This window comes from Chrysemys picta, chromosome 22, assembly GCF_011386835.1.
Source record: "Chrysemys picta bellii isolate R12L10 chromosome 22, ASM1138683v2, whole genome shotgun sequence".
NCBI classification, from domain to species: Eukaryota; Metazoa; Chordata; order Testudines; family Emydidae; genus Chrysemys; species Chrysemys picta.
In genome coordinates, this window is record NC_088812.1 from 151,227 (window position 1) to 204,291 (window position 53,065).

A 53,065-nucleotide genomic window follows, 5' to 3' on the forward strand; every position below is an offset into this window, starting at 1 on the left:
GCACCTTAGAGACTAACAAATTTATTAGAGCATAAGCTTTCGTGGACTACAGCCCACTTCTTCGGATGCATATAGAATGGAACATATATTGAGGAGATATATATACACACATACAGAGAGCATAAACAGGTGGGAGTTGTCTTACCACCTCTGAGAGGCCAATTAATGCCCACATGCACAGTGATATTCACCATGGAGCCCTATTCTGATGGTGTCAGAACCAAACTAAGTCCATGTGACTTTTGTCTGAGTAAAAATCTCAAGATTAGGACCCAGATGATACATGAATATTATGTAATGAGCTAACACTGATCTACGTGAAATAAGATGATGAGTAGCTACTTGGGGTGATTTATTGTAATAGGGTGCATACTGTGATCCACTCATATGGATTTTCTTGGTTTCTGGTTAGGCACAGGGTGAAATTCACCCCGTGCAGAGGGCAGTGCAAGGACTAGCCACCCATTTAAGATACTTTTGCATAGGGGTGAATTTCTCCAATAGTGAGCAGCTGTTGAGCTACTCGTGTCTGAACCAGGAAGCCATAGGCCAGGGGTGGCCAACCTGTGCCTCCGGAGCCACATGCGGCTCTTCAGAAGTGAATATGCTGCTCCTTGTATAGGCACCAACTCCAGGGCTGGAGCTACAGGCACCAACTTTCCAATGTGCCGGGGGGTGCTCACTGCTCAACCCCCGACTCTGCCACAGGCTTTGCCCCCACTCCACCCCCTCCCCTGAGCCTGCCGTGCCCTCGCTCCTCCCCAGAGCCTCCTGCACCCCATGAAACAGCTGATCAGGAGGTGGGGGGGAGGAATGGGGAAGTGCTGATCGAGGGGGCTGCCGATGGGTGGGAGGTGCTGGGAGCTGTGTGGGGGGGAGCTGATGTGGGGCTGCTGACGTATTACTGTGGCTCTTTGGCAACGTACATTGGTAAATTCTGTCTCCTTCTCAGGTTCAGGTTGGCCACCCCAGCCATAGGCAAATGGTTAACGCTAATATTACATCTCTCCAAGTCTGCTCAGCATCTCTCTTTTTCTTCTGATAAAGTTGGCCACCTTCTTTTTTCTCTTAACCCACCCCTGATCTTTTTGTTTGTTCCTGTTTCTTAACAAGATCCTAAAAGAAACGCTAAGGATTTACTCACAGCAGTTGTAGAGCTTGGGCCAGAAATGGGGGAAATCACCCACTCACTCCACATCATGCCTCAAAAGATGTGTATTTAATGTTAATATGTTGCTTTGTATTCTTGAATATTAAATTATCTTTTAATAAAATTCATTTCTGTAGTAAGTGTTAGGGAGCTTTATTACAAGTTCTTTGTGTCCTGCTTGTTTGTTAAATGAGCATTTGTGAAATCCCTGGCTGGACGTTTGTTGGCCTGTTGTCATTATGTGGTATGTGCCAACAGTGCCCTCAACCCTTTATAAGACACAAATTAAAGACAGTTTCTATGCTGAAGAGCTCACCATCTAAGGGACTGACCCAGATAAGTCAAGATGCTCTGCAAGAGCCGGAAGAGGAAGGTAACCAAGATTTTCCTTTCTTGCCTCACATTTAAATTTAATTTTACAGGATCAGGTGCTGCCTCCACAGCCCTCCTAGACCATCACCCTGAGAGCAAGAGGCTAAATCTAACAGTCTGAGCTATGACCCCCTGTGTGACACATACAGGCTGCTATCAGGCTGCACCTTATGAATTCTGTACTTTGCAAATCTGTCAAATAGATTCCAGTAAACAAGAGCCACAAGGCAGCTCACATCTGCCCAGACAATTTTTTGATCTAACAATATTTAAACACATTAAACCCATTTTAATCGTGGTAGGATTTAAATCCAGAAAATATGCCACTGAGCGAATTTTTACATGGACTCTGTGGAACAGCTCTTCGGCCACTGTACATTGTCATCACTGTATGACAATTAACTCCATCTAAGAACCTTCCCTCATGTGTCCACCAGATGGCACCCAAGAGTCTACATGACCATTTGACTGATAGTGATCTATTTCCCTGCAGCTAATGTCTATGCTGCTCTGAACAAATGCAGCCTTTCTACTGCACTACTTCATACCGACTTCCTAACACACACAGCCCTTCTGACTGTTTATTTTTAACAAATTAAATGATTCGATTTTGCACTTTCCATTCTAGGATCTGAAAGTACTTTGCAAAGGCAGGTCAGTATAATTTAATCCATTTTACAGATGGGTAAACTGAGGCACGCCCAAATGCTAGACCCAGGAAGATAAGCCATCTCACCAGACTCCCTGACAGTAATACAGACAATTCCCTAGACTCCTATTACAGATTTTGAAGATTCACTCTCTCTGGGAACATGGGAATTGCCAGCCCAGGAGTCCAACCATAGGCGCCGACTGTGTGGGGGCTCTGGGGCTGGAGCACCCACGGAAGGCTTACCTCCGCCTCCTCTGTGAGCACACCACCGCGTCCTGCTTCTCCCCCCACTCACTCCCAGCACTTGTGCCGTGAAACAGCTGATTCGCGGGACAGGGAGGGAGGAGGGGGAACGTGGTGCGCAGGGGGAAGAGGTGGGGCCGGGGCGGGGATTTGGGGAAGGGATCCAATAGGGGCAGGGAGGGGGCAGAGTTAGGGTGGGGACTTTGGGGATGGAGTTGGAATGGGGGCAGGGCCAGGGGCGGGGAAAGGGTGGAGTCGGGGCAGGGCCAGGGGTGGAGAAAGGGGCGGGGGGCACGGGCACCCACCGGCACTAGAGAAAGTTGGCGCCTATGAATCCAACTAGACAAGTATCGCATATCTGTCAGTATCCAACACCAGCTGCTTCAGAGGGAAGTGCAGGAACCCTTCAGGAGTCAGCGATGGGATAACCTACCCCCAGGGAAAGTACCCTCCTGACAGAGAGATGTCGAGGCTCCTGCCCTGAAAAAGGAGGCTTTATGGCCCTTCCACAAGTCTTGGTTATTTTTAATCCATGCTATAATGCTGGTTATTCTTGTTATCCCTGTAAATGTCCAAGATTTTCCTTATATGCAGTGTTGTTGTAGCTGTGTTGGTCCCAGGACATTAGGAGACATCGTTCTCCCACTACGAGAAAGGGACCAAGTGACCTTCTCCGTTGGATCATATGAACTGGAACCATAAACTCCCTAAACATTAAATCTCACCAAATGAGGGTCAATCCATCCTCATCATCATATCCACTCATTATACTCCATACCCGAACACAACCACTCTATGAACTTCATACCCTCATATCTCAATGTCTGTACTTTGACCCATCAACCTTTTACCCCCAATCAGGGATATTGCAGATTATGTATTCCTCATGCCACCTGATTTTAAGCCAAACTTTGCACCCTCGATAATCTGTGTTATTCCCTGATAACCAGAAACTTCTATGCTCAAACTCTGTTCACTATTTTTTTTTAACATCATCTTAATAAAATTTTTAAATCTTTTATTGGACCAACTTCTGTTAGTGAGAGAGACAAGCTTTCAAGTTACACAGAGCTCTTCCTCAGGTCTGGAAAAGGCACTCAATGTCACAGCTAAGTACAAGGCTGAACAGATAGTCTAGCATAACTAGCTGGCACATATTCTTAAGGGATCAACCTTTTCCTTAGTCCTGCTAAACTCTTGACCTCAAATATATCATGTGGCAGTGAGTTCCACAGGTTACTTGGGCATTGTGTGAAAAAGCATATGCTACTGGAGCTGATGCATATGCTACTCCTTGTAGGGGAGGCTTTGAAGCCTTTGCCTAATTGAAACTGTATGATTTCTGCCATCCAGCTATACCCTCTGCTTTTCCTTCAGGCATTCCAATAAATATAAAAATGCTGCTTGGGAAAATGTGCTCACTGTTCTCTAGTAAATCCACATTACTCACTGCTTTCTGCAGGGCGGGTATTTATTCGGTGTAATAAATGTCAGGGCTATCTTTCCATCCTGGGCTCCAGCACTGACAAGCCTCTCATACGTGGAGGGAGAATCCGTCAATATGGATGGATAGTCAGGCAAATCTTTCCCACTTGTGATGGGTTTGCTGCGTGCCTTAGAGAAACATTTAAAAGGCTATTCACTCCGTGATGTTTTAAATTTTCCCAGTTAGCATCCCTGGAGATGCAGTCAGTTCTTATTGTGATGTATCTATGATATGAATCCCCAAACAAATGTCTTTGTTCCCTGTCTGATCAAATTACAGGAATAAAGGGAAATGACTCCTAAGAACATAAGACTGGCCACACTGGGTCAGATCAATGGTCCATTTAGCTCAGTATTCTGTCTTGTGACAATGCTGGTGCCAGATGCTTCAGAGGGAATGAACAGGACTCCATGCCATGTCACCTAGTCCCAGTTTCTGGCGGTCACGAGCTAAGGAAATCCAGAGCATGGGGTTGCATCCCTGACTATCTTGGCTAATAGCCATTGATGGACCAACCCTCCCTGAACTTATCTAATTATTTTTTTAACCCAGTTATATTTTTGACTTTCACAACATTCCCTGGCAATGAGTTCCACAGGTTGACTATGCATTGTGTGAACTAGTACTTCCTTTTGTTTGTTTTAAACCTTCTGGTTCTTGTGCTATGTGAAGGGGTAAATAAACCTTCCTTATTCACTTTCTCCACACCATTCATGATTTTCCTCAAGGTTGCATGAAGTTCAAGAATGGAGATCACAAACAAAAGCCTGGAGGAGCTGATTGTCTCTTGGCCTTTGGGGCAAAAATCCAGCTCATCTGTGTTTCTTCCTTATTCAGTGTAACCAAGAAACAAGCCGCAAATGACCCATGACAGATGCAGTGGAGTGAAGGGTAGCAGTGTGTATATATTAGGGATGCTGCAGGGATCTGTAGGCTTTGATTCCATGGGGACAAATTAATCTAAATTCAAGGTTTCCATCTTAAATCATTAATCACAAAAAATGATCCAGCCCAAATTCCCCCACTATCCAGCTGCCAAACACGTGAAGCATCTAAATCGGTATTTTGCCTCTTCTCCCTGTGGGGTGCGAAGAAGAGTGGTCGTTCCAGTCCCATCCCCCACAGCATTACTCTGAGCTAACAAACCAGAAGATTAGAGCATTAATTGCAATAGCCTTTTCAGCACCAAAGGCAGCCTGAAGATGCTGTGCATTCCCCCTCTACTGCCAGCTGCAGGCCACATAATTTAAACCAGTTAGCAGTAATCACTGCCACATGCCGGCGTTTTCTTCATATTCTCCTCTCACAGTATGAGTCACTCAGTTTAAATATGTTGCTACAGAGAAGGGTTTTCTAATTAAACTTAGCTGCCTCTCGCTGGGGATCTGAGAGGGTCTGAACACAGTTGGACAGACTCCCAGACAGAAAGAGGGGTCCAAAATCATTCTAGCTAATCTATCCATCCATCCCTGTCATTGTGGTATCTAAGTGCTTGTATTTTTAGTGTTAGGCCTCCTTGACTGTGGATACTGACCCAGCCATGTGACATTGACCCAGGTCAGGTGACTGAGTCCAAGCAACACATTTCCATCTTCCACAGCTTTCTGGTGAGTCACACTTTTATTGCAACCCAGCAGAGACTGGGGAGAGAAGGCAGAGTATGTGATTTCCTTTCCTTTGAGACTGAGGCCTATCCTCTGCCTTGATTTACCTCTCACAGGAATTCAGCAGAGGCTGTGAGAGGCTCTTATTCTGCCACTGCTTTTGAAATTAAGTGATGGAAAATCCAGGCTGAGTCAGATATCGCAGGCACCATTTCCTAGCAGAGAGATTGAACTCGCTAGGGAACAGCATCCTGAGGGTGGTGTTGGAAGCCTCTTCCCTAGTGTGGTGGAGTTCTGATTAAGGCAAGAAGATTTTTGTCTTTTCTAACCACCTTATTTTTTAAAACATATTACATAACACAGCAATGTCAGCCTGCTGTCAGCTGCAGGCACCATTGTCTCCTCTCCTCTACCTCAGATGCTTCCCTCAGAAAATGGAAGATGCCTTTGCCGCCAACTATCTCACACAACAGTGTCAGCTACTGCACGCAGTGAGTCATTTGAAACTTAGACTAGCCAAAACCCTGGTGAACGGTCTTCAGAGAACAGACCAACCTCAAATTCCTATGGTGATAAAGTGTTTTGAGATCCACTGCTGAAAAGAGTTGTATAAAAACTAGGATATTGTTGGTTGTGGTGGTTTTTGGTTGACTGTTTTTTTTTTTTTTTCTAGTACAGGGTGGGATCTTCAAAGGAGACTAAGGCAAGGTCCAGCCCCAGAAATATCTGCCCTCAGCTGGGAAAAGATGGCGCTAAAGCATGCTGGTTTAACACTAGACCCTGTAACAGGACACATAGAGGCTAGTCTGGCAATGGACTTTAACTCAGTCTTTTTCATACAGCCGCGAGGGGCATTTTGAGGTCTTACTGTGTTAACAACTAGATTGATTGTGAGGGCATCAATTGTTGCGGCTGCAGGGAAATATATTCTGGGCCAGCAAGCCTGGGGGCCTGGGGTGTCCTCCAGACTGTTTTTTCAGATTATCTAATATTTTATTTATTTTGTTCTTGGAAGTTATAAATAGGCATATTTCCATATATTATTATTATCTCCTAGAGCTGGAAGGGATCCTGAAAAGTCATTGAGTCCAGCCCTGTGGCTTTACTAGCAGCACCAAGTACTGATTTTGCCCCAGATCCTTAAGTGGCCCCCTCAAGGATGGAGCTCACAACCCTGAGTTTAGCATGCCAATGCTCAAACCACTGAGCTATCCCTCCCCCTCTAAATATATATGGAGATATCCTATCTCCTAGAACTGGAAGGGACCTCGAAAGGTGTTGAAATGTAAGAGCTCAAACTAATTCACATGGGGAAGCACTGTGCCCCCAGACTCCTTCATGTCTTTGGTGCCTTGTTTCTACTTTAAAGGACTGGTCCTCAAGTGCATATTGCAGGGCATAATTCACAGTCCTGGATAAGTCTATGAAGTGGAATTGTCCCCAGCCAGGTCTCATTCTCACTTCCCACTTCAAAGCAGGGGCAGAGAATCCCTTGTGTATTGGCCTATCTGCTGCTATTGCTTCTCTGCAACTAGCTGTTTGCAAGGCAGCTGCTCTCTGACCCTGTGGCTCTGAGCTGGTGGAGGGGATGCAGTTACGGTAGGTTTACAGATCATTGGGAGGTAAAGGCCTAGTAACCTTACCAAGGAGACTTTTATCAGCCAAACTATCAAGAAACAAACCTCTTGATTTGAGCTTCTTTTCATCAGTCAATATTAATTCAGGATAATGCAATCACCTAATCCAGCCAATGAAGACGCTTCTGAGTCTCAGCAGTACGCAATGACCCTCTTATCACAAAGTGAATTAAAGGCCTGAGGGTTTCACAACTGGAGACCTTGATTCCAGGCTGAACCTGATAGATTAGGAAAATTCAACTATCCATTACAATTGTGAGGTTAACTATAAGGCAAAATGTTACCAAAAAGGGCCATAGTTTTGGGACTTTGTGTCAGGAATCAGGAAACCCAGATAGTCTCCTGGCAACCTAACCAGCACAGCTGGCCTGTAGTGGCCTGTTTGATTGGCTGCCCTGCCTGATTGGTGGGAAGAGTCCACAGATCAGCTTACTCCCAGCAGCAGGAGCAGTGGTGGTTGTTCAAAGTCTTTGTTCCTGTCTGTTAGCTGCTTGTTCCAGCCTTGCCTTGTTCCAGGTAACCTGGCTCTGACCCTTGACTCTGTTTCCTGACCCTGGGCTCCTATTCCTGGCTACTGACTCCTGCTCTGATGGGGGGAGGGTTTTTATCAGCAAATAGTAAAATATTGTTTTCATTTCTGCCTGGCACATTTCCCCTTCCCCCAAACCTCCTAACACAGTTATGTCTTGACATATTCAGCAAATGTCAACTACTAAACCTTCCAATTAAAGGGAAAACAGCTAGTAACTGGCTCAGATAAAGTTAATTACCCATCTAATACCATATTGCTAGGCAGGTATAACTTCCTATGTTCCTCAGACACCAGGCTCTCTCTCTTTACACATCTCACCTGGAAACCTGAGTTTTCTCCCCCTCGTCTCTGTCATTGACATTGAGTGAGTGCATCAGGAGCCCAGATTAAATGCCCATTGAATAAATGGGATTCCCTCCCAAGTTGGTTCTAGTGGGTCTAAGATCAGGCCCTAAATCTATTTTCCCCTACCCAGAGGGCCAAATTCTGCTCTCATGGAGACCAGTGTAAATTTGAAGCAACTCCACAATCTACAGGGTCAGAGCCTGGGCCTGTGTTGTTTGATTTTGACTTTGGGATCAGTAGTTTTGTGTTGTGTATGATTGATTGCAGATTAATGACCCTTTAAACTTAATACTCCATTATCAGCTGCTGGGTGCAGCAGAAAATGTGGGTTATGGGTCAAATCCTCCCCTCAGTTACACATGTTTCCATCTTCCATGAATATCAACTAGACCAGTGATTTTCAACCTTCTTTCATTTGTGGACCCCTAAAACATTTCATATGTCCTTGCAGACTCCTTTGGAAATCTTGGAGATAGTCTGAGGACCCCCAGGGTGTGTGGACCACAGGTTGAAAACCACTGAACGAGAGTCACTTACATTAAACAAGTAACAGAATCCCATAGAAACTAGAGCTAGATGAACAACAAGGAGTGTGGTGGCACCTTAAAGACTAACAGATTTATTTGGGCATAAGCTTTCGTGGGTAAAAACCTCACTTCTTCAGATGCAAGATGAGAAGAGCTAGATGGAAAGGATCTAACAGGGCGTGTAGGCCAGGGCAAGAAGCCTTAGCCACCCACTTTCATTAAAATTGGGCACCTAAATCCTTTAGGCTTGATTGAAAATGCCGTTCTCCTGCCAGGAGCCGCTGCAGGACTGTTCCAGAGAAGGTCCTCTCCAGGGCCACCCTTTTTCCAGGCCAGTTTTAAATGTCTCAATGTCAGATTGAATTTCACCATCTTTCCCTCTCCACTCTCAGCTTCAGCTTAAGTGGGGCAGCAGGAACACTTCAGGATGAGCTTGTATTTGTAGTTTCTCATGGTCTTGCTGCCTACTGCTTTGTTCTTTATTATCTGGCATTTGTTTTGAAATAAATTAAGGCTCTGACTCATGCTCTGGAAGGAGCATCGGTGAGTTAATTGAGGCAGGGTCAGGGAAGCTCACTCAGAGTTTGCTGACACCTTCTGATAATCAGGCCTTTAATTGTCAGCAGGAAGGGTTGGAACTAGGGTGACCAGATCACCCAAGTCAAATATCGGGACGCGGGAGGGGGCGGGGCAAAAAAAACAACAACACACACCCTTCCTCCACAAGCGCTGGAGGGAGGCCCCAGAGACGCAGGGGGAGTGCGGGGCCGGGGTGAGTGAGAGTCCGGCCTGGCCCCGAGCAGGCAGGACTCAGTAGGGAGAGGAGGGGGGCGGCCCGCGGGGCCAGGCAGCAGCTGTTCTCCTCACCGGGCAGCGGGACTCGAGCTCCCACTGCTGCGGGGGGAGGAAGCGGCCAATGGCCAAGCTCGGCAGCTGCGGCTCTGGCGCCCGGGCCCGAACCCCCTGAGCCTGGGCTTGCTGCGGGGACCTAGCAGCGCGCACGCTGCGCCCAGCCCCTGGCCAGTCATGTCTGGGCTGGCTGCCTAGCTGGTGCAATCCCGCGGCGGCCCTGGAGTGGGGGCAGCAGGCCCCAGCGCCCCCATCCCGCTCGGGTCCCACAGGGGAACGAATGGGCCTGGGCTGCTGATGCCTCCGTCCGAGGGCTGCTGCGGGATAGCACCAGCAGGGCCGCCAGCCCAGACACGACTGGCCAGGGGCTGGGGGGAGTTACAGATGTCCTCAAAACGTGGTTGAAAAGCTGCAAGTTAGAGAAAATCCACCATTTACACTAGTTTAACCTGCTAGTGACCTGAGCCCCATGCTGCAGAGGAAGGTGAAAACCCCCCAGGGTCTCTGCCAATCTGATTTGGGGGGAAATTCCTTCCTGACCCCAAATATGGTGATCAATTTTCTAGGCTGCAGACAGCTCTACAGAAATCACATTTCTCTGGGCTTCTTGCTTCAGGTAATTCAGTTCTTGCATCACTTTAGTGATGATTTTAGCCTCTTTCAGGGTCTGGAATTGGGACAATAGAAGGTAGGGTAGGTATAGGTCATCTAATCCAGACAGGGCCGGCTCCAGGCACCAGTTTGCCAAGCAGGTGCTTGGGGCGGTCACTCCGGAGAGGGGCGGCATGTCCAGCTATTCGGCGGCAATTTGGCAGACGGTCCCTCACTCCCGCTCGGAGCGAAGGACCTCCCGCCAAATTGCCGCCGCAGATTGCGGCTTTTTTTATTTATTTTTTTTGCGCCGCTTGGGGCGGCAAAAACCCTGGAGCCGGCCCTGAATCCAGACCCCTGCACTGAGGTGCAGGACTAAATATTATCTAGACCATACCTGACAGCAGTTTGTCTAACCTATTCTTAAAATCCTCCAAAGATGGAGATTCTACAATATCCCTTGGTAATTCGTTCCAGTGCTTAATTACTCTGACAGTTAAGAAGTTTTTCCTAATTTCTGACCTAAATCTCCCTTGCTGCAATTTAAGTCCATCGCTTCTTGTCTTGTTCTCAATGGTTAAGTAGAACAATTTATCACCCTCTTTTTTTATAACAACCTTTTAGGTACATGAAGACTGTTATTATGTCCCTCATCAGTCTTCTTGTCTCCAGACTAAACAAACCCAGCCGGTCAGGGGTGTTGTTAAGCCAATCTAAGTCTTTGTGGCGACACTACAAGATTGACAGAAGAATTCTTCCATCCATCTAGCCACCACCTTTTGGGGAAGTGGATTACTTACGCCAACGGGAGAACCCCTCCTATCGCCACAGATCGTGTCTATGCTGAAGTGCTCCAGCAGCGCAGCAGCGCCGCTGTCGTGTTTTAAATGTAGACAAGAACTTAAGATCCCATGGGAAGCAAGTCTATCTACCAATTCAATGAGTTTGTTAAAGTCCATTGTCTTTATTCTGCTGTTTTTCCTCCTACCATTTATTAGAATAATTAATTTATCATTTCATGATCAGGTTCACCCAAGCTGCCTTGCACCTTCAAATTCTCAACAAGTTCTTCCCTGTTTGTCAGAATCAAATCTAGAACACCCTGTCCCCTAGTTGCTTTCTCCACCTTCTGCAATAAAAAGTTGTCTCCAATGCATTCCAAGAAAGGAGTCACATCTGCATGACACTCAGTTTCCCTCCAGGTTGTGTCTCATGCTCCTATTTTGGTTGCAGTGTTTAGCAGCTTCCAGTTAGCTATCCAGTGGTCAATCTTCTCATTCAGGCTATGCTACCGGAGATCATCATCTCTTGGTGTCTCTGCTTTCAGAAACAGAGCTCAACACCTGAAGGAGATCAAGGGAGCAACCGTCTTTGGGTGACTGTTGTAGCAATAAGCAATAATGAGGGCTAAGGAAGAAGAAATGGGGGCACCTCCCCCATATTTTTCTCCCCTCAGGATATGTTTAAAACACCTACGAGAATGTCCTGCACAAAAGATCCTAACACTGAGACATTAATGCAACATTATGGCCCAGAAGGTTTCCCTCCTCCAATAAAGGTGAACTTAGAACATTAGAGCTAAGACTTCTAAATACTCAGATGGTAGTAGATTCTTAGCTAAGGTGGCCAACTGCAGCGTTCACTTTGTTTCTTTGTAGAGACAAAGAGATAGCAGTTCTTCCCTCATGGATTCTTTGGCAAGGAGGGACTCAGCTCTCTTACTGTCGCCACAAAAGAGAAAATCTTAGAAGTCTTTATAAAATCTTTAGTCCTCCCAGCACCCCACTAGAACGGCAGGAACACTTTCTTCTTCCCAGGGATATTTGATTCTCACTACAGCTAGAAGTCTATGGGCAAGGCTAAATGGTTATTGCAGGAGCTGGTTGAATTATTTGCTGTGGAATAACGATCTTGCTCCTATTGAAATAAATGGCAATCCTCCCGCTGGCTTCAAAGGTACAGCATCAGGCTGAATGTGCATTGGAAATGTCGACCTTTTTTCTCTTTGCAAGCAATTTACAACTTGATCCAGACTTTCTTATTCATACTTTGCCAGGTAGTTCATGCAAATAATTTCCAGCCTCTGGGAAATTGTTCTTTGACTAATCACTATTCTTGATGTGTGTCTGGTCACCTGACTCATGGGATATGTCTGACGTGTTGAAAACTGGGGATTAATGGATAACAAATAATGCACTTACAAAATCCATTTTTGGATGAATAATTGTAATGCACTGTCCCAGTACATGTGATCGGGATTCCCTCCAGCAGACCCAGTGAGGATCAAACCTGCTGTGTATTCATAGCTAACAGAGTTATTCTTGTAACCAAACTGCTAGGGGGTTGTGATTTTTGTAAGTCTCACTTACAGCCAGCAATCTTAACTCTGCCCCCTTGGCTGGCCAAGATTAATCAATCTCTAATGGTGACTCCACTGTACCCAGTGACGGAGTCAAGTTGATTATTATGGTGTGTATTAATATGCTGGATCTCACAGTAAGCAAGTGAATGCTAAGGGGTACCTGAGGTTTGTGCTGCACAGGACTGACTTTCAACCTTGGTCATGAATGCCCTGGGTTCAGTCCTTCCTGACATCGTGGTATCTGTGTGGATGCAGCCACAGTTCATTAAATAATAATTTGCCCAAATATAATTAATATTTCAGAATTCATAAACATTTCCCCAAATACCCAGCAAATGGCCAAATCCTCTCAAGCAATGAATGCCATAGTACAGTGGTTCTCCAACTTTTGTACTGATGACCCCTTTCAAATAGCAAGTATCTGAGTGTGACCTCCCTTATAAATTAAAAACACTTTGCATCCAGCATTTATAATGGTGTTAAAGCAGGGTTTAGGGTGGAGGCTAACTGCTCGCGACTCCCCATGTAATAACCTTACAACCCCCTGAGGGGTCCTGACCCCCAGTTTGAGAACCCCTGCCATAGTATCACCAATAGCAGCCCGGAACTTGCCAATTTGATACATTAATCCTTTTATGTGTTGTTTTGTGTCCGCTATCTTTGCCCATCTTGGAGCTGGCAAGTGGGGATGCTCCTTTAGTTGGTCTCCCTGGGAAATGCATCAACTTGCTCCAGTTTCATTTGCCCTGCAGGCTGCAGATGTGAAGAGGTAGTTCTCCATTTCAGTGTGGCTAGAGGAGGATCCGATTCAGGGATGATGCAGTCACTTAGCACCTCCCATCTGAGGAACTTAAAGCATTCTGCAAATGTGAACTAAATGAGCCCAATTCAGCCATGAGACAGGGGCATGTTGTTCTCTCTAGTTTAAAGATGGAGAATATGGGGGGTAAGGGAAGGAAATGGGAGTTCTCAGAAGCTGTTACAATTATTAAAGAAACTGAATGTCCTCTACAGTAAAATACATAAGCCCAGATGTTTTCTATTTGATGTTTAAATGTATTTATTGACTTGTTTGAAATGAGTGTAATAAACTTCCAAAGGCGTCTTGCTGCAGCCATGAGTTCAGCAGAATCCATTCCAGGGTCCTAAGCGCTGCCAAAGGATTGCTCGAAGATGTATCTCTGTGCACTGCAATTCCTGCAGAGCTCATGAACCGAGGTGGCTCAGTTCTCAATTTCCAAGTTACACCTAGGTGCTCAAAGAAGGGGCAGTGGTGTTATGCCAGGTAACAGACGTAGAAAGAACTGTAATATGGGATATGGTACTCGGTATATGAGTAGTTTTGTCTCTTTACCTTTTAAAAAAATTGCTAATGTCACCCTTAGGCACCATGCTTCCTTGGTTTCAAGTTCCTTAGCTCTAGCAAATACCAGTTCAGGAAATTACATTCTGCTTCCCTAAATTACTCCTGCAGTTTCCATTGGTTACAATATTCACTTTTACTTCCTGTCCTAAACTGTTGTGTAGCGCTGCTGTGTGCTGTATCCTATAAGATAGTTGCTGTGTTTCATACCAGAGGTGGCCGCATATTTTCAGTGGTCGGTGAAGTGATCCGTAGCTATGGTTTGTATATTAGCTTGTAACCAACTTTGGGATCCTGTAGGGTGTTTTATATTAATGCAATATATTGATAGTGTTATCATTTTATTTTTGTATTTATTAGAACAGAACATTAACTATCTGCTAGCAGATCAGAGGAGGAAGTGTGCTGGGTGGAAGATGGAGTGGAAAGTGAGTGTTTCTCTGAATTTCTTGTTGGGTCCAAAAAACACATAAGGAACAGAAATGGATGATGTGGTTTCTATTCTTGTTTTTGTTTCTTTTAAGTTTTATGTTACAGTCATTTATTCCTCTCTTGTGGACACATGGAGCCAACGGCACTTGTAGCAACACAGAGAGCAGGAGCATGAATTAGCTGAATATATGAATATCAAATGTTTAGCCAAGCCTAGCACGTTTCCAACATTAGAAGAACATTGTGCTCACTGGACTGAATGCTCAGACAGTGGGTGACAATCTACTTCTGCCCTTTAATTTGCAACATGGCACAGACACGCCCTTGGGAGTTGCACACCTTAATATACACAAGTCAAGTGTATGCAACAAAGAAAATCTGGAACAAATTAAATTAAATGTGCACGTCTGGGCATTTAGATCAACTGTTTGTGGCTGGAATCCTTTCAGAGCACTGGCTGCCCTCCTCTATCATTTATTTTAAAAAAAGATTTGTAGAGCTGTAATTCAGTCTGTGCCTAAACAGTCAGTTTGAGATATTTAGCAGTGAGGGCCTGCGTGACCATCAGCTTTGTTGCCTTTTAAACCAATTTAAAATACATTTAAATGTTTTTAATATATAACAGTTCCATAAATGCAACTGGCAGGCTTCCTACTCTCCAGACGTGAAGGGCTTAGTTATAAGTAAGGCTGGGTGTTGGTCAGGGTAAAAGTCAGAGCTTTTTCGTGGCAAAAAAGAAAGCTTAAAAAAAGGGGAAATGACTTGGTCTGTAATGTTTTTAATTATGATTAAGTTTATGATTAAGGGCTAAATGCTTGATATCAACGCTTATAGGAGTATAAAGTTAACAAAATGGCACAAAAAAGAACCAAATGTGTAAAAATTAATGGGGGAGAGTTGCAAACCAGGTGACAGACTGACTTTTTATGAAAAAAACCTAAATGTCACAGGGCCAGATGAGGTCTCAATTGTGGAGTAACTCCATTGAAGCTAACACAACTCTGCCTTTATCCATGTACAATGGAGATCAGAATCTGCCCCCTGGAAATCTTGTCTTGTGAAAAACAGAAACACTTGGACCCTGATTCCTGTATCTGGATCTGCTGGAGCAGACCCCTGTACCAAGCCCCGAGGATCCAATTACAGGATCAGGGCCCAATAGGGTTGCCAGTTTTGGTTCGACGGATTGCTGGAGGTTTCGCCACATGGCATAATATTTAATTAAAGATTAATCTTTAATTCCTTGGAGGGTTGGCAACCTTAGGACCCAAGCGAGGAGGTTTCATGACTGACTCCAAACCCTTTTGTAAAATGTTTGCTTCCAGGCAGATGCTGTGGTGAGGCTCTCGCTCTGCTGCAGCCACCTGACACCTGCCCTGTAGGTGGGGAGAAGGCTACAGCAGGCTAGTGAATCCTGCCACTGATGGGGCCAGATCTTGAAGTCTATATCTATAGACTAGGCAGTGCTGTAGGTAGTGGGTAGAGCATTAGATTCCAACTCAGGAGACCGAGGTTCTGTTTCTGGCTCTGCTACTGTCTGGTTGAGTGACATGGGGTAAGTCACTTTCACCTCTGAGCCTCAGTTTCCCCATCTATACAATGGAGATAATGGTATTTTGTAAAGTGGCTTAAGATCTACTGATGAAAAGTGTTATATAAGAACAAGGTATTATTATTAGTCAAGCAAAGATCCTGTTGGTTTCACTGGGAGCGTTGCCTGAGTTAGGTGGTCAGGCTTTGGCCCTAAGGCAATTTGGTGCAAGAAGTCACTTTGGGTTAGAGTTAAGTGCTTTGTTCAGGATAAAGCTGCAGTCCTGCTGTAGCCACGCAGCCTCCAGCTGGAGGCCTTTGGGAATTGGTTTTGTTGTTTATTTCCAGACTTAAGCAGAAAGGCATGCTAAACGGTTTTTGTGACTCTCCAGCCATAAGCTGCAGGCATCTGACACCAAACCGAACAGAGACCTGGGGGAAATGGGTTTTCAGAGAGAATTCCTATAAAGGCAAAGACTGAGGCGTATGGTTCCCTTCCTTTCCAGCGAGTGCAAACTAAACAGGGAGCCTTCATCTCCTGAGGCTGCAGCCACATCCAGAGCGAAGCAGGCTGCAGCCTCCTGCGGAGATATAGGAAGAAGGGGACACACATCAGGGCCCAAATGGGGCTCTGGGTGATCGCTACTTCCCACCACCCAACACAGATGTAATGAGGTTAAGTGGTGTTCGTATAAAGAAATTAAAACTACTGATTATTCCTCAGGTTAGGCTTTTAATGATTTACAGCTATAAATGCAACACAGACAGAACAGGGAAAGAAACATTAAAGACCAGCATTGAATAAGGATTAATATTAATGACAAATTATATTGCAAACAAGTACAAGTAAACTTTTACTACTATTTTTAATACTGCAGCACTAATATAATTTGAGATTAAATTATCCCAACACTATCATTTTTTAATACTATAGTGTCAGTACAACTTGAGATCAAAACAGCTCGAGCAACCCAGACTTCTTTACTCCCTTATCTTATTTTGCATGCAACCCGACTTTTTCTTTTAAAACCTTACCTGACTGAGACTATGTTACCTTCTAGTCGACCGCTCTTTGCATTGGCCAGGTGTAGATAGTCGGTGCAGTTCAGGTTTCCTCGGTTCAGGGGGTGCAGGTCAGACCGATCAAAGAGAATAACTTCTTAGAGCAAGACACACACCCACACCCACCTGAGGTTCTACACATTTAATCTCATCTGCCCACCGTGTTTTGAAGCAGGTCAACCAATCAGGTTAGGCCAAATTTAGCGTTGTCGCTTTGGCTGTATAATTCATGCTTACTTATTTTCTTGTAGCCAATTATTGTTTTAGTTTTATAAATTATGCTCAAGGAGATAGCTTATTTCTATATAGCCCATTGTTTCGACTGTGGTTTTCCTTAGTTCTCTAGGTAACTTACCTCTAAATGGGCTATTGGCCTGATTCTGGGTAAGGTTATCTTGATGACCTATGCCTAAAGGCCTAGCCCATTAAACCCACATAGGAATCAGTTCTTTGGCTGCAGCGTCTCTGAACCACAAGTTTCAAAGGTGGTTTCAATAATCCGTACCCAGGGGCATGACCTATTATACCATATAGGAGTCAACATAAAATGTTGTCTGGTTGTAGGCGTGTTTGATCACAAGTTGCAGCTTAATTTTGCAAAGTTGTTTAGTTTTTTAAAGATTATTTTGCAAAGCTCACTCGATAAAGCTTCCGGAAGTTTTAGGCCTAACACTGGCAATACTGTTGTTCATCTCAAATTAATCACACCTCCCTGTGAAAGGAGACGGTGCCCAGGGCTGCCCACATGCGGCTCGCGGGGAGGGAGCTTCCACCTTGTTTTGTTTGTATTGACAACAGTGCAAAGCGCCAGATAAAATTCTCTTCGGATAAAAATGAGGCCGAGTCCGGTTTCATAAACACAGTGACCCAACTTGAGCTTAACCTTAATGTGGCTTCCCATAACATGACATCACGCAGGGTCTGGGTTACCCTCCTATTCCAAAGGGCTGCTTCTGCCTGCAAAAATGCCTCCTCCTTAGAGGATAATCTCCTCTTTCCTGTGTGAATTAGGAGGAGAGATGCAGGGGCCCCGGACCATCCTGTCTCCAAACAAAACAGCCGCACTAACAAACCTCTCTTCCCTCCCTGCTCTGTTTCCTCTCAGCTGCTGCAGAACAAATGCTTTCTGCTTAGAGGGTGCTAGGATGTCCAGGAATTGTGCAACGTGCTATTAAATTGCTGCACCTTTTCAAATCACTCCCGGGGTAGTTACCTAATGGACGTCACAAGGGGCTGGGTCAGGAACCTAGCTGCATTTGAGTCACTCGTGTCCAGTCCAGTCCATTCTCATGCTCATTCTCTAACAAGGTCATCTTGATCGGATTCCAGTCTGGACTGATCATGTTCTGCTGAACTTAACTCTCCCCTGGAATTTTAGGCCTTGTCTACAATGGGAATTTGTCCTGATTCTAGCCATCAAAACCCAGCCACTGATGCAGCTGTAGAAGTGCTAACCCCAAGTGCAGGCAAGGCAATTTCTAATCACATCTTTCCTTGGGATTTTGTCTTGGAGTAACTACAGCAATGGGTGTCTGACTGCTGGAACCGAAGCAAATTTCCATTGCAGATAAGGTTACAGTTGGGCATAACATTCTTTGTCACTTCCCATCCTAAACTGCCATGCAGTGCCCTTGAACTCTGGCAAATAGTTGCTGTGTTCCACCCCAGAAGCAGCTGCATTTCAATGACAATGGGTGCTGTGATTCCCATACTTTTAAAACACTTTCAGATGGATGGTGATATAAAGGTTGGCTATTATCCTAAGGTGGTGAGGAGCATTTGTGACTTCCTGTTAGGGTTGGGAATCCCAGGGCCATTGGACTTTGGGAAGCTTTCATTTGAGCAGTTATCTGTAGAGAGTTGTAGTGGGGGGGTATCTCTTACAGGAGATTTCCAACATTCCTAGGATTCCAGGAGAGGAGTTCGGTGGTAGGTAATTGCAGTTTGCCATGAACAGGAACAATCACAGCTATGAGGCTTGAACAAAAATCTTGGCTTTAAGGTTGTTTGAAAATGCAAAAATCTATTAAAACAACTAACGTTGCTTTGAAAAATAAGAGAGTAATAAAAGGGATACAAACATCTATTATTTTTGGAAACGTTTCTCCACCGGTTCTCTGCTGGGCACCAGAATGTGATCACTTCTGCAGTCCGCTCCGAGATCAGGTTACTGAGTGCCTCTCTTGACTGAGCGGGCTTTGCTGGTGTAGGCTGTGGGGAAAAACTACACAACATGCTAAAAACCTGCCCTGAGCCAGTGAAACCGGAATAACCCATCAGCCTAAAATGGTGCAATCTGTGGAACAGACTGTAATGTCCCTCTAGTCTTCTTGGCCTTGTCTACACTAAATGCTTTTGTATCCTTTTTTTTTTTTTTTTTAGCAGTGGTGCAAACGAGGATCTCAAGTGTGCAGGACCGGCCAGAACAGCAAAGCAAAAAAAAAAAAAAAAACCTGCGGCACGGCCGGAGCCAGGGTGCAGGGGGACTCCCTGCGCTGCAGACGTGCCCCGGCTAGCGGAGGGACAGAGAAAAGGGGGGTGGCCAGGGCTTCAGTGGGGCACTCACCACGTGGTCCTGACCGCTGCGCCGCCTGCCGGGAGGGCTTCGCGCTGCTCCGGCGGGGAGGGAAGTACGCAGGCTGCCCTGCCAGGCTTGCTACAGACCTGGCACCGGCTGGGGCAGACGGAGCGCGCAGCCCGCTCCCAGCAGGGTGCTCCCCTCCTCCAGGCCGCTGCCCCCTACAGGGTGGCCGGAGCAGCGAACAAAACACAACAACAACAATAAAGCGGCCGTGCCGCCCTAGGATTGGGTGGAATGCCACCCCGTAGAATCTGCCGCCCCAAGCGGGAGCTTGCTCGGCTGGTGCCTGCATCTGGCCCTGTAAGTGTGCTAGCTGAAAATGCTGGAGCCTTGTATGTACTACAGCTTGCACAAATGATGGGAAACTGGTGGAAGATTTTCAAATGCAGCCCTTTGGAAGAAGAGTGGCCTTGGGGTTCAGGAATGGGAGTCAGGAGACCTGGGTTCTTTCCTGGGTCTGTCATAGCCCTTACTTGGGTAAGTGACCTGAGCTGCTCATGCCTCAGTTTTGTCATCTGGGATTTTCAAGCGTCAGGTTCCTTTTGAAAATCCCAACTTCCATCTGCGAAGTGGGGATAATACTTCCCTGCCTCACAGAGGGGCTTGTGAGGGTTAGTTAACTGTTGTCTAAGAGACTCTGACAAACGGGGTAGAGAAATGGAAGGTCTATTATATTAGTTTGTATTATAAAAGCCGGAGCACTGAGTTCTTAAATATCTTTGCACCTTCCTATGAAGGAACTGGCCCTGGCCACTGTGTGTCTAGACATGGAGTTACTCTGCAATTGCTAGTGCTGAATAATTCCATTTGTGGGTCAGAGTAAAGAGTGCCTTATTCTGGTAGAGCTGAAACTGGGTCAAGCTAAACAGGAATACGGCGCTCTTATTCTGGAATAAGAGAGTCCATGTATGGAGTTATTCAGGAATAGCTATTGTGCTTTAAACAAACCTGAATTAACTTTCAAACGTAGACAAGCACCCAGAGGTCTAGCTGGACACTTGGTGTGAGCCAGTCTAATTCCTATGGTCCTGTTCTTTGTACAGAAAATCCTTTGTGGACACAGACGGGAGGGACCTCAAACACACTCCTGACCCTTATATACTCTTCAGGTCTATGTCCAAGGTGTGGCTCTGTTGTAATGAGACATTGACAGGTCATCTAAAACCAGTTATGCTGGGTGGTTTTTGCTGATTGCAGTGGAATTTACAAGACATGCTCCCACCCCACTCCCCCCACCTCTTTGTGTAATTAAAGCTACCAAGGGTCCCACGTTAGGATTCCAAGAAGCTGCAATGCTTTCTCCAGAGCAGACCATGCTCTGCACATACAACTACTTTCACGTGGTAAATAAGCACCCTGACTTTCACAATAAGCCAAAAATCAAGCTAATCCCATTTCAAAACAAGGCTGAAACAAGCCAATCCCTAAGAACCCCAACCCTCTGTGACTAGATTCCCTGCCCCCCCAGCGTGCAGTCTGGGACTGTGGTAGGCCTGCTGTTTGCCCCTGCTTGCCAGGAGCCGATCCCCCCACAAAAAAAGAAGCTACAAGACCAACAAGCTACAAGCCAAAAACTAGCCAACAAGCAACTCACAAGCCAATTAAGCCAAAAACAAGTCCAGTTTCTGTGTTTTTTTTCCCCACTGGTTTGGCATGTCTGCTACACTGTTCTTCCTGCTGCTGCTTGGTTTGTGGATTTCCTCCCTTCTCTTTAGAGAGCAAGTTGACTCCAGATCCTGGCTCATCTCCATCGGTATGGACTGGAGAGAATTTGCAATGCGCACACCTTTCTGATATTTGTTTTTATTGTTTTTCGGTATGTAAAGCAGAAATGTTAGCAGGGTAAACATGGTTTCTGAAGAAAGGCCATTTAGGATGCACCAGATTAAAAAAATTATTTAGAAACAAGACAACACCCTAAGATGTACTAGAAGAAAGCAGCAGGCTTCCAGGTGTATCTCCAACATGTAAATACTCAGTAAAACTGGCTTCTCTTTCATGTGTTTGGGCAGACCATTTATAATTGGAGGATTCTGAGTTTGTACTTTTGGTTAAATTCACCCCAAGCTGTTCCTGTTTTTTTAAAACTGTTTATGAAAGACAGTGTAACCCACACACCTTCCGGGTGTGGTGTTCTGTCCCATCTTGTGGCATTGAGACCACTTAGAGAGGGAGAGAAAATTAGTCGGCTCTACAGCCTTCGTTAACAGCCAGTTGGCTTTTAGCTCATGTGGTAGAGGCTCACGCACTAAGCTCCGGAGGTCCCAGGTTCGATCCCGCCCAACAATGACCAGGATCTGTCGGTGTTACAGCAGCACATACAACACTTTAAAGAAAAGAACATTTGCAGAACAAGCATGTCTAGAATGTCACTCAACATGTACCCTGACTGCTGTGGAAAAGCCTATCAGAAGAGCTGAGTCTTGTTAAAGGGCTCTCAAGACAAAGGGGATCACCCATGCATTGTCCAGAGCTGGAGATCTGCCAGCATCCTTGGCATAAAAATCCCCCCTTGATTTGCAATAAAGTATTTCATTTAATTTTCAGCCTTGATGTCACCAGTGTCCCAATAATTGTTTCATTCTGATTATCCCAGCTCTTCCAAGTTGGCCCTGCCGCCAACTGCTTCATGGTGGCCTGACTGAGGTTTTGAAAGAGAGACCGAGTCCCTGAGATTCAGCCCAGCCAAGAAAGGACTTTGTCATCTGGGCCTGCTTGCCTTTCCTCAGCTTCTAATGCATTGTGTCCTTAGCCCTCTTCCTAATATCTCCCCAACGGACTCTAAGACTGGAACAGGCCTGGATGTAGTGTTGCCTAGAATATGTGTCTTGCTTATCTGCTGCCCAACAGTGCAGAATGTGCACCTGTGGTTGTAGGGTCTCTTCATTCACTTTTGGTTGGCCATGGTGTTTCCTGCAGTATTCTCTGCCGTGATTTTGGCCTTTTGGAGTCTGCAGCAGAGAGAGACTCTAGGGCAAGGATTCTCAAAATGGGGGTTGGGACCCCTCAGGGTTGAAAGGTTATTATATGGGGGGTCAAGTATCAGGGGGTAGCCGTGTTAGTCTGTATCTACAAAAACAACAAGGAGTCTGGTGGCACCTTAAAGACTAACAGATGGGGGGTGGCAAGCTGTCAGCCTCCACCCCAAACCCTGCTTTGCCTCCAGCATTTTTAATGGTGTTAAATATATTGAAAAGTTTTTTTTAAGGTGTAAGGGGGATCGCACTCTGCGGCTTGCTATATGAAAGGGTCAATAGTCCAAAAGTTTGAGAACCACTGCTCTAGGGGTCTGAAGACATTTCTTTTATTTTTATTTTGCTATAGGGCTCGATCCTTCTTCCATTGAAGCCAATGGGAATATTGCCTTAGTCTTCTCATTCATCCATCCTTGCCTTTGTCAGCAGGGGAGCCATCCTCCCTGTTACTGATTGTCTAGGTCCATTTTGCCTCTCTGTTGCTATCTCTCCCGTTTTTGTGTCAGGGTCTCTCTGTGGATCTCCTTGCCTACTTGGCATAATGCAGCCCGGCTCCCCCAGGCCCCACGACCTAGCCAACAGGGGGGAAGTTGAGGCTGTACGTGGGAGAACGTTGTTCCCTAGGGGAACGGGTGACGGGGGGTGGGATAACATGGAAGTCACTGGGATTTTCTTCAGTGGGGGCATGTGAACACGAATGGGAGTTGCAGACTCCATGAAGTGGGGTTTGAATTAATTCGTGATGAACGTTGCTATGATTTGTTAACACCAGCATTGCGCTCGGTGGGGTGCTGTACACAGAAAATGAGATGATCCTGGCGAGAGGCAGCATGGTCTGGCCAGACCAAGGACATAGGAGATCTGGATTCTTTTCCTGGCTTTGCCATTTTCCTGAGGGGTTACCTTAGAGGAGTCCCTTCCCCCGCTCTGCCTCTGCTGCCCCTTTGCTTGTTGGGGTTCTCCCATCAGCATAGGTAACCCACCTCCCCAAGAAGCAGTAGCTAGGGTGACAGAACTGAATGGTAGCTCCACAGGGATTTAGGTCGGCTTATCTACACTGCTCAGGGGGGTGGATTTTTCACACCGCTGACAGAAATTTCTTTTTAGTTAAACCGACTGAATTTTCTTGGGTAGACCAGGCCTAAGAGTCCCCCGGGGAAGGCACTCATGTAGTCACAGTGTTCTTTCTCTCTGTGTTTTAAACAAATCACTGTCAGATCGCCTGAAATTAAGTGAGGTCTGCCCCATGGGAGCTTCCTGCTGAGAGGTGCAAAGGGAAGAGATCACCTGTGAGTCTCCCCTGCCCCAGGAAGTGCATTTCCCCTCCACCTGTTAAATCTGTCACCACAGGGGTCATGTGTTTCCTCGCCCCTTAGGCAGTTTCTCTCACTGCACTTGGTAAGAGCCAGGCTGCTGGGTGGGATTATAGCATAAAGGTGAGTGTGAGGGCCGGATCCCCGCAAACAGCCTGGCTGGGAACTTGAACACTGGGGGGGAGCTGTCCCAGGTCAGGCTCTGTGCTCTGCCTCTGGGGCAGAGACCACCTCAGGGCATGTCTTCACTTGCCATTTAAAGTGGAAGAAGTCCCTTTTTTGTGCAAAAACTGTGGGAGCGTCTATACTTGCCAATGACTTTTTGTGGTGAAACTTTCACTGCAAAAAGAAAACTCCCTCCATGAGAGGTGTACAGCTCTTACCGGTGATGCTTTTGTGGTGATGTGCACGTGTCACGTTCTTCCTGTTTACAGAGCTTTTAGCCTCTGCAGGATATCCCACAGTGCCTAGGTGACCACTCTGGTCACCAGCTCTGCTGCTTTGTCGCCAAGTAAACAGACATCCACCCCTCCCCCTGTAAAACCCCGGGAACTTTGAAACTCCCCTTCCAGTTTTCTTGGCAAATGCTCACTTCTCATCTGGCCAGATGACACTGCCTGCTCCACGGAGCAAACGTTCCCCTGCCTGGAGCAATGCTGAGCTACCGGCGCTGACCAGTGTTTGGGGAGAGGAGTTGGACCCAGGATGCCCCACAATCATCCTGCCTTCCCCCAAGGCCTATCATCAAAATGGAGAGAGCTGCACTGTGGGATAGCTCAGGCTGCTCCTCTCATCAGGGATGGAAGTGCTGCACATGTAAACACTCTCTGATGCCTGTGGAAGTAAGCGAGTACCCAAACCAGCGCTTTTCTTTCACCAGTTCACTATCGCTGTTGAAACTGACAGCGCAAAAACTCTGCAAGTGTAGACATAGACAGTCTCTAAAGCAGTTGGTTCCTCTGGTGGAATCTCTACAGAGGACAGTCTGTAACACCCCTGATTTTGGAGGGATCAGAGTCCAGCACTCGAATGAAATGAAGGTGACCATGAGATGAGGCCTTTGGGGGTGGGAGTGGAGAGAACTCCCCCCACATTAATTTCTGTTAGCTGTGTCCATCCATACAGTGAGCAAAAACACAGTGCCAAGAGTGCAGATCTGAGCAACTTGTCCCTTCTAGTGCCAGACCAGTGCCTCCAGAAGTGGAGGTGCTGGGAAAATGACTTTGCAGCCTAGATCAAGCTAGTAAAAGACTCAGATTACAGTTCCTGGGTGGATCAAGTCCCCTGCTTGGCAGATGTGTGTGGCTTGGTAAGGCCCGCCTAGGGGAGGGCACAAAGAAGGATGGGCTCTTTTCAGAGAGCTCTTGCAAAGTTGCCTCTCAGGAGTCAGTGTTTCAGAGGTGCCTGTGACAGACTTTGGAGGTATAGCATTTGTCTTAAACTTTTCTATTGGCACGGGCCTCCTTCTTGCTTGGAGGAGCCTCTCTCTGACTTCCAGGGATGAGGTCGTCCATCTCCTTGCTGAATAGCAGCTCTGTGCTGGGGAGACCAATGCTGTGCTGGGGAGACCAATGCTAACTGTCAGATCTGGATGCAGTGGCTGTGCTTTCAGGTAAGGACGTTATTCTTTGGAGTAAAACACTGTAGTGACTACATTTAAAAAAAAAAATCGGCTTTTTGAATTTCTGACAACATAAGTTGGTATTGCGGTGGGCTGTGTTCAAACAGCTGGACTGGAGCATGTGTGAGGAGAATACTAGTTCTGTACTAGCTCCATTGTTCAGGTTTGATCTGTATTGATTGTGATGATTAGTTGGAGCAGAATTTCAGCTATTCGTTGTTGCTCATTTCCATACTACATTGTGCACCAAATGCCTTCCCAGACCTGAAGGAGAGAGGCAGCACCTTCCAGTGTTACTGAACATTAAGAAATGAAAAGCCAGGATGTGTAGGCATTTTTATTTTCTGTTAAAAGAATGATTCTGAACTTGCTGTGAACCTGTCCGAGAGTAAAGCAGGAAGTGTGTCTAGGGATAGCAGCTCAGGTGAGGAATTCCTATGTGATGCAAGGAAGTGAGGCACACTGTGCACGTTAACAGGAAGAGCTCCCAGTGGCATCCCACAAGACTGTGGGTATGGAGTGAGAATTTCTCTTCCGCAGCATTGCCTGCAAGGTCAGTTACTAGCAATGGTTGATGAAAGGGGGGGAACCGCATAACGAGTTCTAGATGATGTGATGGGGGAAGAGGGTTTGGGGATAAACAATGGCCGGCTGCAGCTGTTTTTACCAAATAAGTGACCGCCGGTGAACACCAAGCTTTGCAAGGCTCTGTCTGGAAAGGGAATGGCCATGCACTCAACAACAGAAACCAGCATCTCCTTTGTGCATCATAGCACTGGCCTGATTGTCCATTTTCTTGCTGCTGGGTTCCTTTTGTTTAGTCTGTTTTGTATAATGGTGGTTTGTGGTGATCTCCGCCCTTGATGCCGCGTTCCAAGGTCGGTTTCCTAATTGCAAAGCTGCGCCTGAGATGTCAGGGAAGCTCCTAGGAACATAAGCAATTATTTGTCAGCACCTGGACCCCACCCTGGTCACTGGTTTGCCCAGGTTTAGCCTGTAACTTCTTTACGTTTCAGGGGGAGTTGGCAATGCTCTCTGAAACCTTCCATGTTCTCTAGCTGGGTGTTTGTCTAAAGCCATGTTTAAGACCCTGTCATTTAGGCGAATGCTGATGAACTGGTTTTCCAGTCTTGGATACTACACATTCAGACTGTCCCTCTTTTCTACTTACTCAGCTGGGTAAAGAGGAACTGGGGCTTTGCTCACTTGGAGAGATGTTCTCAGTGAAGGGGAAGTGGAGACAAACAGATACAATTTCAGTGCCTCTGGAAAGACCCTTTGCAATAACCCAGGGAACCATGAACGCATGCAGTGTGCATAGCAAAGTTTATTGGGCCTGTCAAATAGTTGCTGAAGAGACAAGCAGAGCAAGGTAATATCTTTTATTGGAGACCAGCTTTCTCACCTACACAAGTTGGTCCTATAAAAGGTATTATCTCACCCAGCTTGTCTCTCCAATAGCCTGGGTCCAGAGTAGTCAATAGGCGGACCGCAGGCCAAATCCGGACTACCAGACACTTTTGAACAGACCCTGAAATATTTTTATTTGCTTATTATTATTGATTAATATTATTTTTATTATTATTTTCTCTAGAGTCTGGACCTTGTCAAAAAGTAGACAACCCCTGTCTGGGACCAACAGTGCTACAAGAGCACTGCTTATAAATGGTTGCTGAAGTCTTAATCCTCTGAACAAAATATGATTGGTCTCCATTATCTGGTGGAAATTCAAGACAACATTATCTCAATATGCTTTTTGTCTCTCAGGCTTGAAAAAGACTGAAACTGGATGCCACATGGATTAACACACATGTGTGGTATTATTATTTTCAGTATCCTTCTGATAGAATTAATCTGCGCTGGGTGTATGAGTTGGTGTGTTCAGTGAATACTGCTTAGAGGCCAGTATATATCTATTTGTCTTGCACTCATAATAGTATCTAAGCACCTATGTTGTTCCTTATGGGGGGAAAAATAAGGATAGATTGAAACCATTTCACAGCAAAATGTCGATTGAATCAAATGCATGTGAAACCTGCTTCCCGTGCAAACAGCTGGTTGATGAATAAAGTGCTATGTGCATGGCTGACACCCTTTTATCCCCCTGCCCCAGGGCACTGGTGCCAGGAGACTGACCCTCTGCAGAGAAGGATATTGTTATTTCTTCTGCTAAAGTTTCCCCCTTTGTTTTGGCTGGTTTACGGTTTTGCAAATGGCTGAGGAGGGAGATGCTTACAGGCCCGGCCTTGCTGGTGTGTGAAGTAACATGTGTGAGCCCCTAACCAATTCCATTCCCTAGGAGACTCCTCCTCTCCCCCCCTCCCCCCGTGCTCCCCCAGGGAGCTCTCTAGCTGTCTGTTATCCCCAGTGGTTTTCTCTGTCTAGCCCTAATCTTTCTTCCTTTTCTTCCTATCTTTCCTTCCTCTTGCTGATCAAACCTTCAGTTGTCTTAAGGTTTCCCCTGCCCTTGAAGATCATAATGGGCTCTCACCCCCAACTGAGTTGTGATTGGACCAGATGCTTCCCTGGAGCATCTGCATGGTGGTGTGTATGGTCTGCATACACCTCAGCTTCTGGGTGCCGGCTCTGAAGGGAGAAGCATGGGCTTGTGGTTACAGCATTGCACGGGCCTGTGGTTACAGCATTGCACAGGCTTGTGGTTATGCCATTTGTGACTTTCCCACAGGCCACACCACTGCTCCTTGCCTCAGTTTCCCCATCTGTAAAAATGGGGATGATGATACTCCCCTACCTCTCTGGGGTGTGGTAAGTTACATTCACCAATGCTTGTGCTGCACCAAGACTCTCTGGGAGTCGGAGCCATGTGTACAAGGGCATGTCTTCACTAGGAACGTTAAAGTGCTGCTGCGGTAGTACTTTAATGTGGCTGTGTAGCCGGGGCACCGGCGCTGAGAGAGAAAAACCACCTCCACGAGGGGAGCAGCTACCAGTGCTGGGAGCACGGCTCCCAGCGCGGCAGCACTGTCTACGCTCCACCTTACAGTGCTGAAATTTGCAGCACTCGGGGTTTCACACCCCTGAGCGAGAAAGTTGCAGCGCTGTAAAGTGGCAGTCTAGACAAGACCTAAGTGGACAGATCAAGAGACTGTCTTTAGCTGAGCTTTTGAATCTGGCTGCTTCTGTGTTGTGTTTGTGCTTTCAAATTCCAGGCCAGTCCATTCTGCATGTTTGCACAATTAGCAGAGTGTGTGGGGAGAGGCGGGTGGGGCACAGGTGATAACCAGGTTGGACTGGCTATAGTAACCTCATTACCGGGTTACCAACAATATTGTGAGCAGAGCAAATTCTGCTGTCCTATACGGGTAGACTCTGAAACATCCGGGAAAAGGAGGCAGTGTTGTTTACTGGAGTGGGATACCGTGAATGAGGACTCCTGGGTTCTGCTCTCAGCCTCGGGTAGTAGCCTCATTAAAGGAAATGACTCATGTAAGGGAACTGCAAGTCAGGACTCATGGGTGTTCTGTTCCCTTCTCCGTCAGGCTTGCTGTGTGGTTTTAAGTGAGCCATTTTACCTCTGTGTTTCCATTACCCTCATCTGCAAAATGGGGATACCAATAGCCCGAGAGAGCAATGAGGGTTAGTGAGTTCATGTCTATGAAGCCCGACCTTAGAAGCTTGAGATGGAAGGTGCTAGAGAAGGAAAAGTAAATGCAAAATTTGGGGCAGATGTTAATGGCCTCTCTGGCTCTGAGCCGAGCTTCCCTCCACCCTTCCCTTCTCTGCAGGCAGCGCTGCCTCCCAATTTTCAAGCTTTCTCAAATGCAGCCACCAGGGGCTTTTCTTGCGGCCACAGCCTCCTGGGCTGTGATTTTGGGGATCGGGGAGGGGGGGGAGGTAGTAGAGCCCCCTCCCCCTCCCTGTTGCTCCTGGATGCACCGTCCTGATGTTGGTTGCTGGGGCCAGCAGCAGGGTTGGGCCCTGCCCCCCTCTGGAGTCACCTGGGGCACAGCGCTGTAGGAGCAGGCAGCCAGTGAGTTCCCCACCTTCTCTGGGGTGGTGGGGCTCAGGCTTTGGGCTTCAGCCCTGGGGTGGTGGGGCAGCAAGCTCTGGCTGCGGGGCTTTGGGCTCCTGCCCTGGGCTCCGGCTGTGCAGTGGCAGGCCCCAGGCTCCGGACGGACACACGGCTTCAGGCTCTGTCCTTGGACATCATCCTCCGGCCGCAGGGCTTCGGGCTCTGGCCACAGAACTTCAGGTGCCAGTCCCCCCCTGTCTCCCCCAGCTCCCCACCGCCTTCCCAACACTCCGTCTAGGACTTAATTTGTCCCCTGGCTTGCCAGGGCTGATTAGGTCTGCTGTGAAAAGTGATATTTGTTTTTGTTAATATCACTTTTCACAACAGATTTACTATCTAGCAATAAATAAATTACAATGATTTGGACACGTACATGTGCATATTTATTTGTTTTTCCTAAAGCTAATTAAGTATTTTAGGAAAAAGTGTGGGAGCACTCTGAGGCCACCAAACATTTTTTCCTGAGAACCCCTGTGTTAGAGAACCAAGATGCTGGGAAGTTTTTGTGTGTAATAGTCAGGGTTCGCCTGATCTCACTTGCTTGTTTATGGGGCTGTTATTTCATAGTCCTTTAATGAGGTTAGAATTCTTAATTAACTCCTCATTATCCCGATCTCAAGCCACACAGCAGGGGAAACTCATGCAGGCAGGTGCCAGGGGAGAGCTTCTGAATAGCTGCAAAACACAAACACTGGTTTCTCCAATGCAAACGTTTTGTGCCACTCAGCGTGGGATGTTGGCTGCAGAAGGAAATGATGATGGGGCTTGAAATTACATTAGGTGCCAGGCACCTTCATCTTGTTCAGCTTCTCCCATGCAAACTGCAACTCAGATACTGCATATGGCTAAAGAGCAGCAAGTAATGAGGGGGGACGGGGACACGAAAAGGCTTAGGCCAAGGCAAAAGTGGTTGTTTCACATTTGTTTTGGAAAATAATGGAGGAGAGGCAGGGAGGCTGCTCTGGATCGCTGTAGCTGCAGAGGAGAAGACTCTTGTACCCACTGTGGTGAGGGAGAGCAGAAGCCAGCCCTATGTAAGGAAGGGTAACAGGTGGAGGAGGGGAGTAAGAAAAGGCAGTGGTTCTCAACCAGGGGTATGTGTACCTCTGGGGGTACGCAAAGGTCTTCCAGGGGTACATCAACTCCTCTAGATATTTGCCTAGTTTTACAACAGGCAACGTAAAAATCCTAGCGAAGTCAGTACAAACTAAAATTTCACACAGACAATGACTCGTTTATACTGCTCTGTGTACCATACACTGAAATGTAAGTAAAATATTTCTATTCCAGTTGATTTATTTTATAATATGGTAAGCATGAGAAAATAAGCAGTCTTTCAGTAATAGTGTGCTGTGCCACTTGTATTTTTATGTCTGATTTTGTAAGCATGTAGTTTTTAAATGAGGTGAAACTTGTGGTACGCAAGACAAATCAGCCTTCTGAAAGGCGTAGAGGAGTCTGGAAAGGTTGAGAACCACTGAGCTGGAGGGATTTAAAATCAAGGCTTGGATATGGGTAGTTGGAACCATTCTGAGCAGGAGATGAAGTTCTAGACTTCCCATTGTCACTTGGCCTCAGTCCCTACGTGCAGGAGTCACTTTCTGGTGCTGAGGGATTAGGGGGTGCTCTACTGGAGGTACGATGCACAATTACACGTCTGATGGCATTTGGGAAATCCAGTGCAAGCATAGCTGCTGACTCTTCCCTGCAGCTGTATTGACTGTGCTATCGAAGGAAAGGTCAAGCCCTGCTTAGCTGAGGAGACAAACATCCCGAGGAGTAAATCTTCTCTTCCAGAGAAGACGTCTAGACCCATTTCTGTGTTGATAGTTGTTTGAGTCAGCGCTCTAATGCCGCATGACATTGATTGGGATAATTCCCTAAAATGTTTAGTGTTTTTTCCAAATAAATTAGCTTCCATTTTTAAAGTCTGACTTTGCATCTGCTCTGGGTACCTGATCCCCATTGACTTCACCCAGATTGCTGATTTGGGCTTCCGCAGGGCAATCGAGAAGCGTAGTTTAAAATCTGAAAGAGGTACGTGCTTCAGTGTGTAGGATTTATCACCTTGGAGACCATAGTCCAGCTAGTCCCATATCCTGCTTCCACCAGCAAGCGTGTACCTGATGCTTCAAGGAAAGGTGAACAGCCTTTCCCAGCACTAGAGTGCAGCTGAAGCCTCTCAGTCTTTCCAGGGACCTCAGCATGGGTGTGGGGAGGAGAGTCGCTCCCTGACCCAGGCAGGGGATTAGTTCATACCCTGGAGTATGAGATTCAATTGCCTTTGTACCAATGTCTTCCCAAGGTATTAGTGCCAATGAAGTTATCCAGCCCCCTGATATATTTTGCTGACCTCCTGCAGCGGTTTAGCGTCTTTGGCCAGGCTCTGTGTTAAAGACCAGACTCTCAGTACTCATCTGCCCCTTGGCAGACTAGTCTTGCAGTGCCCACCCCTCTAGAAGGATTAGTAAGACCTGGGAAAAGAGTGCAGTTCAGGACCAGCCGGGAGTTACCATCAGGCATTGAGCAACAAAATAAGCTCAACCAATTTAAGAGCTGGGCACTCACCAAGCCAGGAGCCGCGGTGCTGCAGGGTGGGTGACAGCTGCAGGGAATCAAAGGTTTTGTCAGATTTTTGCTTGATGTTTGACTGATAAATGTCTGTGTTATGTGCTTTATTTTCAGTTTTTGAAGTAGAGCAGCTGGAGTAACAATAACAATTACAGTTCTGTCTCCCACACATAGCTGCTTGGTCGGGAAGCAGATATTCCTGAGGAGGAATCCCTTATCAGATCGGGGCAAATCTCTGAGGCCTGATCTGTTTCCGGAGTTGTGCTGCATCCTCAGCATAATTTTCCTGGAGTCGGTTGTACTCCACGGGCCCCTGCAGCCCAGCGTCTTGTGCAGCTACTTACAGAAGTGCAGCGTCAGTCACCCAATTTGTGTTCACCTTGCACTGCAGTGAATGACTGCACGAGGCAAAGGTGAATCAGGCACCTGGTTTACGGGACATGGGGGAAGGGCTGTTATGTCAGCAGCTCAGATGGCTTCCGGTTCTTGTTCACCCTATTTTACTTTAATTAGACTCATGTCTGTAGCAGATGGTGAGGTTTGTCCTACCTACGCTTTTTCCTGTTTTGTATCTTAGGGTAGCTCTACCCGAGAAACACTACAGTGACACAGCTGTGCTGCTGCCGTGGAGACACTGACTACAGCAGCGGTTCTTTCATCGCTGTGTCTATCCACCTCTCCGAGAGCAGTGACTAGATCAATGGAAGAATTCTCCTGTCGACTTAGCTGTGTCTGCACCAGGGGTTCAGTCAACCTAACCATGGCGCTGCAAAAGTTTCCCCAACTGAGTGCTATGTGACGTGTAGACCAGGCCGTGGAGTATTAGCTCAGTGCATCTCTCAGGGGCTATAAACGGGCTGCTTTGTGTGCCAGTGGTTGAACTAACATGACTCTCTCCTGCCCTCAGGGACTGTAAAGATGAGGCACTGCTACTACAACGAGAGTGTGGGGTTTTTCTACAACAACAGCCGGAAGGAGCTGACCTCCTACTGGAGGACCAAGGATGTTTTGGTTGTTGTCCTGGGCCTGACAGTCAGCGTCATCGTGCTCCTGACCAACCTGCTGGTCATCAGCGCCATCATTATCAACCGGCGCTTCCACTACCCCATCTACTACCTGCTGGGGAACCTGGCGGCAGCGGACCTCTTCGCGGGCATTGCCTACATGTTCCTCATGTTCCACACGGGGCCCAGGACAGCAGGGCTCTCTCTCCAGACCTGGTTCATCCGGCAGAGCCTCCTGGACACCAGCCTGACTGCCTCGGTGGTGAACCTGCTGGCCATCGCAGTGGAGAGGCACCAGACTATCTTCACCATGCAGCTGCACAGCTCCATGTCCAACCAGCGGGTGGTGATCCTGATCATCTGCATTTGGGTCACAGCCCTGCTGCTGGGCCTCATCCCGTCCTATGGCTGGCACTGCCTGTGTGACCTGGGCAACTGCTCCAGGATGGCGCCCCTCTACAGCAGGAGCTACTTGACCTTTTGGGCCCTCTCCAACCTGGTCATCTTCCTGATCATGGTGGTCGTCTACACTCACATCTTTGTCTATGTCAAGAGGAAGATGACGAGCATGTCCAAGCACACTAGCTTCCACCCCCGCTACAAGGAGACCATGATCAATCTCATCAAAACCGTCATCATCATTCTCAGTAAGTTGCTTCCCAATCTGCATGGTGCCATGGGGCTCCTTCCCTTGTCTGCCCAGGTGTTGGGGAGTGAGAGAGGGAAGGAGGTATCCAGTACAGCTGAGATGGGGGGAGGTGGTTGTGAGCCACCCTCCTGCTCCCCTGGGGTTCCTGGGGAATGGTTTGGCCTCTGGTGTAACTTAGAACAGCCTCAGGACTGCTCTAACCTACATGCAACTGCAGTGGCTCCCACTGGGGTTTTGGGGAACACTGAGGTGCCAGTACACTATGGCTGTCTCCCCTTTTCCTGACTCTCTCCCAGTGCCTCCATCACACCCTGGGGGCTGCAAGGAGGGCACACAGATCCAGATATGCCATACATATGCCAGCGGGAGATTCCTTCAGGCTGGAAGAGTCCTCAGACCTGCTGGCCTAAGGGGCAGTGGAGGGGCTAAGAATCCAGCCCGCTGCCCTGTAAAAAGAGGGCTGTTGTTTTTAATTTGTGTCCTAAATGTGTTTTAGTGGCACAGCCAGTATTATGTAGAAGAGTTGATCACCAGCTGTCTATCGCAACTGTCTGTCTCAAAAGACTGGTGTCAGTGCCAAAGCAGTTCTGTTACTGTGTGTCCTGCTGCAGCATCACAAGTGACTAAGGAAGTCCGGTTCACAAGTGACAGTCCTTGCCACAAATAGTGCAGGTGTAAAGCACAGGGTCAGAGGATGGAGCTTGGGCACTACGAGTGCTTGAGACCTGTTGCACTTTCATCTTTGCTCTCTTTGCTTTCCTCTCTCTCCACCATCTCTCTTCAGCCTCTTTGACTCCAGGGTAGCCTGTTCCCTGCTGCATCTTCCCAGCTTGGGATGTTGATTTTGAAGGGTTTCAAGTCCCTCTTGCAAATGTCCATGAACCTGAGCCTAGGTTGGCCCAGTGGCCTTGGAGCATCTGCAGATCCTTCATACAGGAGATCATCTGGAATGTGTCAATCATCCATCCGGTGAAGCTGTCCAGAGTAGTGATTAGACTTGGCAATTTTGGCATCAGGAACTTTGGTTTCTCACTTGATATTTAGAATATGGTGAAGACAGAGGGTGTGAAAGGTATTTAGCCTTCTCTCACACTTGCTGTGGGTGGTCCAGGTCTCACCCTCATGCTTGAAACGCATGTCCGGTAGATATGTATCTGGGTGCTCAGTGTTAGTTTTCTGTTATCTCCCACACATTCAGTCAGTTGGCTGAAATGTGGTAGCTGCCTTTCCAATTCGAGAATTCAGCTCCTTATCTAGAGTTGAGTTATCAGATACTAGTTGATCCTACTAGATAGCAGAACTTATGCATCACTTCTAGCATGGTGTTAGGTATTGAAACTTCTGGGGCGATCAACATACCTTGTTCCATAATCATTGGACTAACCATCAGTCTAAACAAAATAAATCCATTACAAGCTCTACCTACGCTATAGCATCTGAATGCTTTCCAGAATCACCACACACAGCATAAAATCCATCACGTGGCCCACCTTCCTCCTGACAGCCACATGGAGAAATGATGATTTATTTCTTCTTCCTTTCACTCCTTGCCTCACCCTGTCTGTCCCTTTCCTTCTACCTTTCCTTTCTTTGCAGTTGTTGAGAGAAGGCCAAGCTAAAGGGGTGAGTTTGGCATCTTCCCCGGCTTCTAATTGGAGCACCTCTGAGGTACTTAGGAGGGGACTGCAACCCTGAGATTCTCTTTTCTCCATTCTCTGTGAACATGGCCAGCAGCTGTGGCTCTTCAAAGAGCCGGAGGTTGTGGGAGAAGATGATGTGATGTTCTGTCAGAGAGCAAATGCTGAGCTTTGGCCAGCGCAGACCGGGAATGTGAGCAGTGTATTAACATCACACCCTGTGTCTGTCTGTCTGGGGGTGGGGGGCACTTTGGCAGACACATGCTCTGTTCGAAGTGTTCTGCTCTCCTAAGGGGGGGGAGTTGACTATGGACGCCAGTGGAGTTGGGAGCAGCTGTAGTGGTGTGGAAGCTTCTAGAGAAACAGTCCTCCGTCTCTCCTGCCACAGGCACCGACTTTCAGCTTTCCCTGGGTGAACTCCAGCCCCGCTCAGCCTTGAGGCCCCGCCCTCACTCTGCTGCTTCCCCTAAGGCCCCATCCACACCCCGCCTTTTCCTGCCTCCACTCCGCCCCTTCCCACGAGGCTCCACCCCCACTCCGCTTCTCCCTCCCATTCCTCCCCCTCCCCCCAACGCCTTCTGCCTGCCGCCAAACAGCTGATCAGCGGCGGGCAAAAGGTGCTGGAGGGGGAGGAGTTGGTCGGTGTGTGGCTGCTGTAGGGCGCTGAGCACTCACTCTTCTTTTCCCCCCGGAGCACCCATGGACTCAGCGCCTACGTCTCCTGCAATAAAAGGGGATAAGGATGATGAAATCAGGTTTCACTCTGGTATTTTCAAATGGGCCAGGGGAGGTTTGTGCCCCACTATGGTCCAAAGTCTTGGATTTGGGCATGTAACTCCCATAGGGTCTTTGACCCTCCTGGCCTCGGTCCTGCCTGAGGTTTTTACTGAAACTGCCCTGAGAATTATATCATTGCAGAGACTCTGAAACACCAGGTACTGTCTGCTCTGCAGAAACATTAAAGCCGCCAGGCGGTGCGCACTGTGAGAGCCCGTGGGCCAAACTCCCTGCTGGTATAAAATGCTGAAGCTCCATCGAATGCAGCAGACGTCTGGCAAAGTACACCAAGAGAATCTGGCCCAAGGTTTGTCCCAGTCTCCTTGGCCAGTGTTGTGCATTGCGGCTGCTGCCCTGCACCCCAGAGGCAGCTGCATGTTAGTGTTTCTGAGTGTATATAGTCTCTAAGGGTAGGTCTACACTTACCTCCGGGTCCGGCGGCAGGCAATCGATCTTCTGGGATCGATCCCGGAAGTGCTCGCCGTCGACGCCAGTACTCCAGCTCGGCGAAAGGAGTACGCGGCATCGACGGGAGAGCCTGCCCGCCGCGTCTGGACCCGCGGTAAGTTTGAACTAAGGTACTTCGAGTTCAGTTACGTTATTAACGTAGCTGAATTTGTGTACCTTAGTTCGAAGTGGGGGGTTAGTGTGGACCAGGCCCAAAGGTCATTAGGGAGTTTGGGTTGGAAGGTGCAGTCTATCAGCATTGCAATCCCAGGGCTTCCCTGCAGCGTGCGCAGCTGTTGCAGGCCAAGACCTTGGTGCAGAGGGCCTGGCAACTGCAGGGCCAACGCTGGGAAATTTTCTGATTTTTATTACTTGCTGTCAGGGGTGGCTCTATGCTTTTTGCTGCCCCAAGCACGGCAGGCAGGCGGCTTTCGGCGGCGCGTCTGCAGGCGGTCCGCTGGTCACGCGGATTCGGCGGCATGCCTGAGGGAGGTCCACCAGTGCCGTGCCATCGGCGTCCCCGCCGCCAAATTGCCGCTGAAGCCGCAGGACCGGCGGACGTCCTGCAGGCGCGCTGCCTGCCGCCCTTACAGTGACCGGCAGCCCGCCCCCCGCGGCTTCCCGCCCCAGGCACGCGCTTGTTGCGCTGGTGCCTGGAGCCGCCCCTGCTTGCTGTCCCATCCTTCATGATCCAAAGTGCTTCATGAAAATGAAATAAATAAACATGTTAAGTGCCTATGCTAGGGTGACCAGATGTCCCGATTTTATAGGGACAGTCCTGATATTTGGGGCTTTGTCTCATTTTTTCACACTTGCTGTCTGGTCACCCTAGCCTCTGCATCCCAGCTCACATCTGAGCGTGTGGTCATGCTCGCAGCTTGCAGATCTCTCCTGATAAGTGCAGAATTTGCTCAGTCAGGGAAACCTTCAAGCTGCAAACAAAGAAGCTACTGCCTGCAAACTCCTGCTTGCAGAGCTGGGAGGGGGAGGGGGGAAGCAGGAATCTGAGTTGTGTGGTTCCTTGGTGTCTCTCTGCTGGAGGAGAATTAGCGCTGGCATCCTGTTGCAACTTGCTAATGCAGTGCTACAGTTTGTGTCTTTTCCTGCCTTAGCTGCATCCCTCCACCCCCCACCCCATGTTCTGCTGCCAGCAGCATACCCATGACTTGTCCAGTAATCAATCAGATGCTGTAGACAAGTTCAGCAGGGCAGGAACACATTTTGTTTTATTTATTTTGCACAGTCAGGAACAGGGCAAATTATTTCCCACCCCCCTAGAACAGTAGCTAACTCCACCCTGGGTGGATGTTACTGGGGCTGGGTCTACACTACCCGCCTGAATCGGCGGGTAGAAATCGACCTCTCGGGGATCGATTTATCGCATCCCAATCGACGCTCTTACTCCACCAGCGGAGGTGGGAGTAAGCGCCGTCGACTGGAAGCCGCAGAGGTTGATTTTGCCGCCGTCCCTACAGCGGGGTAAGTCGGCTGCGATACGTCGAATCTGCGTATCTTAAATCGACCCCCCCCCCCCCCCGTAGTGTAGATGTAGCCTGGGTCTGGCTCATTTCAGTGTGACTTCGAGGCATCGTGCTGGGAAGGAGGAAGGATTTCTGGCTGCTGGCAGGGGTGCTTACCTGGGTATCTAAGGTGGTGGTGGGGAAATCCAGACCTGACCCATCTTTCTGCTGCTAGGATCCCCTTTCCAGCCTTTCCTTGCTCCTTGAACTGGAAACCAGCGGGGGAGAGCAAGGTGAGCTTGGAGGGAGTGGCCTGTGGGGGCTGTATGGAGGCAGACGAGAGGAATTGCCCAAAGCCCTTGGAATCTCTGCAGTAAAACCCTGGCTTCTGCCATCACCATGGGACTGACATCAGGGAGGAAATGGCAGAGCTTCACCCTGACAGCTGAGCAAGTGGGGGAGGGGGAGACCTTTTTTTACTACTCAAAGCTGAAAAATACCCATTAATGATAGGGCTCAGCAGGATACCGCCAGAGCTGCTAATGCAGAGACTTTCTGCTCTGTGAAAACCCTGGGATAATTTCCATCCCCTTAGCCCGGCTCCACAGCCTTCTGCAAACTTGGACTGTGCAGAGAGACATATTTTGCCCTTTACTCATTGGAGGGTGTGGTGGCTGGTAGGTGTGCTAACAGGGAGGAAGGGTTAGAGACCTTCAGGGGCAGCAAGCGTGTGACTGCTGTGTGAGGCTGTGTCTCAGAATTGTGTAGGCCACAGATGTTAAAAATAGGGTGCAAAGGTCTTAGGATGAAACCACGCAGAAGGGGGCGGGGGGAACTGGAGGAGACAGGGAAGATGCAGCATATGGGTAGGAAAGGCCCAGTCTTGCTGCCCTTGACATCAACAGCAGAATTTCTCCTGAGTCCCGGCCCCTGACCCTGAGCGAACTGCAGAGCAGATTCACCGCTGACCAGACTCCCGTCTGTGCTCAAATTGAGCCCAAGGGAAGGCTGGGCTGCGGGAGACATTATCCCTCAGTCCAGACAACGTGGACGAAAGCCATGCCCTAATGGGGCCGCTGCAGATAACAGCCTCTGTGGAGTCCGTGCAGTCGGAGCCCTTTGGGGATTTCAGCGGAGTCAGAATGGGGTCAAAGCTGTTTTCGTGGCTCTGACAGTGAGACAGCCCATTCTTGTTTAGGCTTGTGGGCGCGTGTGTGAATGATGCATGGTCCCTTGGGTGCCCTAGAAGTCTCGGCCATGGCCTGAGCGCAAGGATGGAGCGGGTGGACGGTGTGAGGCACTCGCATGGGCCAGGGCAAGGTGATGGGAGGAGGGTTCCTTGACCTTCCATTGCCCGATCCTGTCCCGTGTGCCTCTCTGTTCTTCCAAAGACAGACCTGCGACTGCATGCGAGCAGATCCCAGCAGCTGCAGACGGCACCAGGGAGTTAAACCAGGCCATATTGTCTGCTGCTGTAACTCTGACTCTACTCGAGTTGCAGCAACGGAGACTTGGCTCAATAATTAACCCCCCGTGCTTGCTCTGTAAAATTTGGGGAACAGCAAGACTGAGACAGCTTATTGCTCAATAAAGGAAGCCAAAAGCATCTGGTTAATGTCAGTGTTCAGGAGTTCTGTGTGGTGAAAGGGTGTGTGTGATGATGATGATGAAGAGGGAAAGCTTCTGAAATGGATAATCTTCAGGGAAAAGTCAATATGGGGTATGTGAAAGATGCTTTCGGGTTGGAAAAGTGTTTCGTTTTGTATTTGACAAACCCACTCATTCACCTTGCTCCATCACTTACCCATAGTGATGGCAAATATGGACTTTCCTAAAGCTCATGGGTTTCTGTCTTCTAGATGACATTTAAGGGCTTGGATTACCAATAGCTACCCAGAAGAGCTCCCCGTGTGAACACTTTTATTCCAGAACAAGTGTCTCATGCAAGCTCTTATCCCAGAACAGAGGTAGGGAATTAAATTCACACGCTACCTTTTGCTGAAATACCTTTCCTGTGTGTATGAGCCCCTAGACAGAGCTTTTGTAACTGGGGAATGAGAGCGAGATCACAGGACAGGGCCCAACAGCCTCAAAAGAGGTTGTCAGCGGGCCACTATGGGGAATCAGATTTTTCCAAAGAACTTAGCTCCCATTTAGGCACCAAAACATGGGTGCGGGTGTTCAGACAGGAGAGGCCAGTGCAGCACACCTTTGAGAGTCCAGCCCCTTTGTTTGGGTGCTGAAGGGCAATAGAGCTCTTCAGAGAACTTGGCCCCTGTTGTGGGCACTAAGCCCTGGAGAATCTGGCCCAGCGTGCATGGGCTGGAGACAGGCTCTCACAAGCTGGGGGCATCGGCCCCTTCCTTAGTGATGCAGTGATGTGCATACTTCTCCAAAGGCTACTATTCAGCTGAGTGCAGAATTTCTTTTTGTCCCCCATCCTCCCTCTGAAATTAGGACCAAAGCAATGACCCTGCAAGGAAGTTTATTGGAGTTGCAGAGAAACCCAGCCTTGCCCAGAAAGCAGCTGCTGCTGCCCTGACCCCCCACCAGTGCTGCCTTTTCCCCTGTTTCTTTTAATCAAAAGTTTCGGAGTCAGTCTCTCATTTTGCAGCACCCTCCGTGGTCGTTTTTCTTCCTAGCAGGCGATTTCCAGTAAAGGGTGTAGTTGAAAAGCTCCAAGGAGCATTGTTCCTTCTGTTCGACCCTTCTCCAGGAGACAGGTCAGGATACACCCCCGGTGGAACAAGAATGCTAGCGGGGGAGTGCGTGGTTTACGGCAGCCTCAGAACTAAAAACACGACTGCAAATAGCAGGGGGTTCAGAATGCACAATAATCACCCTAGAAATTCCTTCCCTCTCCCTCTCCCCCCTCTGCCTCATTCATCGACAGAATGGCCATCCTTTGTCCTTCGAAATCCTTCTGCTAAAGGATTTCCCAAACAGTAGTTTGCAGTGGTGTAGCCATGTTGGTCCCAGGATATTAGAGAGACAAGGTGGGTGAAGTAATATCTTTTATTGGACCAACTTCTGTTGGTGAAAGAGAGAAGCTTTCGAGTGACATGGATCTCTTCAGAAGAGCTTTAGAAGGAATACAGGAATTGCCAGGAACAGGCAGACCTAGGCGCCCAGCCAGTCCTGTCTTCCATCTTTGACTATGGCAAGATGCAAGAAGCCCCGCAGAAGGAAGTGATGGGATAACCTACCCCCAGGGGAAGTTATTGACTCCTTATAGCCAGAGGATCGGGCTCATGTCCTAAAGCAGGAGAGTTTAGATCGCTTCCAAAATGCTTGGTTATTTATTTAACCCTCCCTATAATAATTATGGATATCCTTGTTATGCCTATTAATGGCCAACCCTTTTTTTGAATCCTGCTGAGCTCTTGTCTTCAATGAAACTTCGTAGCAATGAGTTCCACTATATTATTGTGTGTGGAAAAAGTATATACTTTTCTTAGTTTTGAATTTGCCACCATTCAGTTTTCCTGAATATCCCCCAGTCCTTGTGTTATGAGACAGGATGAATAGACATTCCTGAGTTACTGTCCCTATGTGTACAGAATGTGTCTATGATTTGAGTCCCCAAACAAATGTCTTTGTTCCCAGTCTGATCAAATTACAGGAATAAAGGGAAATGACCCTTAAGAACAAAAGAACGGCCATACTGGGTCAGATCAATGGTCCATCTAGCCCAGTATCCTGTCTTCTGACAGAGGCTGGTGCCAGGTGCCCCAGAGGGAATGAACAAACTAGGGCACTTTGAGTGATCCATCCCTGTCGTCCAGTCCCAGTTTCTGGCATTGGAGGTTTAGGGACCCCCGGAGTATGGGGCTGTCTTGGGTAATAGCCATTGACGGACCTGTCCTCCATGAATTTATCTCATCTGGTTTTGAACCCAGTTATACTTTTGATCTTCACACATTCTCACTGGCAAGAAGTTTCACAGGTTGACTGTGTTGTGTGAAGTACTTCCTTTAGTTTATTTTAAAATCTGCTGCCTATTTATTTCATTGGGTGACTCCTAGTTCTTTGTTAGGTGAATGGGTAAATACTTCCTTATTCACTTTCTCCAAATCATTCATGATTTTATGGACCTCTATCATATCTCCCCTTAATTATCTCTTTTCTAAGCTAAAGTTTGTTTTTGAAATCTCTCCTCATATGGAAGCTGTTCCATACCTCTAATCATTGTAGTTTTCCTTCTCTGCTTCTTTTCCAAATCACATGTGTCTTTTTGAAAGGATGCGACCAGAACTGCACGCAGTACTCAAGGTGTGGGCATATCACATCCTCTCTTCTCTTAGGGAAACAATGCCAAGCTTTTCAATCTCTCTCTTCAGAACAGAATTTTTCCAGGCCTTTGATCATGCTCCTCACCCTTCTCTGAACCCCCTCTAATTCTGCAACGTCACTTTTTTAGATAGGGTGTCCAGTACTGCACCCAGGATTCCAGATGATGAACCATTAATTTATATAACTGTGTTTGGAATATTTTCCAGATTATTACTTAATCATCCTATTTTGTTTGTTTGGTTCATTGAAGCTGCATATTTGAGCAGAGGTCTTCATTGAGCTGCACACAATGATGCCCAGGTCTTTTCTCAGAGTTGACAAAGTTACTGTAGAAACCTGTAAGGTATATAAATAGTTCTGTTATTTCCTCCCATGCACATTTATTTGCTTTTGTCAACTTAGCATTAATTAACTGCGTTTAGTAACCCGCTCTCCTTCCTATGGTGGGTAAGTCAGTTTTATTAACTTCGTCATATAGATAGCAAAACTGAGATAAAAGCAGTGAATGGAGCTAGCTGAAAATTTTCCATCTAAAATGACTTTTTGACAGAAAATGTCTTTTTTGCAGAAACAGACATTTCTGCCAGAAATAGCCTGCTATAGTTAACCACCTGTTTCAGGTTTTCCTGTGAAAACCAAACATTTGAATATATCTTTTTAATTTAATTTTCTTTGGTTTGTTGGGGGGAGGAGCATTTCCTGACCAGGTGTGGAGGCAGGTGACTCACCCAAGGCCCTGACCCCCCAGCAAGTCAGAGGCAGGAGTCCTGGTGCCTCACTTTACTCTTACGGCTTTTCTTCTTTTCCCAGGTGCCTTCGTTATCTGCTGGACTCCAGGGCAGGTGCTGCTCCTGCTGGACGGCCTGGCCTGTGAGAGCTGCAATGTGCTGGCGATGGAGAAGTATGTCCTCTTGCTGGCAGAGATCAATTCGCTCATCAACGCCATTGTCTACTCCTATCGGGACAATGAGATGCGCAGCACCTTCCGGAAGATCCTCTGCTTTATCTGCTACAGGAATCCCAAATACTCTCCTGCCTCGGTCAAGTCCAATGTCACGAAACGCAGGATTCTCTCGCAGAACGGCCATTCTATCATGGACTCCTCGCTGTAGGAGCCTAGCTCAGGGTTCATTCACGCTGCTCCATAGCAACCACCCGAGAGCAGAGACCAGGGGTGACCTGTTTGTCAAGCAGAAGAACGTTTAAAAAAAACAAAACTTGTTCGAAAGCATAAATGTTTGAATAAAGAGTGGCGTCAGCAGAATGGGGCGAAAAGTTGTTAAGGCAGTGCCGAGCAGTGCCTTGCTTGGCACAGACAGACTTTGAGTTACATACCCACTATTAAAGAGGTGCTGTTTTTAACAGCACTGTTGATTTAATCTAGTAGCCTCCAAAAGGCTTGCTCCACGTTAACCAAGACGCTTGTACGAGTATTTCTACACGAGATACGTATTGTCTTAGTTCTTCAGTATTACTACCTACAGGAATGGTCATTCCAGTGCTGTGGTATTCCAGGGCCAGAGCCCAAAGTCCTTTTGCTTAATCTGTCCTTACTTATTGAAATCAGCAAGAACTTTGCTTGAGACTTTTGCCTGAGAGACTTCTGACCCACAGATTTTGAAAATCCTGTTCTCTTTAAGGTGTCTCTAGGGAAGATCCAGTTTATGTGAATTCCTTTATGAGAAGCAGTTTGCTGCTTTGGTGACGTGTCTGTTACTGAATTTCCAAGTATTGTGGGCTTTTCCAGAATGTCTGAGGAACACATACCACTTTCCTGAGCTGGAGAGTTAAGCTGCAGCTAAAAGCTCCAATAGCATTGTTGTTCTGTTAAGTGTACTACACAGTACTTTATGGTCTTGACTGCAAATTCATTGCCTATTCATGAAGATACAGTGAGTCATGTTCCCATGAAACTAACCCTTTCTACTCACTAAGAGCCCTTCGATAGCTTTGTGTTGGAGTCTGAGGCAATCAGCACTTTCCCCTAGATTTTAACGTGCAATTTGTAGCTTAACCCTCAATTGTTCAAATAGCATGTAAACACCATCATTTCAAATGTGGTCTTAAAGGCAAACCAAGACCTCTCTTTGTCTCCGCACAGCACAGAAACAAGAAGCATTTCTCACCATCAATATGCTTAGAGCCAAATTCTCTGCTGGAATAACTCCATTGATTTCAGTGGATTTATGGCACCAGAGTATTCGGCTCTTGACATGTATGTGAACACTGCGATGATCTAAGTTGTGATTGTCATTTTGGTGCCCCCTTCTGGAGGAAGACATTTTGCTATAGAGAGAATATTTGTGACACTGGCTGTGTGGGAGACTAAACAATTCTCCGAACTTCTTCCATGTCATTAACAAAACTTTAGGGTGAGATTTGCAAAAGCACTCAGCATTGGCCTGAGTCTGCTCCCTTGACTCCAGTGGGAGCAGAGGTAGACCAACACCCGTAACCTTTAACACAAAATATTTAATTTTTTAAAAAGTAAAGAGCCTGATCCTGTCAGGTGCTGAGCTCCCTCAACTCCCACTGACATCAGCACATCTCAGGATCGGGTCCAGTGTTGTTTGGGGGATTGCTGAGCCAATATGGAAGCCAATGGAAATTTGCTGTCTCTTCTCTCATGTCCAATGTTACAATCATAGTTACTTCTGTTTAGCTAATGACTGTCACCAGCTGTGGCTCAGAAATCCAGATAGAACTAAGAAACAGCTTTCAAACATGTTGCATAGCTTAGTCATGCTGGGAGAGAGATGTTACCTTTTCAACTTCCGGCTGAGAGAAAATGGGCAGTGCTTTGCTTGACTGGGAGAGAATTTTTGTATCTAAATATTTTCCACCAAAAAGAAAAGAGATTAACCCTGTGGAACAGCTGCAGTTGCACCCTGGGCTTTATGGGCTAAATTCTCTGCTGGTGCAGATTAGCACATCTCCATTGAAGTCAATGGCCAATTTCCACTAGCAATGAGGTGGGTCCTATATTTGTAGACTCCTGGGGATTTGTCACTGGTGGTCTGCTGGGCCCAGTACAAACCTAACAGTTTTTCTACAGCTTCTGCAAAAAGTCTTGAAGCACCAAGGCAATAAAAGTTCCTTTGTCTGAAAAGCAAAGCAAAATTAAATTAGAAATATTTGTCCAGGCTTCCTCTTTTATTAAAAGGGAAAAATAATTAAAAGTGTACATTAGTTGTGGTGTTTAGCTAGGGATTGGTACTAAAATTATTTCCAGGGGGAAAACACAGTGACTGTGCTGCATGCTGGTTATGAATGAATCTTTGTAGTGGATGAAATGACATGCAGCCCTTCAAGAACTGCAGTTGGCTTTTATGCCCAATTGGGCCTTTAATAAGTTGTGCACATTCCTCCCAGAGAACTCGGCTAACTAGCCTGACCTCAACCAGTCTGCTGGGCTGCAGCTGTTGCACTGTTACAGAGAGCAATAAAGTCCACTCTTACAAGTGGTTTCCTGCAGGTGTCTCAGTAGAGGAAGGGAAGCTAATAATAATAATATTTTTTCTTTATTTGACATTTTACTGCCACCATATAGAAGCTCATCTTTGTTTTTCTGTATTTTTTTACTAGTTTATTTAAAACTAGCCTGAAAGCCGAACCTGTGTTAGCAGTGACGGATTGTTGTACGTGAGTTCTGGTTGATTCGAATGGCTTGTGCCAGCCAGACACTCCCCTCTGAATGCCCTGCCTTGGAGCTTGTCGGTACTTTATCTGTAACAATAGAGTTGGAGGGTTGAGTAATGACTAGGCAAAAATTCAGCCTGTGATTTATTCTTCCTCTTCAGAATGCACCTTCCCCACCCAATCAAAACCGTATATATAAAGAGAGAGACATGGCCCAAATCTCCTATGGAAACAAGCCTCTGAATGACAGCTGTCACTCATTCTGAATGGAAAGAGAGTGGTTTGAGTCTTTAATGAGGTTTCTCTTCCTGAGTGACTTAACCCTTAGAAATCTAGCTGATTTTCAAGTAGATCTAATAGATATGGGAGAGGGACAATGAGAATCATGGAAGCAAGAGTGGAAAATGTCAGATGAAACTTGAAAGGAAAGGGAGAGTCAGTGAGACAGGATTGGCAGATGCAGACACAAACCACCTAGCAATTGAAATAAATGGTGTGTATGGAATCCACACGATCCAAAGGGGACCTGAGGCTGTTCAATACTCTGTACGAGAAATTCACTTTCCAGGAAACACAAAGCCTTAACTAAATGCATGGGGACAGGAATTACCCTTTTATGTTACATTTCCCATTCTTCTTTCTGTGTGTCTAAGGACATACTTTGCAGAGCAGGTTGTGATGTTCTCTACTAAAATGTTAGCTTCCTAGAGGCAACTTACCAACTCCAGAAATAACTTTCTCATAGCACATGAATGAGATGCTGTTTGAGAGGCACATTGTACCTGTGCTGTTCATTTCACCTCCGCTGTCTTAGCTCAGTGCTCAAGACAAAGAAGGCAATATTGACAGCAAAGCTAGCATCCCTCGCTCTCTTCATCTCAAGAAGAAAAATAATGGATTTCTAATGTCGCAGTATGAACCTCCCTTTGAAGTTTCATCATCTACTTTTTCAAACTTCTAATGAGAGAATCTTCCTGCAGCCTGAAACCGGCCAGCATTGTATTATTCTAGATGTCAGAGGTGCATGTGGCCATTAGGTGGAAGGAAGGAATAGACACCTAAGAGCTATTTTTAAGGGATCAGATACGGGATATGTGAGAACACACAGCTTGATCAAAGCTAGGCCACGTGGTTCCAGGAATGAAGGGTCGTGCCTTGCTGGTGAGCTGGAATTCCTTAAGCAATTTACTGCCTAAAGCCTCCTTTCAGAACTGCCCTTGTATGACTGACATCGATGGTGTGGTGCAACTTTTGTTTGTTGGAACAAAAACTGAAAGAAGGGGGAGAGATGAGGAATTGTTTAAGGGAAAATTATTTGTGAAGATCCCAAAGGCTCACCCATCCTTCTGCAACTCAATGACTTGGGTGATGGCTGGATAGTAAAACAGCTGTAGTGTTGTGAGCAGGGCCAACTGAAAGGGAGAACCCTAGGAGGCCAAACTCTGCAAGACACCTCTGCTTCTCTAAGAGGGTAGCAAGTATGTTCCGTTCTCGCCTGTTGTTGCTCAGTATCAAGCAGCTGGGAGCAATAGAAGTCTAGTGTTATTTTTAACAAGTCGAGAACACCTGGGCTAGGCGGAGGGCAGTTGTCTAAGGCTAGCAAGGAGACAGCCAGGGCTTAGAGGATTATGGGGTCAGTAAAGCAATGGCTCAAAAACCTTTTTCTTTCTTTGTGTCTTGGGACATGTTTTAATGTAGTTGCAAAGCCTGGCTTCTTTCTGCCACGGAAAGTGCATGCCTAACAGAGGTAATTCAGGAAAGAAAAATCACATTGACAGTACATCAGGTCTTTCCTGCAGTATTTCTCTGTGTGAGAAGCTTTCCATTGTGCCCTGTAAATCATACACACAGGCAATATTTGTTTTGGCTGATATAAACATACATACGTGCTAGTCACAGACATCAGTTGAGTTTCCTGAATACAGGTTGCTCAGGGAATCACAATTAGTCATTTGACGGTTGCTCTTGTGCACAGCATATGGGTGTGAATGCTACATAGGGAGCAGAAGTGACAAGGATCATCCAGGGCTCACCTTGCTTGTATGCAGTCCACGCTACAGCTCAAGAGCCCAACTCCAAGGGAGCTTTTGCACAGACCCCCTTTGCAGCCAGATTTGGATCTGGGCACCTTGAAACTGTGGTGGGAGGGAAGGTTAATGAGATAAATTCAGTTGAGATAGTAGCAGAAACCTTAAATCAGGGCCAAAATTTTCTAACTTGCAAGCCTAAAGTTAGCTACTGAGCTGGTGGATAAGTGGTCTCGTTTTCAGATGGGCTTAGCCCATGCAGCTCCCCTTGGTGCCTGACTTTAGGCATGCAAAGATTGGCCCAAGATCATAGCTGCTCTGCATGAACAGTAAGCTCCTGATTCCCATTTCCAGTAAGGCCCCTCTGCAGTGCCAGAGGGATCCTGGTATAAATAAAGTGATCCTATGAGGCACTGCTTGTAAGAGGGGTGGCCTTGGCCTAGCTCCCGGCACTTTTTTGCAGTTTGCGGAGTCCCTGGCTGCACTGTAATTGTAACTGTTAGTAAAGAAATCTTATGGGAATGTCTCCATTGCTGTATCTTGGATGATTGTTCTAATACTACCTGCCATAAGCCAACCTGCAACTACTGAGAGTTAGGAGGAGCTTTCCAGTGGGCAGTTGATCTCATAACAGCCACAGCAGGGTCGCTGGTGCCTTCACCAGCCACCATTTGAGATGGGGCTCGCTGGGTGCCTGCTCTGAACTGGGCTGGCTGTTCTTGTGTTTCTGCATTCCTAGAACCCCACAGAGACTGTGTCACTGGGCTGATTGTGAAAGGAGAACCACCAGCTACGTTTGAAGTGTCAGAGCTGTGGTTTTTTAAAGCGCTCAGATACCAAGCTTATGGGTGTAGTACAAAATGATAGGCAGAGTCAATGCTGCTGTGGGTCTGTCCATGACTATCCCCAAGTGATTCAATAACCGACAGTGCAATGGGAAGGTGGAGACTTCGCACTTGAGAATTGCGTGTTATGTCCTTTGAAAAACAGCCTTGTGAATAAACTGGTAATTCCCATATTCTATGTGCTGACCTCTTGTCCAGAGATGGTTTTGAAAGCCCTTGATCCTCCTTTCAGGCCACAGTGCAAACTTTCAACCATGGAAGTTTTAATTGGATGCTCTAGTTCTACATTTGCCTTGAGTCATGGAGTTCCATCTTTCTTTTTTTAAATCAAATTTTTATAAAAGGTAATACCCATCCATCCTACAGCAATTAGCCTAATGAGAATGCATGTCTCCAAGTTACACTCCTCTAAAGTATTATATTATCCATCCAAATGTATCTTTTAACATAACTCTGTCTATGTGACACAGAGCTTAGATTAAACACACAGAATAATGAATAGCAATGCTCAGGCATTAAGAAACTAAATAATAAAATAATTCACACTCCCCATCTCCTCACTCCCCACCCTGGTGTTGTATATAATGAAACAAACCTACAAGTGCAGAAGACTTCTCCCCTCTAGTCCCCTGACATTGGACCCTCAAAAACTCTTAACTCAGAATATTGAGTTGTCTTGGCATTCTTGTGCCATTTGAGCACTCTCCATTTCTGTGAGAGCTGTGACTGTTCACTAACTTGCGGCATCCCGATTTTAGCCTGGCCTTACGATTTCCAGCTTCTCACATGGTTTTATGAACAGGAAAAGTAAACAGTGAAAAACTAGTTCTAAAACATATTTAAAATGTTCCTTTGGAATCTGCATAGTCCATGTTGCATCCTCTGGCCTTTACAGTGTTGAGGTTTATGGGCACAGACCTTTTCAGAGCTACAGAGCTGTTGTGCTTCTTTCAGACTTGCCCACCCATGACCCAGCAGCTCCCATGTTCTCTCCCACATGAGAACGATGGGTAGCGACGTCAGTGCGATCTGCACCCCAGGAGAGGAAATTGGGGGGCAGGAAAGGAACAGTGTTTAGGCTTTCCAGAAAGCTTTGCCACATGCTAGACCAGGATGCTTCTATCTATTGCTCCATCTAATGCTGTAAAACCCTTTCAGTCCAGATCTTGGAGCTCTGGATGATAAAGGCAAGTAAAGTCTGGGGAGGGGGTGGGAAGGTGTTTTTTCAACATGCCCCCTTTGGATGTTTTGCAGACCATGTGGTCAATTGTGGATTTTCAAAGCAGAGTATGGGTGGTGTCTGCTCTTCGTCTGGCACCTTGTACAGTCATTTACCCTAGTGCTAAGTGGGTATAGATGGCTACTGAATCAGCTTGGTGGCATTTAACACCCTCTTTGCCCAGCTCTAAATGATTTCAGTTGGGTCATGGCCCAAGGAGAGGAGAGGTTCCAAGAGAACACAGCAACATAGAGCAGAGAGGGTTTGGAAACCCCAGTAGCTGGGTGACTAGCTGTGTTAGAGCACACAGACTGTCATAGGTACCTGCTAGTGATGCCCTTAACGTGTGTGTGTGTGTGTGTCTGTCTGTCTGTCCCTTTAGACTGTTTGGGGAGATCACATTCTTTATTGCAAAGACTTGTGGTTCAGACAAAGACACTGTCCTGTGACTACTGTAGTCGTCTTCATTAACGCTTAGCCAGCCATAGCAATCGTTCGCCATTTGCTCTGTTCCTGCGCAATTGCAAAGGCTTGACGGCCTGAGAGTCCAACATTGGAACAGATTTGATGAACCCATGTAATAGGGGGTCTTCCTCTGGGCCACCTCCACCCCTTGTTTGGTGGGATTTTATCCTGGATGTTACAAGCTACCCGGAGAAGAGCATTCGCTGGAATGTTTTGTGGCATCCTTGCAACGTGTCCGAAAAGCGTAAGGCGCTGCCTGCGGACAATGGCCCCAGTAGTCTGTAGACCTGAGCAACCATAAACATCTGCGTTACAGATTAAGTCTCTCCATTTTATGCCCAATATACAAGGTTGACATTTTGTGTGAAAAGCCTCCAGCTTTGTCCAGTCTGAGAGGCGTAGTGTCCGTGTTTTACAGCATGCACCTTGCTCTCCATTCCAGGGAAGGTGTTTGTGCATGTTTTGCTGGCAGGTCTGGAGCCTTTGCTACATCAGAAGCGTCGTCTCCAACAGTCAGGCTTTACAAGGAACAGGTCCACATTAGACACCATTTTGGTCCTTCGCTTGTTGTCGGAGATACAGTGCAAGTTCGGGAAGCCGCTGCACGTAGCATGTGTTGATCTTAAGGCTGCATTTGATTCAGTAAACTGTCACATTATGGAAGGCTTTAAAGGGCGTAGGTGTCCCTACCACTCGGCTGGACTTGATTAGAGAGCTGCATAATGGAACCACTGCCCATGTTCATCTGGGGAACCAGATGTCAGTGCCTTTTAAATCAGTATCTGGTGTTAGGCAGGTTTGCGTTTTGGCCCCTGCACTCTTTTGTCGGGCAATGGATTTCTTAATGCAGCATTCCGTCAGGTCCACAGGCATTGAGATCGGTGATCTCTCACTCACAGACCTTGACTAAGCTGATGACGTTCTTTGAGTACAGAACCCGACAGGTTTCGTGAGGCACTCCAGCTTATGGAGGAGGAGTCAGCTAAGATTGGTCTCCATGTTTCATGGTCAAAGATAAAACTGCAAAATCTAGGACTATGTCCACCCGCGATTCCGATCTCTTTGAACAACAAAACTATCAAATCAGTTTCCTGCTTTTGTGATCTGGGTTCTATACTTAATAACTCCTCCAGTTCTCACACGGAGGTTCTCCATGGGATTGGCATCGCAGCATCTGCCACGGGCCGTTTACCACAGATATGGAATCAACATCATCTTAGTATGACAACCAAGTTCAGGATTTATTCGAGTTGTATCCTTCCCATGCTGTTGTACGGCTGCGAAACATGGATGTAGTCTGCAAGGGCTCTTAGACTAGAGGGTATGATGAGGCTGTTCGTGTCAGGCTGGCCAAAGAAATAAAACCATCTGTCTGTAAATATGGCATTCAAAGCCCAAAATGGGGCAGGGATCAGCAGTATTTGGAAAAGTTTGTGTTGGAAACTCTAGTGGAAAATGTGCCTTAAGAGTGAGTCCATATGCCAGCATCTGCAATGCCACAGATACCCACGGGGTGGCATCCCAATAGTTCAGTGGATCACTCCTCAGAACCTTTAAGCACAGATTGTGCATAATGGAAGTTGGAGGTACTGACTGAAAGTCCTTAAGGAACGTGAAGGCCAAAGCCAGGAGGATCCCAAGGATGAGCAGTACATTTTGTCATATTGTCATGTTCCAACACATGAACATCTTTGGGCTTCTGACATCCAGACAAAAGCTGGGTAGTGAGCAAGTTACTGTATGCCTGGAAAGAAGTAGCAAAGCCATTCTGAAGGGAAGAACAGGAGTACTTGTGGCACCTTAGAGACTAACAAATTTATTAGAGCATAAGCATCTGAAGAAGTGGGCTGTAGTCCACGAAAGCTTATGCTCTAATAAATTTGTTAGTCTCTAAGGTGCCACAAGTACTCCTGTTCTTCTTTTTGCGGATACAGACTAACACGGCTGCTACTCTGAATTCTGAAGGGAGTCAGAACATGCTTCATATCTAAAAATAAATCTCATGACAGGGAAAGCTGCTACCCAAAGCCCACAAAGTGCGCTGCAGCCTGGGACTTTCCGTTTGGCACCGTGTCAAGCTGGGACTTTTTATGTGCAATGTTTTTTTTTTTAAATTAAAAAGCCAGATTTAGTGTTTCTACATGGTGTGATCAATTGTTCCTGTCTCTGGGGCATTGATTGTGCATTATGCATGTTGATGAGTCTGGAAAAATCCTGTAACAGCTATCACTGTTCATATCAGAAATATGTAGAGCTTACAACAGGGGTGGGCAAACTACGGCCCGTGGGCCAGATCCGGCCCGTCAGGGCTTTGGATCCGGCCTGCGGGATTACCACCCCCGTGGCGCTGCGGAGCTAAGGCAGGCTCCCTGCCTGCCCTGGCCCCGTGCCGCTCCCAGAAGCGGCCAGCACCACATCCCTGTGTCACCGGGGGGAGGAGGGGGCAGAGGCCTCCATACACTGCCCTCGCCTGCAGGCCTATCCCCCGCAGCTCCCATTGGCTGGGAACGGGGAACCGCGGCCAATGGGAGCTTCCGAGGAGGTACCCGCAGGCGAGGGAAGTGCACGGAGCCTTCTACCACCCCCACCCCGGGCCACAGGGATGTGGTGAAAGCCGCTTCCGGGAGCGGCACGGGGCCAGGGCAGGCAGGGAGCCTGCCTTAGCCCCGCTGCATGCTGCTGCCACCCCGGAGCCGCTGCACCCTAGCCCCCTGCCGCACCCCTCCTGCACCCAAACCACTACTGAGCCCCCTCCCACACTCCGCACCCCTC

The 53,065-nt window shown here is 47.2% G+C and overlaps 1 protein-coding gene across 11 annotated transcripts; it reads left to right on the forward strand.

Annotated features, from left to right (window-relative positions):
- Positions 1–5,274: 5,274 nt before the first annotated feature.
- LPAR2 (lysophosphatidic acid receptor 2) lies at positions 5,275–45,280 on the forward strand. 11 transcript variants are annotated; one of them, XM_065575740.1, is made up of 4 exons: positions 5,276–5,510; positions 14,074–14,141; positions 32,739–33,482; positions 42,909–45,280. In XM_065575740.1, exons 3-4 carry the CDS (start codon positions 32,750–32,752, stop codon positions 43,208–43,210), a joined length of 1,035 nt encoding a protein of 344 aa, XP_065431812.1. In that variant the 5' UTR covers positions 5,276–5,510; positions 14,074–14,141; positions 32,739–32,749; the 3' UTR covers positions 43,211–45,280. The 11 variants fall into 11 exon arrangements, with proteins under 11 accessions (XP_065431815.1, XP_065431812.1, XP_065431808.1 ...); XM_065575739.1 differs by lacking the exon at positions 5,276–5,510 and adding an exon at positions 7,563–7,660; XM_065575741.1 differs by lacking the exon at positions 5,276–5,510 and adding an exon at positions 13,923–13,973.
- The last annotated feature ends 7,785 nt before the right edge of the window (positions 45,281–53,065 follow it).

What these genes read in the sequence shown, in the direction of transcription:
- LPAR2 (XM_065575736.1), top strand. Translation starts at nt 5,926, where the DNA reads ATGCTTCCCTCAGAAAATGGAAGATGCCTTTGCCGCCAACTATCTCAC. An exon ending in AGTGTCAGCTACTGCACGCA is followed by an intron (nt 5,999 to 32,738) that starts GTGAGTCATTTG and finishes TCCTGCCCTCAG; the next exon opens with GGACTGTAAAGATGAGGCAC. An exon ending in AACCGTCATCATCATTCTCA is followed by an intron (nt 33,483 to 42,908) that starts GTAAGTTGCTTC and finishes TTCTTTTCCCAG; the next exon opens with GTGCCTTCGTTATCTGCTGG.